This window comes from Camellia sinensis, chromosome 6 (genome assembly GCF_055761805.1).
Source record: "Camellia sinensis isolate YWXY chromosome 6, ASM5576180v1, whole genome shotgun sequence".
NCBI lineage: Eukaryota > Viridiplantae > Streptophyta > Magnoliopsida > Ericales > Theaceae > Camellia > Camellia sinensis.
In genome coordinates this window covers 157943157-158015245 of record NC_138966.1, presented here as the reverse complement: position 1 = coordinate 158015245, position 72089 = coordinate 157943157, and the positions used below count along the sequence as shown (strand labels likewise).

The following is a 72089-nucleotide window of genomic DNA, read 5'->3' as shown; positions in this document are numbered from 1 at the left end:
TTGTTCAAAGTCATCATTTAATTCCCAAATAGATCGACATTTCTTTCGTATGATCAAAATCCAAACATTCAAACTTCATACCAATTCCATAACTTCTTCAATCATGCATGCATGTCAAATTTTGACTTCATTTCTGTTACAAATGGTACAAATGATGCTCCAAATCATGAAGCTACACAAAACTACTCATGCATGTAAGGTTTGATGCTCCATTCTTCATATTTAACATGCTACATGCTAGAACACCCAAAATTGTAACAATTATGCACATGCATGTTCATTTTAACTTCAAATTCAGCTCAATCTTAGCCATGAGCTACCATACCACTTTATTTCACAAAATTACATACTCAATTCATAAGTCAAGGATCGATTACTCACCTAGGAGCTTCAAGCACTCAATGTTCTTTGAGTTTTAACTTCCAATTTCACAATCTTGAATCAAAATGCATAACTCCTTCTCCTCTCTCTCTAAAACCGGCCCTTTCTCTCCCTCTCTAGAGAAATCTCAGCCCAAATGGATAAAAGAGAGGAATTGAGTGCATTGTGCTCTTCCATGTAAGTCCCACTAGTCAAAATTATTAATATTAAATAATTAGGCACTTAATTAATCGTTCCGAATCTAATTATTTTGATCCGAAACAATTTTCAATTAAATTTCACCGTAGGCTCTAAAAATTATGCCAATCACAATGGCACAATCAATTTCGGTTTCTGTGGCCGATAAGACCTTCAATTTAATTTCCAAAGCGGATAATCAAACATATATTTCTACGGTGAACAGATAGAAATTCAAAACCACATATTTTCACATGATGGCACACAAAATTATATCAAACACATAATCACATTTATAATAAGGACCATTTAGCATAATACGGAACATGGTTATCACAATCACAAAGGGCAATGTGAGACCGATAAATCACCAAAGAGTCCAAATCCGACAAATCATTTTGGAAAACTGATTTTAATAAAGAAGTGCCAAACATGGACTGCTTTGCCAGATACAGAGTCGCCATTTAAATGTTTTATTTTTGAAAAATTAAGGAAACCCTGACTCGTGCCTAAGGCCACCTGTCCGTCATCACCAAAGTTGGCTTGGCTCGGGAACTTGGATACGAGAGGGGAAGGTCATGCAATGAGCACCCCCGCTCGCCCGATCAAAGATCGGCCTTTACTAGCATGATATTTTGTTTTTTTGAAAACACATGCATTCTTATTCCTGTTATTAACCTAGAATTACTATGTGATGTGCACAGCATACAAGTATAGACTAGATTGCCTAAGTCGGAACAAAACATTATATGTTTGTTTGTTTGAAAACGGTTTGAAGTTTGCTACTCGCAAGTAGGCTAAATCGAGGATTTTGATGAATTGTCCCAATTCAAGTAATCCGACTTTCACCCACGGGCATTCAGGCAGTTAATCACTGAAGCAATTAGCCTCATGGCAAGCATGCTAACCTGACAACATACACATCTCATGCAGTATGCTAAAGCCTAAACACTCACAGTGTACTCCAAGCCAAAACAGAGAACTAGTTAGAAATCATGTATGATCCTAGTTCATGTTAAGATGGCTAATGTAACACATGCAAAAATGCAACTAAGATAGGCTCGGCTATTCTTAGATGGCATATGAATGCAACTTGATAACATACTGTTGAACACGTATTCAAGTAAATGTATTGAAATACAATGTAGCTAGTATGATGCGCCGAGCCCAGTGCATGCAATACAGATGAATGATGCACGCATGCGAAGCATAAGTATGCTAATTGAAACATGCCCATGCCCTAGAACTAACCGTGGTAAGCGGTTAAGTAAAAGGGAGAAATAAATGGGGGTTGGAAGACATGCATCACACACACACACGCTTATTACAATAGTTGGCCCTCTCAACGGAGGGTCCGAATAAGAAGCTAACTAACTAATTTAAGCTAATTAAACTAATTATTACAAACAATGCTAATTAACTATTCCTAGTTAACTAACTATTACAAAACAAATAAGCAGCTAAACGCATTAACTACTTAAATACAAAGCCAAAGACAAAGCCAAAGCAATAAACTAGCTAAGGAAAACAGTAAACAGAGGTCCTCGGGATGAGGAGTGCATGCATGCTCGGTCGTCTCGTTTGGAAATCTGTCGCAATGCCCTAACTTGCCTTCGTTTGCAATTGTTCTCAGAACCTTGCACCAAGCTTCACGAAGCTTCAACTCCACCATGGGAACCTGTAGGAACATGGCCGACCACTATCTGGAGTTGCCAACCACCTGCCGACCACTTTTCATTGTTGCAGGCCAGAAAAAGTGGTCGGCCAGCTTGTTTTTCTGGTCGGCCGACCACTTGTTGTTGCACTTCTCCAGTTTGCTGCAATAGAGAGCAAGAAAGGGCATGGTAATGTATTTGCAAGATATGTGTGCACAACCACCCTCTCTATCATTTCATAAGCTCAAGGGAGTGTAGTTCTCGATCCTCAGGCCACCAATCACGCATTTCAATGCATGATGGCCGAGAAGCCAAATTGCACAATTCAATGAAAAATGAATGCACACATAACACATAAAGCCTAGGACTCTATCATGTATGATCAAGAGCATCGGCGACCGAGAATTGAGGCACATTTCATCACTTCAAGTATGAAACGTCCCTCGTTTCTCATGTTTGGATTAACACCTAATCCAAACAAATGCAATGCAACTCAAGCATGCAAACATGCAACGCAACTTAAGCATAGCATACTCAATGCAATGTAAGATGAGCATGCAAGCAACATGCAAATAACAACATGGCAAACACAATGCAATGTAACATAAGTATGCAAGCAACATGCAAATAACAACATGGCATACACAATGCTAAGAACAACATGGCATACTCAATGCAATGTAACATGACATACACAATGCAAGACAACAAGCATGCAACAACATGCAATACACCAAGTATGCAACAACATGCAAACCATATACTCAATGAACTTAAACCAAAATGGACAGACCTCAATCATGTCCAAAATAGTGGCCATAGTGCTAAGAAATGAAGGCACAAAATCATATACAAGCATGCACATGCATTGGCCTATCAACTAGGCCTAAGAGCATAACCCTCAAGAGTGCTCAAGGAGTGACAAATGTGGAAGTGTAGCAACACTAAATACTCTGAAATTAGGTATGGAATGATGCCAAATCATTCAAACAATACAAGTATAGCATGCAAAGGTCCTTAAGCATTAGAGCTAACAAAGAGGACTACAAAGGGGACATGCAATACACGGCACAAATGCATGAACCAATCATGGACAGAGCCTAAGTAGGTCTAAACAAGGACCAAAACATGCTGAGTTAGGAGCTCAAAGGCCTAGGCATGCAAGCATACAAGCTAAGTCACAAACAAGCCAACAAATGCACAACCCTTAGAGGCACTCAAAGGGTGAATGAAATGGGAACATGGAAATTCTACATGCTCTGAAATGACATGTTAAATGATGCCAAATCATGTACATGATGCAAATGAAGCATGCTATGGTGCTCAAAGCTTGAAGCTAGCATAGGCATTTGTACTACAACTATGCAAAACATGAAGCATATGGAAAGTACAACCCAAAAGAGTCCTAGATCATGTCAAAATGAGTGTAAAACATGCAAGGACCAAAGCTAAAATACGCTAGCATGAAGGGCATAAGGCCTGATGCATACAAGGCCAAAAGAGAGGATTACACTACACCTATCAAGGCCAAGCATGAGGTGGCTTTGCCAACAAAAATTAGAGTTATATCATGGCAAAATAACTCCAAAAACACACTGAAATGATAGCTCACAAGCTTAGGCATGAAGGCATACGCAATGGCTCATGTTTAAGGCATAAAGGACCAACCCTTCAAAGCATGGAATAAGTGAAAGATGTGAATGTATGACCATGAAACATGCACTGAAATCTCATAACAAATGATGCCAAATCATTCTAATAAGCCAAGCAATGCATGCTAGTGGACTTGATACACAAAGAGAACAAGCTAGAATGCACTATAGCTATACAAAGCATGGCATGCATGGCCAAAACAACACAAACCAGAGCTAGAGCATGCTAAAACATGGACAAAAACTTCTTCGAGTTAAGCTAAAACATGCTAGAATGATGGTCTAAACGCATGATGCATGTTAAGCTAGTTAATGAAATTGCACTACAAGTGCAAGGAGCATGCAAGGGCCAACCAAACCAAACCTTAACAGAGGTATGACATGGCAAAAAAACACCAAGAACATGCTGAGATGGACTCAAGACAAGCTAGAAAGACATGCTCAAACATGAGCCATACAAAGTTAGTTTGCAAGGTTTACACTACAAGTGTATAAGGCATGCAAGGGATGACAAAACCAAGTAAAAATAGTGGTATGCCATGCTGAAATAAGGCCTAAAATAGGCTGAGATATGGCCAACACAAGCTTAACAAACATGCTCAAACATGAGGCATTCAAAGCAAGCATTCAAAACACAAGGAGAGGGGATGACCCTCTCCTATTTGGGACCTAAAAACATCATTTCCACCACTGAAATTCCTCTGAGTTTCAATGGTGAGAAGGCCAAAACAAGGTGGTCCCAATAGCTTAAAAAGATGGCATAAGAACAAGGCCAAACAAGGCCTAAGAGAGGGTAGACCACCCCCAATACAAAAATGACCTTAAACAAACATCACAAGGACTGAAAAATAGAAATTTTTGCAGTAGGAAGTTAAGCCTAAAACACCATGCAAATAGGGATAAAAGCTTAAGCAAAAAGCAAGGTTTAAGAGGGTAGAAACTCACCCTTGTAGGACCCCTTTAAAGCTGCAACTCTAGCAACTTTCCTTGATCAAAACCAGTCCAAAGACTCCAAAACCAACCTCAAAGAGCCTCAGCAACAAGAGTATGGTGTTTGAGTGTGTGTTTGTGTGCAATAGTATGATAAAACTACACTTTTGAACACAAAAATGAAGAGAAGATGCAAGCTAGATACAAAGATGTATGTATAACTCTCAAGCACAAAAATCTGAACCCAAGGCATGAGGGAGGAGGCTCCCTTATATAGAGAACAAGCAACAAGCTTGTTGGACAAGCTTTTGGCCTAAAGCCATCCCTCCATACACGTGTATGGAGGATGGCTTCTGTGCCTTCCAGCTGGCACAGCTAGCAAGAAAAGATCTTCAAAAAGGTGTTGGAAAGGTGCTGACCACTTAAAGTGGTCGACCAGCTACTTCCACTGGTCGGTCGACCACCACAAGTGGTCTCCCAGAAATAAAACTGGTGGGCCATGGGAGGGAGAAGGTCTGCAGCAAAAAGCAAGGCAGTGGTGTGGTGGCCGACCAGAAAAGGTGGCCCAAAGACCAAGAAAACTAGTTATCTGACCAGAAAATTGGCTAGGAGGAAGGAAAGTGGTCTCCAAGGGAAAGAACTGGTCTCCCACCCTTGTATCACCTTCCAAACAAGAAAAACAAGATTTGTACCAAAAACAAACCAAAAAGGATGCAAGACAAAAGTTCGAGAGGAAAGGCGCGCAGCCGGAAGCCTCGAAAACTAGTCTACGGGCGCCAAAAGTGGTCTATGAGGGAAAAGTGGTCTACAACCACGAAAAGTGGTCTACGAGACCACAGTGTCCGTCTAGGCAAGGTCAACAAGGCATGGTTCAAAAATCAATCCAAACGGAGAACATTAAGCGGTCCCGAGACAAGGCGCGCGACCGAAGGCTCCGAAAATCGAAAACTAGTCTCTAAGTAGGAAAAGTTGTCTACGACCACAAAAAGGCGGTCGACAAGACCTCTCCCTCCCTCTAGGCAAGGGAAAGCAACAAGGCAAGGCACTCGACCAAAAGCTCCGGAAACCGAAAACTAGCTAACAAAAGGGAAAAGTTGTTTTACGACCACAAACAGTGGTCGACGGACCTCTCTCTCCCTCTAGGGAAGGTCAACAAGGCTTGGTCTACAAAGCAAGCCAAAACACAAAGAGTTCAGAGGCCCGGAGGCAAGGCACTCAGCCAAAAACTCCAGAAACTCGAAACGAGCACAATATGCACTTTCACCGAGTGCTCAATCGATGACGTCTGAGTCTTAAGGTCGATAAAAAATGGGGTGTCTACAACAGCCTGTCTATGAACTCTTGAAGCCATGAGCAGTCCCCAGATGGAGATGTCTGCTTGTATCTTCTTAAGTTGTTTCAGTACAGCCTCTTCCTCGAGTAACTTTTCTTTCTGCTTCTCCGTCTCTTTGTCCTTCCCGGACGCCTCTGGTTAATCCAGGTGTGGGGGCTTGAAGTACTGCCCACTCCTGGTCATGTGGTCCACCTCTCCAATATACCAAGTATCATCTGGTTGGTTGTTCCCTCAGTATTCGTTGGTGTAAGTAAGACATAGGTCGTCGTCTTCCCACCACATACCGTCGGCAACCAACAGACACTAGTCCAGTTCCGTTATAACTGTCTCTGTGTGCACAGCACATTCCGTCCCCACAAGGGCTTTGACCTTTCTAGCCCTCTCCAGATCTTTGACCTTTTCCTGCTCAAATTGTTTCAGTACAGCCTGCTGCTTAGTATCTTCTATACTCAAAATGCTCTGTTCCCGAGCAAAATTCTTAACACCGGTGCTCTCTGGTGGTCCATTCTGATTCCCGGCCATTCCGGCCATTGCTGATGTCCCCGTTTCTAACAGACCCTGTTCTGACTGAGGCTGCTCAACAACATCTGGCTCGTCGTTGAGCCACCCAGTAACTTCCGCTGACCCTTCCAGATCAAACCAGTTGACAATCACGTCCCCTGAGTCCTGTTCGTTGAAGAACTGAAGGTTGGCAATGTCCTTTTCCAGGTCCGCTAGGTCATCTAGCCCCTGATTAGGTCCATCCTCTCGAACTACACAGATCTCTGCCCCAACCGGTAGCTCTACTCTTGGCCTAACCTGGCTTGTTGAAGTAATGTAACCGCTCGGGTTATACACAAAGCTTGCGGACCCCTCAGGCTCTGAATGCTCATCACCATCTGCCTCAACAGTCGACCCAATTCTATCCTCGATAGTAACCACCACTAGTTCAGGTTAGGTTTGGGAGGTGCTCAATATGCACAATTCCGTGCTGTCAGAAATGAACACCTCCGACTTGGGTAGGTGGGAAGATGTGATATATATACTAGGGTTGTATGACACAATCCCATTTTGGATCAGGTTGATGAGGTTGGGAGGTGGAGCTTTGTTATGGGGTGGGAGAGGGTTGGTTGTGACATTCGACTTCTCCGGAGGCATGATCACCTTGTTGTCAATGAGATCCTGAATCTCATGACGCAATCGAAAGCACTGGTCGGTTTCGTGACCATGCTGTTGGTGATAGGCGCAGTACTTCGCCGGGTTGTGGGAGGGAGGAAGTTTTTCTAGTAAGGGCCACGGCTCTAGGGGCTTCAGGTGCCCTTTTTTTATCAAAACCCCCAAAGCCTTGGACAAAGACATGTATAGTGGGGTGAAGGTTCTTTGGCCTCGGGGTGCATACCTGGCTGTTTGGGAGTTACTTCCGGACGCACTGGTGAAGGGTGTAGCTGCAAGGGTTTTTGGAGTGATGGTGGCGACCATGCCCACATTTGAAGTTTTGGCAGCTACAGTACTACTCGTGCCTGCATTCGTACTACGGTTGGATGCCCTCTTGGGCTGCTTTCTTTCATGGTCAATCAGACCTTGTTTTATTGCATCCTCGATCTGCACCTCGATCTCATGTAAATCTACAAAGGTGGGGAGGGGGAGGACAATCATCTTTTGCATGAGCTTGGGCTGGAGGTTGCGCACAAGCATCCGAATCTGATCTTTGTCAACAAGCTTGATGGTCATCATCGAGGCTTTAGCCCTCCAACAGGTCACAAAATCGGAGAAGCTCTCCTTTGGTTCCTGCCTGGTTGTCTCGAGATCACAAGTTGTGACCTCGATCTGTGTGTTATAGGATTATTGAGCTATGAAGGCCTCAGCCATCTCCTCCCAACTTCTCTTAACGGAGTCCTCTAGCTTCGCGTACCAAATAGCCGCTATACTCGACAACGTCCGGCCAAACAGGGAAAGCTTCTGCAATCTGGTGAGGCCCATTGGCCTTAAGATGTCTGAAAACAGCCGCAGGTGTACCATAGGAGCTCTAGAATCGTCAAAATGGTCTATGTACGGCATTTTAAACCGGTCCGGCAGAGTCACGGCCGAGTCGGTGTATCCATCCTCTATATCCGGAATGGATTTCACGCCTTGAGACTTCTTGAATAGCTTTTCTAGCTTGCTCACTTTTAGCACCGTTGGGTCTGCCTCGAACTCAAACGGTGAATCCACTAGATTGGTGGGCGCTTTAGACAGCTGGGGTAGGATTGGGGGCGGAGCTGGCCCTGTTAGAACGTCCGTATATTTCTGGACGTTGGCGGTCTCCCCGAGTATTGGAACTCTTGATGGGGGAGGAGCTGGGTGCGAAGCAGAGGCTCCGGCTTGCTATGGTTGTTGCCATTGCTGAAGTCTAGCAATCAGCTTTGCTTGTTGGGCCATAACCTCGGCCTGGCATGCGGCAAGCTCTGCCTAATGGGCAGTGTCCTGCTGCATGGCTTGCATACTTTCCTGGAGCTAACGCATCATCTCTTCCATACCTGCCATATTGTACTGATCTAACTAAATAACCGGTATATCTGTCTCTGCAATAGACTCGGAAATCTTAGCCTGACTACTCAAGGACCATTGATCTAGCAACCGCTGTATTGATACACTGCGCCTTACTGACCTTTGTCTAGTAACCGGGGGTAAAGAAAGGAACACTGCTTGTCCGTCTATCAGATCCTCGAATCGATTAAGTCTTCGACCTCTAACCGGAGTGCTCGGGGAATATCTGCATGGTCGAATGCAATTGTGCTAAACTACCTTGCAAAAAAGATAAATAAAGCATAATAAGGAAACATACAACCAGAAAAACGGACAGCATAATGGCTTAAATAAAGACAACACACAGTTGGCATTTGTAAGCTAAATACACTATTCTCAAACACTGTTTACTGTGCCCAAATTGCTGCCCCAGATCTGATATCCTCAAGTAAAACTGATTTTCCAAACACTGATGCCCTCAGGCCTAATACCCAGACGTGCAAACTGATACACACAACCCTGTAGAGACACACTCTGACAGCAAATATCATGCAAGTAAGAGCCAAAACACCCCTATGTTGGGGTCGGGTTTTCCTGTCTTATTTTGTCAGGAGCTAGGGTTTCACTACGCACGCAGTGGTTTCAAACAACCTATAATCGGGTAAGCAACCTGTCCTAGTTTGGAATAATCACTATGGATTCCGATATGAACTAGGTCGAATGGTCAAAAAAGGGTACCCCGGTAACAACCGGGGTTTGTGTTCCCATCGTGGCAGAGCCCGTAATCGATCTACCTTATGGCACACAGCCTTCGGCAAACCATTCAGGAATAGCAGACGGTGAACATGGTGTCTTAGGCGCACCAATGCAAATGCAATGCAAAGAAACCCATAAGTGTAGTCAAAACAAGATATCATGAGTTCGAGTCAAGTTCTCTAAGTCCCCAGCAGAGTCGCCAGAAACTGTAGACCGCCTCGAGAACTCCGCTCTCCGCGCCGTGAGGGCGTGAATCGTTTTGTTTTGAGCTACTACAGTTTAGACTCGTGTCACGGTTCTGAATCTAATCTCATAAAGTGCAATGTAAGACTGATAAATCACCAAAGAGTCCAAAATCTGGCAAATCGTTTTGGAAAACTGATTTTAATAAAGAAGTGCCAAACATGGATTGCTTTGCCAGATATAAAGTCGCCACCTAAATATTTTATTTTGGAAAAATTTAGAAAACCCTGACTCGTGCCTAAGGCCACGTATCTGTCATCACAAAAGTTGCCTCGGCTCGGAAACTTGGGTACGAGAGGGGAAGGTCATGCAATGAGCACCCCCACTCGCCCGATCAAAGATCAACCTGTACTAAGCATGATATTTTGTTTTTGAAAACACATGTGTTCTTATTCCGGTTATTAACCTAGAATTACTATGTGATGCGCACAGCATACAAGTATAGACTAGATCGCTTAAGTTGGAACAAAACATTTCATGTTCGTTTGTTTGAAAACGGTTTGAAGTTTGCTACTCGCAAGTAGGCTAAGTCGCAGATTTCAATGAATTGTTCCAATTCCAGCAATCCAACCTTCATCCACAGGCATTCATGCAGTTAAACACTTAAGCAGTTAGCCTCATGGCAAGCATGCTAACACATGGCAGCACTTACACACATGCAGTATGCTAAAGCGTAAACACTCACAGTGTACTCCAAGCCAAAACAGAGAACTAGGGAGAAATCAGGCATAATCCTAGTTCATGTTAAGATGGCTAATGCAACATATGCAAAATGCAACTAAGATAGACTCGGCTATCTAGAATGTCATGTGATTGCAACTTGATAACATGTTGTTGAACACGTATTCAAGTAAACGTATTGAAATACAATGTAGTTTGCATGATGCGCTGAGCCCGGTGCATACAAAACAGATGAATGGATGCACACATGCAAAGCGTAAGTATGCTAATTGAAACATGCCCTAAAACTAATCATCGTAAGTGGTTAAGTAAAAGGGAGAAAGAAATGGGGGTTGGAAGACATGCATCACACACATGCACGCTTATTAATACAGTTGACCCTCTCGACGGAGGGTCCGAATAAGAAGCTAACTAGCTAATCTAAGCTAACTAAACTAATCATTACATCACAAAAACTGAATAACTAGCTACAACTAATTATTACAAAACAAGTTAATTAACTAACAAGTTAACTAACTAGCTAATCAATTACAAATAAGCAGCTAAACGCATTAACTACTTAGGTACAGAACCAAAGCATAAGCTAGCTAAGGAAAGCAGTAAAAAGAGGTCCTTGAAAAGAGGAGTGCATGCATGCTCAGTCGCCTCGTTCGGAAATCCGTCGCGATGCCCCGATTTGCCTCTGTTTACAACTGTTCTCAGAACCTTGCACCAAGCTCCAGAAAGCTTCTAACTCACCTTGGGGACCTGTGGGAGGCCTGCCGACCACCTAGGGGTGTTGCCAGTCACCGGTCGACCAGTTTTTGCTGCACTTCTCCAGTTTGCTGCAACAGAGAGCAAGAAAGGGCATGTCAATGTATTTGCAAGATATGTGTGCACAACCACTCTCCTTATCATTTCATAAGCTCAAGAGAGTGCAGTTCTCGACCCTCGGGCCACCAATCATGCATCTCGATGCGTGATGGCCGAGAAGCCAAATTGCACAATTCAATGTAAAATGAATGCACACATAAACACATAAAACCTAGAACCCTATCATGTATGATCAAGAACGTCGGCGACCGAGAATTGAGGCGCATTTCATCACTTCAAGTATGAAACGTCCCTCGTTTCTCATGTTTAGACTGACACCTAATCCAAACAAATGCAATGCAACTCAAGCATGCAAACATGCAATGCAACTTAAGCATGCAAACATGTAATGCAAAGCATACAAAACACAATGCAACTACATGGCATACACAATGCAAAGAATAACATGGCATACACAATGCAAAGAACAACATGGCATACACAATGCGATGTAACATGAGCATACACAATGCAAAGAACATGGGCATGCTATTGTACACGTCCCCGAACGCCCTGGGAGGGTGAGTCCCGTTCCGTTCATTTGGGGTCACTACAGCTCAGGACTCTCAAATTGTCACGGTTCTAAGTCTGAACCAAAGAGTCCAAATCCGGCAAATCGTTTTGAGAAAACAGATTTTTAGAAAAGAAGTGCCAAACATGGACTGCTTTGCCAGATACAGAGTCGCCACCTAAATATTTTATTTTTGGGAAATTTAGGAAACCCTGACTCGTTGCCTAAGGCCACGTGTCCGTCATCACCAAAGTTACCTCGGCTCGGGAACTTGGGTACGATCGGGGAAGGTCACTTCGTGAGCACCCCCGCTCGCCCGATCAAAGATCGGCCTCTACTAACCATGATATCTAGTTTTGAAAACATTATGCGTTCTTATTCCGGTTATTAGCCTAGATTTACTATGTGATGCGCACAACATACAAGTATAGACTGGATCGCCTGAATTGGAACAAAACATTTCATGTTTGTTTATTTTGAAAATGGTTTGATGGTGCTACCCGCAAGTAGGCTAAGACGTGGATTTGCCACCCTCGGGTGGGCTTAGAAAACATGATTTTGCCACTATCTAGTGGGCTTAAAACACACAGTGAATGAATTGTTCCAATCCAAATAACCAAACCTTCACCCACATGCATTCAAGTAGTTATATCACATAAGCATATAGCCTCATGGTAAGCATGCTATTCCTGGCAGTCACTCACACGCATGCAAGGATGCTAAAGCGTAAAACTTACCGAGTACTCCAAGCCAAAACAGAAACTAATTAGAAATCCATGCATGATCCTAATTATATAGAAATGCCTAATGCAACACATGCAAAAATGCAACTACAGCAGGCTCGGCTATTCTAAACATGGCATATGAAATGCTACAGCTAACACGTATTCAACTTGGAATTAAAAATACGATGCAGTTAGTATGATGCGCCGAGCCCGGTGCATGCAAAACAGATGAATGAATGCAAACATGCTATCATACTGTATGCTAATGAAAACATGCCCTAATCTAACCATCATAAGCGGGTAAATAAAAGGGAGAAAGACGTGGGGTTGGAAAACATACATCACACACACGCACACTTATTACAGTTATGCCCTCGCTCAGAGGGTCCGAATAAATAATATACAGTCCCAAATAAATAATATACAATCCAAATAATTACAAAATCCTAATTAATTAACTAATTAAACTAGGTAAGCTGTAAACTAGCATGCAAGCTAGGGACTGCCTCGACTCCGCCCCGGATGATGAATGATGCATGCTCGGGTTGCTTGGCACGGAAATCCACTGCGATGCCCCAATTAGCCTCTGTTTGCGATTGATGCCAGAATGCTGTGCAAGGCCTTTGAAAGGCTACTGATTCTTGATTTGCTGCAACAGAGAGCAGGAAAAGGGCATGGCAATGTATTTTCACAAATGTATGCATGCCTCGATCCTCGTGCCACCAATCACGCATATCGATGCATGATGGACGAGGAGTCGAATTGCATGACTCAATATGAAATGAATGCACATATAAACACAACAAAACCTAAACTCCATCATGGATAATCTAGAGTGTCGGTGACTGGGAATTGAGACACGTTCCGTCGCTCGAAGTACGAAACGTCCCTCGTTTCCCGTGCTCGGGTTAACTCCTATCCTAAGCACAATGCAATATGCATGATATGCATGAAATGCAACTAAGATACAACCTAACATACACAATGCTATGAAATGGCATACACGATGCACGAGATAACATGGCATACACAATGCGCTAACATACAACCTAGCATACGCAATGCTATGAAATGAAATGGCATACACAACGCATAATGGACTTACACCAACATGAGTGGACCTCAGCCACACTCACATAAGAGGCCATGAGATGAAAATGTGACACTCGAGATGCGTGCACACATGTATGCAAACCGAGAACCGACCCTAAGGCACAAAATGCCACTCTAACAAGACATGGCAAGGCATGGAACATGGTATGCTAGCATGCAAATTTCAGCAGCAAAAAGTGATGCAAAACAGCCCCGAAACATGACAATATAGCACCCGATGCATGAAATGAGACCCGAAATGCAAAACTAGGCATACGCAATGACCTATAGCTATACAAAGCATGCATTATTCGAACATGAAATGTAAATAAAGACTCAAGACAGTCCCAAAAAAAGCATATTTACAGTTTTAAGGAAGGCCAAACAGCGAACACAAATGGGGCAAAACTAGCATGCAAAAATGGCCCTAAATATGGGATAAAGAAGTGAGTCACAGTTGCAGACCTCAAACGGATGAGGGCCCTTCAACAATGTTGAAGAGGGGCCCAAAATATGATGTTTTACAGCTTACAATAAACCCCAAAAACCAGCACAGGTATGGCTAAGCTCTCATGCAAGAAATGGGCCAAAAGAGGGTCAAAGAAGCAAATGGTGGTTGCTGGCCTCAAACACAAAGGGGACCTTCAAAAATGTTTAAGAGGGGCCAAAAATATTTCACTTTACAGTTGATGGACAGACCCAAAACAGTATGCATGCAAGCCTAAGATACTACACAAAATAAGACCCAAAAGAGAGATATAACACAAAGTATATAAAGGATGCCTCAAACAATGAAAGACCCTTAATGAAACATGAAGAGGGGGTCAAAATAAGGTCATTTTTAGTTTGGACCATAGCCCAAAAATAGAAGAAAAAGAGGCTAACAAATCATGCAAAAATATGGTCAAAAGAGAGATATAATGGCAAGTAGCAAATGGAAGCCTCAAACAGCAATGATCCCTTCAACAATGTTGAAGAAGGGCTCAAAATAAGAAACTTTTCAGTTCATGAAAGAGCTCAAAATAGTTTATACATAGGCCAAAAATACTACACAAGGAATAGGCATACAAGAGGGATAATGAAGCAAGTGCAACAAGGAGGCCTCAAACAGTGAGAGACCCTTAAACAAACATGAAAAATGGCTCAAAATGAGCCTAGTTCCAGTTAGGGTCGGATCCCAAAAAATCAAGAAAGTATGACTTATATATGAATCAAGAAAAGGGTAGAAAAGGGGAAAAAGGAGCTCACCCTTGTAGATCAAGTCTTGACAGCCTCTTGGCTTGAGTTGCAACACTCCTAAGCTCTAAAGAATCACCTCCAGCTGCTGGAATGAAGGATGGAAGGGTGGGGCTAGGTGGTGTTGTAGAGAAGGGTGTTGGACTTGAGAGGTTTTGAGCTTGGGAGTATGGAGAAAGAGAAATACAAAGCAAAAGCTTAAAGGGGAATTTTGTTAACCCTAATAACAGAGCTGGAGCCCCTGTTATAAAGGCAAAAAGGGGGGGAAAGGGGGGGAAAAAATGGAGGGAAAACAAACCAAGTTTCCCTCCAAAAAGCAGCTCCCCGAATACAGAATCTGGGGGGAAAACAGATGCATATCTGCACTGTAGATGATGTAAGGATTCTGGCCGGCCAGTTATCTAGGTTGCAGGTGGCCGGCCGGCTACTTCCCATGGCCGGCCGACCAAGGGTCAAAAGGGTCAACTATGATTAATGGCCGGCCACCACAGAAAGAGAGCCTCTGATGTGTGCACAACACAACCCTGTGGTTAAACACTGGAAAAAGTGAACCAGGACAGAGAACAACCCACTTTTCAAAGGGGTTCAAAAGGGTCAACAACAATTACTGGCCGGCTACCAAATATTGGTGGCCTCCCAGATGTGTACATCACAAATATGGGGTTTAGGGTTCAAGAAAATGGCCTAAGGGTGTTCAACATTGGCTTTGAAGTGAGAAAAATCGGGCGACGGAGGGCGATGAAGGGATAAAGTTGGATGACAGAACAATTACTGGCCTCCCACCCTTCTACGGCCTTCTTACCAATGAAACAGAGGTCCCTGCCAAAAATGAACCAAAACCAATGCAAAATGAAGGTCCGGGGGCCGAAACGCACAGTTCGGGGCCCCGAAAATGGGCTGTTAGGCACTGGGAGTGGTGTTCGACCACGAAGTCGGTCTCTCGGACCACAGTGTCCCTCAAAAGGGAGCAAATAAGAAGTATGCCAAAAACCGGAGCAAACGGAGATGGTTAAGCGGTCCCGAACTGAGGCACACGGCCAACGGCTCCGAAAAACAGGAAACCGGACTCCAAACGGGCAAAATAGCCTACGACCACGAAACGTAGCCTACGGCCACTAAGAGATGATCTACGAGACCTCTCCCTCCCTTCGAGAAGAGAAAACAGAGAAAACAGAGCCTGGTTCGCAAACCGAGGCAAAGCACAAAAGAGTCCGGAAGTCTGGAGGCAAGGCTCGTAGCCGAGACTATGAAACCTCTGAACGAGCACGATATGCAACATCACCGAGCGCTCAATCGGTGATGTTTGAGTCTTAAGGTCGGTCAAAAATGGGGTGTCTACAGCTATCAATGTCAATGGCATGCATACACAATGCAAAGCAACATAAGCATGCAACAACATGATGCAATGTAACAACATTCACATAACATGCTCGATGGACTTAAACCAAAATGGACAGACCTCAATCATGGCCAAATCAGTGGCCATTATACCAAAACAAAGGCACCAAAAGACAAGGCATGCATGCACATGCATTGGCCTATCAACTAGGCCTAAGAGCACAACCCTCAAGAATGCTCAAGGAGTGACAAATGTGAAAGTGTAACAACATTACATGCACTGGAATTAAGTAAGAAATGATGCCAAATCATTCAAACAATACAAGTATAGCATGCAAAGGTCTTTAAGCATTAAAGCTAGCAAAGAGGACTACAAAGGGGGCATGCAATACATGGCACAAATGCATGAACCAATCATGGACAGAGCTCAAATAGGTCTAAACAAAGACCAAAGCATGCTTAAATAGGAGCTCAAAAGTCAAGGCATGCAAGCATACAAGCTAGGCCACAAACAAAGCAACAATGCCTAACACTCAAAGGCACTTAAAGAGTGAAAGAAATGGGAATATGGCAATGCTATATGCTCTGAAATATCATGTGAAATGATGCCAAATCATGTACATGATGCAAATGAAGCATGCTATGGTACCCAAAGCTTGAAGCTAGCATAAGCATTTGCACTACTGCTATGCAAAACATGAAGCATATGGCAAAGGCAACCCAAAATAGTCCTAGAACATGCCAACATGGCACTAAAGCATGCACGGAAGGAAGCCAAAACAAGCTAGCATGAAGGGCCAAAATATGGATCATGCAAGGGTAATAGGGAGGATTACACTACACCTACCAAGACCAAGCATGAGATGGCTTCGCCAACAAAAATCCGAGTTATATAATGGCAAAATAACCCCAAATACACACTGAAATGATAGCTCACAAGCTTAGGCATGAAGGCATACACAATAACTCATGTTTAAGGCATAAAGGACAAACCCTCCAACGCATTGAAAGAATAACAAAAGCAAGTGCATGACCACACTACATGTACTGAAATCACATTTCAAATGATGCCAAATCATTCAAATAGCCCAAGTAATGCATGCTAGTGGACTCGATACACAAAGCTAACAAGCTAGAATGCATTATAGCTATACAAAGCATGGCATGCATGACCAAAACAACATAGATCAGGGCTAGAGCATGCTAAAACATGGACAAAAGCTTCTTGAAGTTAAGCCAAAATCATGCTAGAATGATGATCTAAAACATGGTATACATTAGGCTAGTTAATGGAATTGCACTACAAGTGCATGGAGCATGCAAGGGGCTAACTAAACCAAGTCAAAACAGAGGTATGACATGGCAAAACAACACCAAAAACCAACTGAGATGGCCCCAAAACAAGCCAGAAAGGCATGCTACTTCATGAAGCACATAAGACTAGTTTGTAAAATTTACACTATAAGTGTATAAGGCATGCATGAGGTGACAAAACCAAGTCAAAAAAGCGGTATGCCATGCCAAAATAATCCCAAATACATGCTAAGATATGGCCAACATAAGCTTAACAAACATGCTCAAACATGAGGCATACAAAGCAAGTAACCAAGAAATAAGGAGATGGGATGACCCTCTCCTATTTGGGACCAAAAAACACCATTTCCACCATTGAAATTCCTCTACGTTTTAGTGGTGAGAAGGCCAAAACAAGATGGTCCCAATAACTTAAAAGGATGGCACAAAAACAAGGCCAAACAAGGCCTAAAGGGGGGTAGACTACCCCCAACACAAAAGAGACCTTAAACAAACATGCTAAGGACTAAAAAATAGAACTTTTTCCAGTAGGAAGTCAAGCCTAAAACACCATGCAAATAGAGCTAAAAGCTTAAGCAAAAAAAGGGTTTAAAAGGTTAGTTTCTCACCCTTATAGAATCCCTTTAAAGCTGCAACTCCAGGAACTTTCCTTGATCAAAACCAGTCCAAAGACTCCAAAACCAACCTCAAAGAGCCTCAGCAACAAGAGTATGGTATTTGAGTGTGTGTTTGTGTGCAATAGTATGATGAAAATGCACTTTTGAACACAAAAATTAAGAGAAGATGCAAGATAGATACAAAGATGTATGTATAACTCTTAAGCACCAAAATCTGAACCTGGAGAAGGAGGGCGGAGGTTCTCTTATATAGAGAACATGCAACAAGCTTGTTGGACAAGCTTTTGGCCTAAAGCCATCCCTTCATACACGTGTATGAAGGATGGCTTCTGTGCCTTCCAGCTGTAACAGCTGGCCTGAAAATATCTCCAAAAAGGTGATAGAAAGGTGCCGACCATTTGAAGTGGTTGGCAAGCTACTTCTACTGGTCGGCCGACCAGTGGAAGTGGTCGGCCAAGGAAGAAAGTGGTCGGCCATGGGGGGGAGATGGTCTACAGCATGAAAACAAGGCAATGGTGTGGTGGCCGACCAGAAAACTGGCTGCAGGAAGGAAAGTGGTCTCCAAGGTGAAGAACTGGTTTCCCACCCTTGTACCACCTTCAAAACAAGGAAAACAAGGTTTGTACCAAAAACAAACCAAAAAGGATGCAAGACAAGAGTTCGAGAGGGAAGGCGTGTAGCCGGGAGCCTCGAAAACTAGTTTACGAGCACCAAAAGTGGTCTCCGACCACAAAAGTGGTCTCCAAGACCACAGTGTCCCTCTAGGAAGAGGCAACAAGGTGTGGTTCAAAAACCAAGCCAAACGGAGAACGTTAAGCGGTCCCGAGACAAGGCCCGCGGCCGAAGGCTCTGAAATTCGAAAACTAGTCTCGAAACAGGAAAAGTGGTCTACAACCACAAAAAGGTAGTCTACAAGACCTCTCCCTCCCTCCAAGGAAGGGAAACAAGGCTTGGTTCGCAAACCGAGCTGAAACACAAAGAGTTCAAAGGCCTTGAGGCAAGGCATTCAGCCGAAAACTCCAAAACCTCAAAACGAGCACAACATGCGCAATCATCGAGCGCTCAATCGATGACGTCTGAGTCTTAAGGTCGGTCAAAAATGGGGTGTCTACAAATGGGTACAAGATGCTTCTTGTTAATCACAAGCTACCCACCTTCTCGGCACTAATTGAAGCATCTCAGAACATCAACATACCTCAATCTCTAGAGATCGGGTTCGAGACTAGGTATGAAACCAGCTTCAAGTCATCCCGAGGACCTTCTGTTACTGCGGCTTCCGCGTTTTCTACACGAAAGTCGCAGGAGGAGGAATTCAGAGGTCAGAAGAGGAAAAACTGTGAAGATGAAACTCCTTTTCCGTGTAGTGTGGAGGAGGTGAAGGCCTTAGTTAAAGAATGGGTGGCAGATAGGGAACTGAAGTTGCCTCGTGTCAAAGAGCTTTTGCCAAAGAAGGACCACGAGGGTCCTAATTATTGTGTTTTCCAACGATCACTAGGACATCCTACAGAAAAGTGCTGGACGCTTAAAAAGATCTTTAGAAAGAAAGTCAAAGCAGATGAGCTAGAGTTCAAAAAACAAGGGCCTCAGGATATCTTAGAAGACGTGGCTATAATTGCGTATGATGGCCACAACTCGAGCAGATGGTGAAAGTTTTCCGAATGACCTTGCAACTCTAGGGGCAAATGTCAACATTCCGTAGAAGAAGTTTGTCTATGACATTTACAATTTATATTTACTACATTATCCAAGAAGTTCTATCTTTTTTATGTTATGAAGAAATTTATTTCCTCCATATTGTGTATCTCCATTAGAAGTTATTTTCTCTACATTGTATATCTTCATTATGTTATGTTGCTTGAAACAGTTTTCAATTTGTTTTACCCTTCAAAGAAGAAAGAGGAATAATAAACTCGGTTACCAACCTGAAGGGACACTTCTTGATGCAGTAGAAGTGTACTCCCACTCTGACCTTCGAAGAGCAGCTATTGCTTCCATCAATGCAAGCTTTGAGGGTCTTTCTTGTTGAAGTAGAGTGCGTGCTCCCACTCGGATTTCCGAGGAATAGCCCTTACTTCCGTCAATGCAAGCTTCGAGGGTATTTCTTGTTGAAGCAGAGTGTGTGTTCCCACTCGGACTTCCGAAGTATGACGATTACTTCCATCAATGTGAGCTTCGAAGATCATTCTTGCTGAAGTAGAGTGTGTGCCCCTACTTAGACTTTCAAAGAATAGATCTCGCTTCTGTCATTGTGAGCTTTGAGGGATAGCATTTGCTTCCATTGATTGCTGAAGAAGAGAGTGTACATCCTCTCGGATTTTTGAGGGATAGCTTTGCCTCTGCTCAGATTTCCAGGGAATAATCTTTACTTTTGTTAATACAAGCTTGGTAGACTTAATTGCTATCCAGGAGGGATCTTTCTTGCGGTTGCTAGCCAGAAGGAATCTTTCTTGCCAAAAAAAGGAGTATGCTTCCACCCAGACTTTCGAGGGATAGCCCTTTGCTTCCATTTGGACTTTCGAGGGACAACCCTTACTTCCATCAATGCGAGCTTGGAGGATCTTTCTTGTTGAAGTAGAAATACTCCTACTAGAACTTTCAAGGGACATCTTTTGCTTCCATTGATTGCCAAAGTAGAGTGTACTCTTATTCGAAACTCTGAAGAGCAGCCATTGTTTCCATCAATGCAAGCTTTGAGGGTCTTTCTTGTTGAAGTAGAGTTGTGCTCCCACTCAGACTTTCGAAGAGCAAATCTCATTTCCAGTAGTATGAGCTTCGAGGATCTTTCTTGTTGAAGTAGAGTGTGTGCTCCCACTCAGACTTTCAAAGAACAGACCTCGCTTCCATCAGTGCGAGCCTCAAGGATCTTTCTTGCTGAAGTAGAGTGTGTTCTTCCACTCAGACTTTCAAAGAGTGTCAAGGATCTTTCTTGCTGAAGTAGAATGTGTTCTCCCACTCAAACTTTCGAAGAACAGCCCTCGAAATTCGGTGGCATATCAGAAGGGATCTTCTTGCCAAAGTAGGGTGTGTGCTACTATTCAAACTCCTAAAGGATAGCCTTGCTTCCGTTTGGACTTCCAAGGGACAGCTTGTATGACCTGAACTCGCCCCCATGGGTTAAGGACTTAACTGGCCAGTAATCACGAGATTACTTATGGCCTTAAACCAAAACAGATATATTTTAACAGCGTTAAGAGGGCCAAACGGAAACAAATTCAAAGAATTTTGTCCATAGAGTTGTGCTTACATGGCACATCATAACAATCTATACATATATATGTTAATAACTCACATCAAAATATGTAATAACACAAAGTTCTGTACATACAGGATCATTCAAGTCTAAGTCAGTCAAAAAAAGTTTATGTACAAAAGTAATCCAACGTTTTCGCCAATATAACCAAACCATATCAGAAGAACAAAAAAAAGGCGAAGACAAGTCTCGCGCGTGAGACGTTTGGGCTGACTCTTCAAAACCTTGAATGTTTCTCACATACTTCACTGAGGCTGGGTTTGGACCTCCCTTGGCTCACCTACAGACACATGAATGAGTATGAGCGAAAGCCCAGTGAATAATATCAAATAAAGAAGATACACGAACGGTATTTAGAACAACATACATCAGACGGCCTTGGGCCCAATTCATATTTCTATCTAGTATATATACATATATATAGGTCAAGTGACTGCGGTTCCAAACACATTAAACGGCCTCGGGCCCAATTCATTCATATCCGACGACTTTCGGCCCAACCGTTCCTGTCCAATGGCCTTTGGCCCAATCATTCGTGTCAAACGGCCTTTGGCCCATTCATTCATGTCATACGGCTTTTGGCCCATTCATTCATGTCAAACGGCCTTTGGCCCATTCATTCATGTCATACGACCTTTGGTCCATCATTCGTGTCATACGGCCTTTGGCCCATCATTCGTGTCAAACGGCCTTTGGCCCAATCATTCATGTCATACAGCCTTTGGCCCATTCAGTCGTGTCATACGGCCTTTGGCCCATTATTCATGTCAAACGGCCTTTGGCCCATCATTCGTGTCAAACGGCCTTTGGCCCATTCATTCATGTCATACGGCCTTTGGCCCATCATTCGTGTCATACAGCCTTTAGCCCATTCATTCATGTCATACAGCCTTTGACCCATTCAATTGTATCCAACGGCCTTTGGCCCAACCATATGGTATAACAGATATTTGTCCCTAATTCAATTTAACAAACTTATAAGACTTACATAGAAGTAGGCAATTGGACAAATAACATACTTCAAATATCTTTATTAAGATATTACTCACAGTGTTCTGCCGGTGGATTTGCCCTGGAGCTCGACCCTACACATTACGTAACACATATGGGTTACAATTGATTCAGTTCGTTCTTAATTCATACATCCCTCTTTGGATTCTTTCTTATTCTTTTAATTCATTCATAATGCTCAATGCATGCCTAAGAGTACTTAGAAGTGAAAGAGAGTGGAAAATGAAACATAGAACACCTTTACAAATTTTCTGAAATAGGGGACCCCGCTCGTGTGTGGCTTTGGCCGCTCGAGCGGACCCATTAGGTCTGCAAAAGTACTGGTTTCCTCGTTTTTACGCTCAAGTGTGAATTCGGACGCTCGAGCTGAAAGTCAAACTACATGGCTCCCCGCTCAAGTGTGAATGTCCCCGCTCGAGCGGACATCACTGACTGCAAAACTGCTGGGAGCTTGCATTTCACGCTCGAGTGGCGCTTTCCCCGCTCGAGCGGACATGCTGAATTCTGGGTTTTCCAGAACTATTCTTGAGGCTCAAACTTGCATTTAAACTCATATAACTTACATATTATGACTTATACTTCACATGCACAACTCTTAACATGATATAAATGTTAAATCGCAACATTATGAAGTTTAATTCCCTTCAATCAATTACATAAACATGTAATTCTTGTAAGTTTTCATCTTCAACACTTCAATTTCATGCACCCAACACCCATGTATCTTTGAATTGCATTTGCATGTGGAATATAACTTCCATTTTCAACTTAAATGCTGCAAATGGTGATCAAAACCATGAACTTCAACCAAAATTCTACATTGATCATACTTTTCATACTCAACTATTCAAATTCATGGCAATTTCTTACATGCATGCCTATAATGGTTTCATAACCATCAAATTCAATTCATTTAATGTTCTTGATCATCATCAAACCTTGAATTCACAAAATTATACCATGAATTCATGCTTAATTACTCACTTAGAGGTTCAAATCTTCCAATTTATAGCAAATTCTTGAGTTAGTCTTCAAGATTTCCAAGCTTCAAGATCTAAGCTTCAATCCTTCCACTCTCTCTCTCTAACCGACCCTCACTCCCTCTCTTAGAGTTACTTTTCAGCTTTGAGCTCAAACAAATGAATAAAAGTGTAATAGGGCCCCTTACATAAGCTCTCTCTCAAACACATTTCATTATTACTTATTAATTGAGCACTATACTATCAATTTAATCTATTTAATTTGATCCGAATCAATTTTCAATTAAATTTCACCGTAGGCTCTAAAAATTACGCTAATCACAATGGCATAATCAATTTCGGGTTCTGTGGCCAATAGGGCCTTCAATTTAATTTCTAAAGTAGAAAATTAAACAGATTTTCCTACAGCGAACAGATAGAATTTCAAAACCACATATATTCATATAAATGGCACTCAAAATCATCTTAAACACATAATCATATTCGTAATAAAGATCAATTAACATAATACAGAATAGGGTTATCACATAGCTCTTGCTTTCATTAGTGCGAGTCTGAAGAACAGCCCTTGTTTCCATCAGTGTGAGCTTCGAGGATCTTTCTTGTTGAAGTAGAGTGTATGCTCCCACTCAGACTTTTGAAGAATAGACCTCACTTCCAACGGGACTAGCTTCGAGGATATTTTTTACTGAAGTAGAGGGTGTTCTCCCACTCAGACTTCTGAAGAACAGTCCTCGAGATTTGATTGTCTGCCATAAGGGATCTTTCTTGCTGAAGTAGTGTGTGTGCTACTTTTGAACTCCTGAGGGACAGCCTTGCTTCCGTTCAGACTTCCGAGGGACAGCCCTTACTTGTATTAGTGTGGGTTCTGACGGCCTCGGGGTTATGGATTTCGCACAAAAATTTATTTGCCTGAAATAGTAAAGCTGACAAACTAGACAAACAATATCGAGTTCATATTATGATTCAAACGTTACCGAAATAGAGGCGACATCAACAATAGTAATTGATTGAAGGGAGTTCATGAAAATGCAACAATCAAGGTTTTGTCTCTCCAGGCCGGTTCCTCTCAAGCCGACGTACAGCTACAACGGTCACACAAAATTTTGGCATCAACTTTGTATTTCCCAAGCATCCACAACATCAACAAAACGATAATCAATCATTCGATAACAAGATTTACATGCAATATGAGGGCCTCATTTCCTCGGGTTTCATCGACAACAACAACATTTATTTTATTCGTCCCATACAAGCAAAGCTAGCAACAACATTCACTTGTATTCCATGTTCTCTCTCAACATCAATGACTCAATGCAAGCATCAAGTATTCTATTAATATTAGAATAGTCAACACGAGTGCAAAAAAAAAAAAAAAAATGATGCTCCCATCGTGCCTTTTTTCAATGATAAATGCCAACAAGCCATATTCAAGTCAAGTTCATCAATGCAATTTTAGAGCTCAAACATGGGTTTGAAATTTGTTTTCTTTAAGAAGAAGTTATATAAATCGGGTCAACAGAGTATTACCCAAAAAAAAAAAATATTGTAAATTCTCAGAGTATTAGAATTTGCAAATTTTCAGAGTATTAAATCAAGTTGTACGAAACCCGAAGCCAAGAGAAAAAAGATTTCGAAAGGAATGAAATTAGTTGAAAGGAAAACCAAGTCCCACAAAAAAATGAAAGTCCAAAAATGGGTTTCAGAGCAGGTCGATGGCGGCGCGAGCAGCGTACGCGAGCAGGATGCTGGGCAGGCCAACACCGCACTGAGTGGACGGCGTGGTCAGCGTTGGTCGGTCACGGCTAGAAGCAACAGTGAGGTTGTAGATGTTGGACACAAAACACGTAGGCCACACGAGTTGGATGGTCGCGTGCGCAAGGTAGGATCGCTGCTGGTTCTCTTGATGGCCGGCGGCGCCGAGTGATGACAGTGCTTGGAGCAGAGGAGCAAGGCTGGGCTGCGGTGCGAACAAGGCACACGTGAGTCGACAACACTCAGTTGAATAGATCAGCAGCGCAAGACGCCAGCAGCATGCGTAGGGCCAGCACAAGCAAGGCCGCGACAGAGAGGGCTGAGTTGCTGCGTCCCTAGGCTGTGGTTGACGGCGGCAGCAGGCGGTGTGCAAGCGATGGAGTAGCTGGGCAGACCAACGCCACGTTGAAAAGGCGGCTTGGTCAACGTTGGCCAAATCATGGCTGAAGACTGTGGTAAAGTTGCAGGTGGAGAGCGGGAAGCAAGCCGAGTGAGCTAGATGGTCACACGAGCAGTGGTGGTATTCGGCGACTGTGGCAGCAAAATCGAGATTCGGTGTGCCCTAATCTCTGAGGTGTTGCGTTGTTAGACAGAAGTGAAGCACCAAGGTGAGGTGGAGCTTGTATCAACGTGAGCAGATAGTAGCCGAAGCTGTCGCAACGCCAGTGGTAACCGAAGCTTTGGCCGCCGACGGTATGCAAGGAGGTGTGGGTCTTCGGCTGTTTTGTTGAAGAAGGAGAGCACGACAATGGCCTTTGGTATTGTAGAAATAAGGTTTTCTTGAAGAAGAAGAAAGGCAACCTGGGGTGGTCTCTTGGTTTAGAGAGAAAAAGCGCCGCAATGGCTATGCAACAAAGAAGAAAAAGGAGGCTACATTGATTAGGTTTTGTCATTTTCCTTAAATAGAAAAAAATGTATAATTTCTTGAATATTCCTTCAAATATTCTATAGAATAATGCTTGGGACTCCCTTTTGGGGGTCACCCCCTCACCCCCCTTTGCCACGTGGCGGGTGGTGATTGGAGGAGCAGGAAAAAAAAGAAAAAGAAAAAGAAAAAGTAACCAATGAGAGAGAGAGGGGGTCAAAGGGGGTGGGAGGAAAAGGGGGGATAAATCATTGTTGTATTCTATATATATATATATTTTGATTTTTTTTTTTTTTTTGTAAGTTGTTTAAGGAAAGTAAAGTTAAGTTTGACTATAATGTTAGGTATTATGAAAAAAAATTTATGAAAATAATTATGAAAACTTTGTGACCTTTGGATTACACTTAGAATAAAGCACCACACACTAATCAAGGTAATCCAATGATCATAAATCTTTCATGGTCATTTTCATGAAAAAAAATTTCATGATCTCTAACTTTTTTCTAAAAAAAAAAGGTGCCGGCCTTTATCTCTTTAAAAATAGAAAAATGATGATAATGGGTGATTTATTTATTCTTGGAGTGGAGAAGTATTCTGATAAGTGCTTTATTTTTTTAAGAGTGAAAAAAAAAATTCTTCAGATGTTTAAAAAAAATTTGAATTCATATTAAAAAAAAAGGGGGCACAAAAACATGTTGGCCAAACATGGCAAGAGAAAGAAAAAAAAAATCTTATCTTTATTAGTTGTCAATTTTACCAATAATTTACGGTGAGTCCTCAACTTTATTAATAGGCTTTGTCAAGACCAAATATTCTCGAAGACGTAACGCGAAGCATGGCTAACAAGGTGAAACTATGCATGTCCGAGAAAATTAAAATTTCTCATACACGCAAGAGGCAAATGTAAGAGGAGCTAATTTGAGCCCACTAAATTAATTAGGCCCAATAGTCCAAGGTTGGTAGGCCCAAATTTATCACAAGTCCAAGATTAGTGGGCCCAGATTAATTGCTATCAAACAGGCCGAATTGCTCTAAGCCTCGAAAGGGCTCGGATCCATGAACTTAGAGACTTACTCGAGCTCGGACTCGAAAGGGTATTGAGCAAGCCTAGAGATCCGAAGCACTTGGCTTCGAACGGATTCAAACGTAATCTAGAAGTCGCTCCATTAATGAGTCCCAGAACACTTACGAACTCGGAGCTTTTTGGGATCTGCGTACCAGAACCATGGGCGTAATGGAGTCCAAACAAAGGACCCGATCCCGAGGAAGGTGAGTGAAGAAAAATTTACTTTTTGGTTAAACTAGCCTATACCCGGGTTGAGGTGGCCCGATCTAGGGGGTCCCTGAGACTCGGCAATATTTGCGGCATGGCGTTCTCTTGAACTACCTCTGACCCTTCTACGGCAGGGAGTCCTCTAGGACTACCTCTGACCCTTTGGGATGATTGGCGATCATTGGTTAAGTGTGGCTAAGAAGAAGGGTATGCCAAGAGGTTAATCTCCTCTTCGAGGGTTTTTTCTCATCCTCAGAGAGGTCACCTCCTCGGACAAGGTGGTTAGAGAGAATATTCTCAATGTGCCTTGCACATGGGCTCCATCCTACATCATAAGGTGCCTATAAATAGCACCCACCCATAGCTTTACAGGGATGGATTTTGGAGCGAAAACTCTTGGGAAAGAACTAATTTCCCTTCTCCACTATCAACCTTGAGAGTGAAAGTGGGAGATCCATGGGAATAGGCCTGTAAGTGGATCGGATTCGGATCGGATCTGTCAAAATCCGAATCCGATCCAATTAAGACAAACCCGAATCCGATCCGAATTCGTTTAGTCCATACCCGATTATAGATATCCGAATCTGAATCCGATGATTTTGGATATCCGATCCGATAATCCGATCCAATCCATTTATTTATTTATTGAGCTATAATTTTATATAATTTTTATTTTTATTTTTATTTTTTCGTTTTGTGTTTTTTTATTCAAATTGAGAATAATCAGATCGGATTATCGGATCGGATCGGATCGGATTTTTGCATATTCAATCCGTTTAATAAACGGATTAAACGGATTCGGATTATCGGATTATTGGATCGGATTTTTTGTAAACGAATTCGGATTATCGGATTCGGATTCGGATTCGGATTAAATCCGATCCATTGATAGCCCTACATGGGAGAGCCTTGCCATTATTCTCTCTCTAGCTACTTTGCCTTCTTCTTCATCCAATCTCTTATCTCTATCATCTCCTTTCTTTTGTGTTCTTAGTTGAGACTATTGAAGAATCTAAGTCTCTCACCATTTCTAAAGGAATTCGAGTCTTCTTCAAAGATCTTTGAATTTTCCAACAATTTTCTTGAACCCTCTCATACACTTCTTAATATAGCACTCTAATATAACACACAAAAAAACTCCTTAATATATATTTTTTTCAAATGTAATATGCTAAAGTAACACTAAAAAAAATTTGAGATTCTTTAAACCATTTCAAAAGAAATAGAAAAAAAAAATTAATAAGTTTTGGCCAAATATATAATTTCAAACTGTTAGTGTTATATTTGAGAAAAATGCACTAAGAAGTTTTTTTGTGTTTTTGTGTGTGTTACGTTTAGAAAAAAAAGTATGCTATGGAGTTTTTTTGTATGTTACATTAGAGTGTGTTGCATTTAGAAAAAAATACACTAAGGAGTTTAGAAATGTGTTACACTGGACTGTTATGTTTGGAAAAATTACACTATAGAGTTTTTGTATGTGTTATATTAGAGTGTGTTACATTGAAGTGTTTTTTTAGAATGTTACATTATTACGTTTGAAAAAAGTACATTAAGAAATTTTTTAGAATGTTACATTGTTACGTTTGAAAAAAATACACTAAGAAAATTTTTTGAGTGTTACATTATTAGAGTATTACATTAAATTGTTATGTTTATTCTTAATATGGAATTTGTTCTAAAATGAAGGAAAATCTAAAACCTCTATATTGCATATTGCCCAAATAAGTAATTTTACATTTGAAGAAACCACTTTTATCCTTCAAAAATTAAATCCAAACGTGTAAGTGATTACATTTTTTTTGTAATTTTATTTTAATGGGACTTTTGAGTTCATGAGGAAAAAAAAATAATAACTAAACAGTTTACAAAATCACATTTTGTGATTTATTAATGCGTCATCCTTTATTTTAAGGGAGGTTAACCAATAAATTTCATATTTTGGACTTATAATCCATATAGTCTCATATTTTTTTTCTTGTAATTCATTTAGTTCTTTTGGATGTGTAATGGCTTATTTGCTTATCACATTGGAGTGACTTATTTAGAAAAATACATTAAAGAGTTTTTTAGTGTCACATCACACCCGTCACATTGAAGTGTCATATTTGGAAAGAGTACACTAAGGAGTTTTTAATTTTTTGCAGTGTCGTATCATGCCCGCCATGTTAAAATGTCACATGTCACGTTTGATAAAAGTACACTAAGAAGTTTCTAATTTTTTTAAGAGTGTCACACCATACCCGTAACGTGTCACATTTAGAAAAAGTACACTAAAGGAATTTTTTATGTTTATGGAGTGTCACATAATATCAGCCATGTTGTCATGTTTGAAAAAAGTATATCAAAAAGTTTTTAATTTTTTTGGAGTATCACATAATACCCATTATGTTGTCATGTTTGGGGAAAAAAAAATTACACTAAGGAATTTTTAGTTTTTTTTTAGTGTAATATCATACCCGTTACTTGTCACGTTTAGAAAAAAGTACACTAATGAGTTTTTAATTTTTTTTTTTTTTAGTAAAAGTTTTAGAGTGTCATATCATACCCGCTACGTTATTATATTTGGAAAAAGTACATTAAGAAAAATTTAAATTTTTTTGGAATGTCACATCATACTCACCACATTGGAGTGTCACATTAATAAAATGATATAGTCATCCACTAAAATACTATCAAAATCGAAAATATGATCACACATAAAGAAACTCTCCACTAACAAAACTTAACAGATCAATGAAAAAAATTTAAAACTAATTAAAATATTTATTTGTGAAATGAGATTTATCAATAAATATTTCTTATTTTAAACTCAGTTTGAAAATTAAATTAAATAGATTTAAAATTTTCTCTAACTTGATCTAAAAGTATTGGGCTGGACTGAATGGATTAGGCGGCTAGCTGGCTGATGGCCTAGACTGAATGGATTAGGCGGCTAGCTGGCTGATGGCCACCTAGGCTCCCCCCCCCCCCCCCCCCCCCAGGCGGCTAGCTGGCTGATGGCCTAGACTGAATGGATTAGGCGGCTAGCTGGCTGATGGCCACCTAGGCTCCCCCCCCCCCCCCCCACCCAATTCCCCACGCTTCGGCATCCTTCGCAACCTCCTCCAGCCCCTTTCCCACAGCCACCAAGCCTCTACAAACCCTAAACTCTAATCCCGACCACCGCCACACCTACCGTCTCCCCCATCCAACTCCAATCTGTAGGTTAAGAATATATATTTTTTTTGATTGGCAAATGTTGTCCTCTATAACCTGCAACATAATGATCGGACCACCTTGCCAAGAGAAAAGCATTTCCTTTCGCATCAGATAAGCAAACCGCCAAAAGGAGGTATCGCCAATCATCACACCACCAATACAAAAGCAAAGATGCTCTATGTTGTAGATAAGCAAAGCTACTCTATACAAAGTAATTAACATTTTATGGTAAAGTTATCCATAAATCATTAGATTAATGGAACATACATACCTATGTATATATTCTGTATATTGGTACAGTAATATTTGTTTTCAGGTTAGATTGTTTTGGCAAAAAAGTTTATTATTATTTTGTTGCACAGAAAATATTATATAGTATCCAATTTTTTTAAAAAAAATTAAACAAACAAAATTTCAATTTGAATTTTTGAACGATTTAAGAGCTGAATTTAATTTATTGAGGCTAAAGATTAGCCTTGCGCAAACAAACTCGTATGGAAGGTGGGGTTTAAGCAACTTTTAATACAATTCGGATTGAGATTAGATAACCCACTAAACTTGTCTGAATTGCACCCTCGAATCAATCAAGAAAAAAATCACCAAAATAATTGATCCCACGCAAAGCAAAGTAATTTGTTATTAGAAATATTAATGCTTAAAACACATCTAACCAAAGTTGCAGGGAGAAGAAGACAAGTCAAACAAAACTCAATACCAGAAAAAGAAACAAATTACAAGTCTAGCAAAGTAAATAGTTGTTTAGCATCTTTCAAATTAGGTCCACCTTCAAAGACAAGAAGTAAGACATTGCATAATTCAATAACCAAACTGCCATCCCCTGCCAAACATGTAAAAGTATGTAATCACAATATGGAACAAAAACGCGCTATGGGACGAAATGAAAAGAATTCAAATCCTCGAGCAATTACCTACAATCATTTACGTGCTTCTTGTCAAATTACTGCAGAGAACCGAATTTCTTAATTAATTCTAGATAAACAAGCATGAGTTGAGGTGGGTTAACGTCTTTTAGTTGAGGTATGATAATTTGCAAAACAATTTTATTCACCCATCTAACAATTGGGTGCACAAAATCCCAAACCCCCTTTTCTGATTGGCTATTTCAAGTTTGCAGACCTTAGTAAAAGAACCAATTAGAGAAGGGGTTTTGTTTTTGTTATCGAAAAGACAACCTAAGAGAGGGGTGAACTTGGTTTTTATAAATAAAAATAATAATACCATAATAAAAATTATGACTAGCACAATAGATAAATATAGTTAATGAAATAAAAATAATTAAAACAAGTATTCTAACAACTATGTCAGTTAATGATTTTAGCACAGTGAAAATGTGAAATATAACTATGGCAATTTAAATAAAATAAAGAAATAAAGGAGATAGAGACAAACAAATTTATAGTGGTTTGGTTTTAATTTGGCCTACGTTCACTCCTCAAGTTTCATTTGAGATTTTTCACTATACTCTTGTTTCATAAGGTGCTAGCAACCTTTTCATAGATGGAACAATCCTCCACAGATTTTACACAGGCTTTCTAAGTCAAGAATATTGAGTGTACCACACTCTTACAAGGTTGAAAAGAATGTGTATTTGCTTTCATAGAAAGCTACAAAAATTATCTCTCAAAGATAGATATAAAAATGAAGCTCTGGTTTTTCTGTAAACCTTACACAGGAAAAATGGGTTTAAAGCTATACGTCTCAGCGTATAATTTCTGAAAGATGATGTAAACAAAAATTGAAGAACATGTTTTTTAGAGAATAGATGTGAGTGATTATAGATCACAAAATATTTTCTGATTTTTTTGTAACTTGTTTACATTAAAGGCTTTGGTATATATAATGAAACTTATAGCCGTTTATAACCGTTGGACTCATTTGAATATCTTCCACTCCATCATTACTAATTTGAATATCTTTCACCACATTATTATTAATTTGAATATCTTCTATTTGAACCTTTGTTTTGGGCTATTTGAATCTCTAGTTTGGGCATTATTTTTTGGTTAAAATGAACTCCTGATTTAAGCAAATATTAAATACATTCAAACAATATTTAGGATAAAAGTTTAAGTGAGAAATAATGGGACAAAATAAATTTTGATTCTATTTTTCTCTTTCAAATAAATTAAAACATAATTAAATAAATTTTGGATTCTATTAAAACATAATTAAATAAATCATCAAAATAAATTTTGGATTCTATTTTGCTTTTTCAAATAAATTAAAATATAATTAAATAAATTATCAAAATAAATTTTAGATTTTATTTTTCTCTTTTAAATAAATTAAAACATAATTGAATAAATCATCAAAATAAATAAGTTTAACAGTTCTCATACTTGTCGGCTGAGTAAACAAAATTGGACTCTGACAAATTGCATTGCAGAACATTGGTTTTTATCAAAAGTTCAAATACTATTGAGATCTAGCATAGATTGAATAAAGTACAAATTGAAAATTGTGATGTTTAAAAGACTTCATCATAATAGAACTGAAAAACCTTGAAGTTATATGATTCGTGATTTGAAATAGATTCAATTATTACAAATCCCACACACACAAAACAAGCAATCTAAATTATCTAACACGTACAAAAGTGATTTAGCTTGTTATTTCATAATTGATAAATCAACACAAAAGATTTAATGTGAAAAAAATAACAATTGGAGCACTTCCAATTGTGATAAAAAATCATAGGCTAAAAGCCACTAAACAATTCACTATGAAGATAATGAAATTACATAAGAGTACAAGGAATTATCCAACACTTACTCAAGAATCGACTTCCACTCCTTGTGTCTCTTCCATCAACATTTTTGTCTCAGAATTGATTACTCCAGTGTTGAATCCACAACATCCAAGTCGAATCCATGACAACAAAAGCTTCAAGCTCCTTCAAAGCTGCCAAGCTCAAACCCTTCGAAATCCAATGATGAGCGCTCTAAAAAAGTCGAATCAAAATATGTACAATTCAATTCATGTGAGGCGACAAACTCACAAAATCATCAAGGGAAACAATAGCAAGGCTCTCCAAAAGAATACACAACAGTTCTCAAATCCCAAGTCTCAAATCTAGAAGCCATAACCTTAAAAGAACACATCTGATAAGGTTTTAAACAAACAGGGTCACAAAGGCCGCTTGAGCGCAACAAAGTTCATTCAAGCAGTGTGTCTAAGAGGCGGTGGGACAAGAGTGCCTTCGCTCGAGCCGTAGAAAGTTCGCTCGAGCAAAGAATGAATCCTCCCAGTATTTTTAGAACAAGTCTGAACTACTGAATGGGACTTTTCTTCACTCGAGCCAACAATTAACCGTCGAGCGATCCAAGAACAAAACAAGGCTTAGCAATACAACCCAAACGTGTTTGTTCGCGGAATTGACAACACAAGGGACCTAACAAGAACATTTGGCTTTTATCATTTTTGCTGCCAATTTGATCGAAAAGACAACAACCTGTGGAGTCCATTACCTTGTGAAGCACGAAAACCATTTCAGTTTTTTACACACTCTTCTTTCTTCACTCTCAGTAGAACTATCCTCTTGAACCAAAGTAACAAGTATGTTTTGAATCTCTTCCCCATAATAATCACAGTTATTGTTACCTTATTCTTTTTATTGTTACCTTATTCTCTTGACCAATTTGCTTCACATTTTTTATGCATGAGGGAATATTTGCATTTACAAGTTTTGAGTGCATTTTGTTCTTTGAATACATCGAAACAAACTTTACAAACTGCTTCCTCTTCAGCAATCTTTTCATCACCATAAATGCTATGCTTTAATTTGCAAGGTACCAAATTATATAGTTTCAAATTAAAAAAAAATGATTATTACCAGATAGGAAGTGAAACATTAGATGCTACGTATGTCATGTACCTTCGGGATTTGTTTGACTTAGAAGTTGTGTCTCTCACTATACAAAAACTTCGCCCAGACACAGATTTGCATGTAGTTGTAACCTTGTCCTAGACAATACCAAAAAGAGAGGAAACAATTTAGCATTCATTATTTTTTATTTTTTATTTTGGCTCATTTTAGCCCAATCATGAATCATATTCTGGGGTTCAGGGGGAGAAAATTGTGTGGATGAATCATTTTCGTTTTTCTAGAAATATACATAGAATGTCTTATAAAATGAATAGTTCAAATTACTGAAGTAGATCAACTTGAGATAAATCCATATTTAGTATTACATTTCCAGTCTAATACCATCATAATAATATAATAAGGGTAAACTACCAATAAGTCCTAATAGTTAAACTTAATTTCCATCAAGTCCTATTGAAAATAAGTTTTAGTAAATTTGTCGCTAAAAATAATTTTTTTGTGGCAATGTTTTACATATGTCGCTAAAAATTGACAATTAGTGACTTTTTTGTCATGATTTTTATAAATTGTCGCTAAAATTTACAATTAGTGACTTTTTTTATAACAAATTTTTCTCATAAGACCTATTAGTCAATAAGTCCACTTTTTTTTTTGATCGGCAAAGAAAAACTCCATTAAAAATATGAAATTACAGGTACAAGGTAAAAAAACGCATTGAGAGAGGTTCGAAGAGTAAATACTCACTCTCCTACCACTGCTACTCGCGTTTTTACAACCAATCCTTTAGCCTCACGATTTTAAATTTTAAACTACAAAAAAAAAAAAAAAAAAAAAAAACCAAACACTTGAGCCCCCTAAACCAAAGCTACACATAAGAACCCCAAATAATAAGTCCACTTATTAGGACCTACACATAAGAACCCCAAATAATAATCCCATCAATTAATCCCAACATAAATTATACTTTTACTCAACTTATATATCAGTTTTCAAACATGGCCATCATGGCCGTTGTGGTGTTGGTTAGTTATGTGATTATTGAAACAGTGCAAGTGGTGCAGCTAATGGAAGAAGACCCAAGGGACAAGTTCCCATTCAAAGGTCTAGTGGAAGATGCAAAGATCATTCTCAAGGGCGGCAAATTCATTGTGCAACATGTCTTGAAGGAGGGAAACTTATGTGCAGATGCATTAGTAAAGTTGAGAGCTGAACAATCTAGAAGACATTTTGGAGGTGAACGACCCACCAGCTGAAATTAGGAGCCTGCTAGTAGCAGACATGATAGGAATCTATAGAGAGCGGGTGTAGGCCCCTTGTTGTTTTTCTTTCCGATGTACCCAATATATATATATATATATATATGAGGTAAATTGTGGCATAACTTTGTTATTTGTAAACTGTACGTCATAACTTCTTTATTCATAACTTTTATCATAAAGTGACATAAAACACACTATAAACATTCATATCTTTCACCACAAAAATCAACTTTTCTAAGAGTGCACATTATAAGAAGAGACTGTTTATATGCTGTTGGTTTGGTTCTCTCTAACAGTAATGGGGATGATGAAGGGTTGAAAATTCTCCAATATAAAGAAGAGATTGTTTATATGTTTTGCTGTCACAATTGAAGTTTGATAGGAAAAACAACAAATACAGTTTGTGTCAAAGTGAGTGGAAGTAATAGCAAGGCAGCCAGAATTGAAATGAATGCCCAAGGGCTATTCAAATAGTTCCGATTTACGTTTGCTATCCACTGATTCGTGTGTTTGCTGCAATGTGTGTTCACATTGTTGAACACATCAGCGTATCAGAAATGTTCACCTGGCCCCGTGACACCGTCGCTAATCTTGTTAAACATCCTGGCATCACTTCATCATCACCTTGCCAATTATCAATGATTCCACGACGACAAAGTATTTCGACATCTTTTGAAGCCTCAATGAGGCAATCCAAAAATTTCATATAATCAGTGACATAACTGAGTCAATTATCAAGACAATATTGCTCGTACGCAATGAGGTTTTTGAAGAATGACTCGGTCATGTCCTCAATGGTTAAAGTTGGAATCTGAATTACTCCACGTTTGAACTTGATGTTAAAAAACTTACCTCCCACCTTCACTAGTTTGACTCCGGCTTCTTGAACCTCTATGGTATTGGGAATGAAATGCCAATTCCCTTTTTCATTTGAGCCATCTTCAGCCAGTTATTGTGTATCAACCCAAGCAAATGGCTGTTGCATGAAATACCCATTACAAGGACTGAATGACCTCGATCTAGTAAAAGATCGCTGAAAAAACACAAGACAAGATGAATGAGCCTGTTATGTTTGTTTGGAACCTTGATCAAATCAAATAACTTGCAGGGTATAGAGAAGGGCAGTTGGTCTTCAAATAACATTAAATCGCGTTGCAAGCTATTAATGATCCAGACCATTTTAAAAATAAGATCATTTCTATCTCTAAGGCATGGAGTCTCAAAGCTCTACATCAATTCAATGATAAAGCAACCGTCCAATATCAGCATTTCAATCATTTCATCTGGACTAAGGCTTATTGGTTCGGCATAACATCTACGTGCTTCTTGTTTTAGCTATCTAATAGCGAATACATATCTTTCTGGATCAGCCTCATCTTTTCATTCAGGAAGTAATTGCAAATAGCACAACTTGTGCTCCTCCATCATCTGTAGGTGATCTTTACCATGGTGATAAGAACCTATTGCAACAATGTCTGGGTCATAGGCCTTCTCGTTTACTCCTCCATTATAAGAAAAATGAGTTTAGACGGCGTTTTTTTAAACGTCGCTTTTATTATTATTTAATGACGTTTTGTAAAAACGTCGCATATTATTTTAATAAAATGACACCGTTTTTAAATGAGAGGCGTTTAAAACCGCCTCCAAATGTGTTATACCTCACGCGCCTATTTTGAATCTTAGAGTACGTGTTAAAGCTTTGTAAACCCTCATTTTGAATCTCACGCCTTCACAATTCTCACGTCTCTCTCTTGCTCACCCCAAATTGCTTCTAAACCCTTGAGAGCGATTTTGATTCAGAGCGATTTTGTTTGAGATTAATCTTTGAGATTCATACAGATTCATCAGAGCGATATCGATGAAGCTCCACTCTCTCTCTCTCGATTCATCCATTGTTCTCTGCGATATCGATCTGAAGCTCTGGGAGATTGCGAAGAGAGAAGAGGAGTTGGTTTCAATCATAGAGGAAGTGATCTCAGGAGAGGCTGTGCTTGATTTCTCAGATCAGTCTCAGAGCGATTTCGATTTTGAAGTTCTCTATCTCGATTTCGAAGCTTCACCGCGAGGTATTGATCTCTCTCTCTCTCTCAAGCTCTTCCTTCCCGTCTCTCTCGATTTGGTTATTGAGATCTATTGCTTATTTGTGTTGTGTGTGTGTGTATATATATAAATGTTTGGTTTCTTCGTTTTCTTTCCCCCCACTATGTCACTGTTTAGGTTACCTGAAATCTTAGTTACATTTTTTCTAACCTTCTAATATGTAAAATTTTTATTTCGTCAAACTCCTCATTTATCACCTCTATTTTTCGAACCTTCTGATATTTAAAATTTTTATTTTCTCAAACTCCTCATTTATCACCTCTACGTAATTAGCATTTTTTGTTTCTATGAAGAAGTGATTGATTGGAAATCTAACAGTATAGATGTTCAGTATTACAATATTATTCTTAACAAGGAGATTCTGATATTGAAGTGATTGGGCTTTTAAAAACATTTTCCAAGAAGAAGTTGATAATATTTTCCAAGAAAAAAAATTATTTTTGGACATCACCTGTAAGGCCAGATAGCATAATAGGCATTTATTTTTGTGACAAGATCACCTAAGACTAACACAAGCTCAATCTAACACTACTTGGTGCTGCAACATCATCCAGACACCATTTTCAAAATGATATAAATACTGTTGAGGAGTATCAGAGGAACTCTCAAGTGTTGTGTTGCATAAATAAGACCTATGAGCTACCCCTTAAATGACTTTGTCTTGCCTCCAAAGAAGTCAGAGAAGCTCCACCCTCTTGGACCTAGAAACCACTCCTCATTTAGTATTGCGAGAGCATTTGCTAGGAGCAGAAGGCCTTCAAGCAGAGTCCAAAAACCCATTTTCTGCATGATGAAAATCTTGTTTAGCAAAGACTTGCAATCTTCAAGAGAACTTGATTAGAAGTTAAGTATTTCCACAAACACATAAACCCAACCACCCAATCTTCAAGAGAACAAACAAGAGAACATATATATAAAAATTTAGAGGGCCAAATTAGAAGACATTTTTAGAACTTTAGGCTAAAAGTTAAATTTCAAAAAAAGGCCACTGTGTGTATGGGAATGTTTTGATAAACAAACAAGAGAATAAAGATATAAATGTGTGTATATATTCGTTATTTTTGTATAAATTTAAATGTGTATGTAAATCTAGATTCTACTAGTTTAGGAGGATCTATCAACAGGTTTTTAGTATAGGAGCTCTTTTCTTTCTTTATTATTATTTTTTTAAAGTTCCTACATTAGCAATGAAGAATGTTGTAAGAAGTTTGTCCATATGTTATGCCACTAGCACTAGGTTTACTCCAAGCCAACATTTTTGCATTTGGTTGGTACTTTTTAGTGGCATGAAAATGATGTATCAACAGTCTGTGATGTTCAGGCACCGATACAAGTGGCACAAGTCAGAACTGAAAAGCTGGTGAGTTTTTATTACCAATCACCAAAGAAGAAAAAGATGCAGAGCTGTTAAGTTTTAACAGTTCAACAGTCTTCTGTAATTGAATATGTGAACACATTTTGATACCAAGTGCGTCTGGATTTCTTTGTTATCCTCTGCTTAGTTTGTGTAGAAAATTGTTGTTAATCAATGCATACAAGTTATACTCTGTTTGGATGCATGTTTTTTTTTTTTTTTTGAGTTCAAACATTTGTGAAGCATCTATATGTATATGGGTTCATTGATTGTTTAAGACCCATTGTTTTGTGTCTTTTCTTTTTAACAATAACAATTCATTACTAATAAAAATGAAAAAACAAAAGAAAAAAATAATGGAGTTTTAAATATAGCCGTATGCATTTTCCATGCCGTGTAGTTTACAGGTATGTTAAACCCAGTTTTCCATTAGTGTCTGCACAAATGCTGTAAACATTCTAACATTCATGAAATTGTGACTTTTGCAGCTCCTACATCAGTGCGAAAATAGCTACTTCTTCCTGGAGTTCCAATGCTTTTAATACTCGCAGGATTTGTTGTATGGTGCACTTACATGATATTCGTGGTTAATGACACACCAAAAGGTTGCAGATATATTGGACAGAGATGGATATTTCTGGCCTCTTAACTTCTGCTGGTATCAATACAGGCTTTTGTCTTATGGCTTTTGCACTGTACTCCGTTTTGAGAAAACAGCCCAGCAATGCAAGTGTGTACTTTGGACAAAGGCTTGCTCAGTTACGGGCAAAGCGCAACAACCATTTCTCTTTTGACAGATTTGTTCCATCCCCTAGTTGGATAGTAATGACTTGGGAAGCATCTGAAGAAGAAATATTAGCTTCTGGGGGATTGGATGCAGTGGTTTTCCTCAGGATTGTTGTTTTCAGGTAATTATATCTTGACTTAAACTTGTAAAGTGAAAGTTCATTCATGTGTCGTAGAGGTGCATGTAGTCTTGATTTGGAGAATTACTAGGAATGACTGATATGTGGAGGTTTTTTGTTGTTACATTGCTGGGTAATGTGATTATTTCCATGAACTACATCGATAAGGGATTTATTGTTGACTGCCTATCACAAAAAAAAGAAAAATAAATATAAAAGGGTTTCTTCTTTTCTGGTGCCTCTGCGTTGGCATCCTCTTCTTCTTCTTCTTATTTTTCTTCGCAAATGTTAGTGCATTTATAATATCAATTAACGTTTGAGTGAAGCTGCAAAATCTGTAATTTTCTTCGTCTAACACGAAAATGTGAAGATAGCAGTTATTCACGAGAATGGTATGATTGGCTGAAGAAAAGCTTGGCTACTCTTGTGGTATCCATCTTATATTATTTGCTTATGTTTTATTCTATTTTCTATGACTATGAATAAGGGATTTTTCATTCTAGCTGATTTAAAACAATTAGGACCAAGATTTTGTTGAGTTGAATGGCACAAACTTGCAAACATTGCATTGTACATGCTTATCATTTTTTAATCCATTTTATATCTCAGCAATAGTGGATGCATAACGTGCACTTTGCTAATTGAAATTCTTGGCCTCAGTTTGAGGGTTTTCATAAACATTTTGAGGTGTGAATGAATATTTTGGAGTTGGATGAGGTTTTTGGTTGAATTTGGTGTTTATTTCCACCTTTTGATAAAACCAATGTGCTTTGCTACTCAACTTTGTTGTGTAATTGACCTATTAAGATGCTAAACTTTCCTTTTTATATTTTTTCAAACCTTATGCTTACAATGCAGAGATCAAATTCTCATCAATTTACATCATAATTGTGAAACCCTTGTTTTATATCTGTTTCTCCTCTCTCTCTCTCTCTCTCTCTATTCTTTTTTTCATTTGGTATGACATGCAATTTTAGAGTTTTATGTTAGTAACATTACACTTACAGCATATCACTAATTTAAATTATTGAAATTGACAAACCTGACTTAAAACAGCTGCATTTACCGTCTTTGTCTTCAGAAGTTTACAAAATCAGTTTTCATTCTATTGGATTTCCAATTTTGCTTACTGAATGAGTTAGGGCCCCTTATAAATAGTGAAGTTAGATTGTGTTATTAATCTCTCTTTGCAGCTCTCAAACATTGTAATAATTAAAAGATCATTTTTCCCCTTTTGCAGCTTTGTCTCAGTTATACATCTCCTAGTTGGTGTGGTCTATTGTCTTGTCATTTGGGCTGTTGGTCTACAAAAACGAGCAGTGAGTTTCATCTTCTGCATTTGCTATTAGTTCTTCATAGGTTAAATTTTGGCTTGCATTATTTAGCTGATTTCTAACCTGCCTACACAGCCAATCAAACTTTGAAAGATTTATGCAATGGATATCTAGAACTTGAGTGAGTTTATTCTCATTCTAGAACAGATGCTTTGACTTTCTATTTTGTTGAATTAGTGGGGTTCTTTCCAGGGATTTTTGTATTTTTCTGCTACTCTATTTCCGAACTTATATTCTACAGGAGAGAGAGTCAATTTGTGTTTTAAGACAATTCTAAAACTGTGTTCTACATGTATGATTTGTAATTGCTAAATTTCCTAAATAGTTTGCTAACATTTTGTTTTTGCATGTGGAACTGAGAAATCAGGAGGATTCTCTTTATGAAAGTACCTGAGACATGAAAGGCATTGCTACTGTCTGAGATTGATCGAGTAGCTTTGGTAAAATAATTTGCTACTTATATATATATATATATATATGTTCGAGTGACATCTGTTCCTACATAACTTAAATATTATATTGTTTGGAGCTGCACACGAACTGAGCAATTAATAAAAAGTTCATATGTAACTTGCTTATGAGCTTGTTCAAGGTTCTTAAATTTCCCTTTCAACAAAGGACATTTTTTTGGAAGGAATACACTATATATTGCTTTAGCCACAATAAAAGTAATGATAAGAAAAACGACGCAACTACAAGTTGAATGTCTTATGCTTCTGCTGGCATCATTAGCATTAGGCTTTAAATTTTTTTTTTTTTGAGCCATTTATAATATGAGGATCATGTTTTTGACAATGAATAACAAATACTGTAATTTTTTAGTGCTTCACTGCATACAAGATATCTCACAGTTTTTATTTCTTTTGAACTTTTAGGATTATAAAATCCACAAAGATGAGATACATACAAAACTAGTTCAAATAATGAGAGAAAGGTTATTTGTTCATTTGCAGGAAGTTGGCTATTTTCAACGTGTCTTAACTTCCTTCATTTTGTTTTGTGAGTTGTTATTAACTTCAAATTGAAACTTCTTGAATTTTTTTCCCTACATAGTGCCAGCATTAGGGAGTGTAATTGCCATTGATTTGTTCCGATATTGCAATATTTGAAGAAAAATTTTTTCCTTGGAGACCCCTGTTAAAAGTGTACCAATAGCGTAAAAATCCACTCACTGAAATTACTGGTTTGCCTACTCTTTATTTACAATGTGATGCAACACAGCTGGCAACTAGCACAAATCAATTAGTTATTTAGAAAGTATTTCTGTCCTACAGCAATTCATCATTACATTTGCTGGAACTGTAGGCAGAGAATGGCACTTTGGTTTTACAAAGCAATTAGTAACACTATTAAACTCTATAGGGTAGACTAGGGCCTGACTTTTGGGATTTGATTTTCTTTCTTCTATTTCTGATCAAGCCTGGTACTTCTTTGGCCTAAGAACATAAGAACAACTATAGTGCTGGAAATGTTCCTTCACATTTCACAGCGAATTTAGACTGAATATGTTGTTTTGTTTTCAATTAATTGTTTTGAATTAAGGCATACATACAAATTTCTGAATTTTACATTCTTCATTACTAGGTTTCTTAATATTATTTTAAATTTTCATACAGTGTGTCAGGTCACTTCTCTCACAGATGACCTACTTTGTTTTCCTCCGGCTTTCCCTGTTGTAGTTGCAATTTACCTGTGTATTGTTTTCCTCTCTTCTCTTTTAACTTCTAATTTTATTCATAAACATAAAGCATCAAAAGAAGGTAGAACCACTTACCATTAATTTTGATATACTTTTATACCATTTTCTGTTTGTGTAATTACTGTGCAGAGTGACTCTTCTGTTGATGGGAGCTATTCATTCCCTCTAATGCTTGATAAATTGCCAGAAGTGAACCAGGAAGGCTCTCAATGGACAGATTGTGAGATTAAAGATGCTATCAACTTAATTTATGAAAATCTACACAAGCTAGATTCTTACTTAAATGTCATTGTAAGAGTCTGAACATTCTTACGTATGCTTTTTTATTTTTGTTCAAGGTTTGTGGATGTGTTTTATTACTAAGAATTGCTTGTTTCTAAGAAGGATTTTGAATAATTAAAAATGTTATGGAGTAGAATGGGATTCTGAGAAGTATGATTTACTAAGATCTACCCATAATCTGTCACACTACTGAAGTACAAAATTAAGTAAAAGGTAGTGCCTCTTTGCACATAAAAAGATATATTGACTGCAATGAATATACGTGGAGGTGGCAACTGGTATAATTTTTGCTAACTGTTTGCATTTTCCATAGTTTCAAGCTCTACATAATTTGCATGGTTCGATTGCTTATGCTTGGGATCTAGTTTTAAATTTTAGAATATTTTATATATCAATGCACCTCTATGGGCATTTTGATTTTTTTCTTTTTCTTTTTCCTTTATTTATTTATTTATTTGGAGTAGCAGCTTTATCATCAATAAACTGAAACATAAGCTACGCATTTCCCAGTCAAACTTCTGGAACTTGTTAATTTGAGCTTTTTAGAATTGTTCCCTTAGAAGATGAATTTAAGATACTACATATTGTTATAACTCTTTATAAATCAATTTCTCTCTCTTACGTGTGTGTGCATGCCGTGGTGTGGCAATGATGGGAGACATCCTGGAAGATCCAAGGTTAATTTGACCTAATGTGACTATTATTGGCTTTGTTGAAACACCCAAGGTTAATTTGACCTAATGTGACTATTTAAAATAATATTCAGTAGCTTGAACTTCTCGTGTTTATTTTTATTATCTATTCACTGCACATATTTTATTGGCTTTGTTTTTATTATTATTATGTTTTACGATTGGCAGAGACTGAGAGGATTGAAGGCCATGGGAAGCAGCATGGACAACTGTAACACGTCCGCGAAGGACCCTGCTACAGTTCGGACTCGCGATTTTTGTTGTCGCGGTTCTTAATCTGAACCAAAGAGTCCAAATCTGGCAAATCGTTTTGAGAAACAGATTTTCGAAAAAGTAGTGCCAAACATGGATTGCTTTGCCAGATACAGAGTCGCCACCTAAATATTTTTTAAAATGGAGAAATTTAGGAAATCCTGACTCGGTGCCGAAGGCCACATGTCCGTCATCACCGGAGTTGTCTTGGCTCGGGAGCTTGGGTACGATCGGGGAAGGTCAGCTATGAGCACCCCCTTTCGCCCGGTCCGAAGACCGGCCTCTACTAACCATGATATCCGATTTTGAAAACTTTATGTGTTCTTATTCCATTTATTAGCCTAGAATTACTATGTTATGCGCGCAGCAAACAAGTATAGACTAGATTGCCTAATTTGGAAATAAGCATTGCATATCCGTTTGTTTTGAAAAATGTTTTGGATTTGCTACTCGCAAGTAGGCTAAAACACGGATTTCAATGAGTTCTTCCAACTCAAACAATCCAACCTTCACCCACAGGCATTCAAGCAATTTATCATATAAGCATTTAGCCGCATGGCAAGCATACTGTCATGGCAACACTCACACGCATGCGGGATGCTAAAGCATAAATACTTACATCGTACTCCGTGCCAAAACAAAGAACTCGTTAGCAAACATGCATGATCCAAGTCCATGTTAGGTGCCTAATGCATCGCATACAAAATGTTGCTAGAATAGGCTCGGCTATCCTAAACATGACATTGGAGAATGCGGAACTATCACATATTCAGTTTAGAATTTGAAGTACAAATGTAGTTAGCGTGATGTACCGAGCCTAATGCATGTAATACAAATGCATGGATGCACGCATGCATAGCATAAGGTATGCTAATTTGAACATGTCCTATTACTAACCATTAAAGCGGGTAAGTAAAAGGGAAGAAAGAAGTGGGGATTGGAAGACATACACACCACCCACGCACACTTATTACAGATTTGCCCTCACTCGGAGGGACCAAATAAATGTTACAAATTAATTAACTACGCAAGCTAATTAAATATTACAAATTAATTAATTTAATTAACAAATTAAATAAACTAAGAAAAACAGATAAACCGCCTCGGGAAACGCGCCGCCATGCATAGGCTGCCTCTGTTTTCTTTCCTCTGCTCCTCTGGAGGTTGTCAAAACCTCAGGACTGCATCCCTGGACAATGGGAGACATCACCGGCTGAGTGGAATTACCACCGGCAGTGGTATATGGCCATCGGCACAAAATGAAGCTGTCGGCAGAGAAATTGTTGCTGGTCGGCAACTTACACTGCCGGTCGGCAGAGTATTCCTGCAGAATCTGCAAATGACAGCAACAGAGGGCAAAGCAAAACATGACAGCACAATTCAAGGCATGTATGCACCAACCATGTCCCTTATCATGATAATGACTCAAAGGGGCATGTGCCTCGATTCTCGGACCACCAATCACGCATTTCCATACATGATGGCCCAAAGAACCAAGTATGCAACTTTGGTTTCAAATGCAATGCAAACCAATCAAACAAACAAGGCCCAATTCCTATCACCAATTCAAGGAACAAGGCATGCATGCAAGATGCAATGCAACCTAAGCATGCAAGCTAAGGATGCAACATGGCATGGGAACAAGCTTATGCAAGCATACAAGCATACATATGGCAATGCAAACCAATGCAAAGGTGGACTTAAACATGATTTGGGCAGCTCCAATAGGGCCCAAAACAGTGGCCAAAATGCTATAATATGAGGGACCAAATACATGCACACATGCACATAATTGAGGGCCAACACTTAAGCACAAATTGAACAATCCTCAAACACATTTGAAAGGGGGGATCATGGACTAATTAGCATGCAACATAAGCATTGAAATCATGCTAAAACATGGTGCCAAACCAAGCAACAAAATCAAGCCAAACATGCAACAAATAGTCCAAGTGTTCAAAGCAAACCAAAGGAGCATTGAACTACACTTAACAAGACCAAACATGGCATGAACTCATTGATCAAAAACAGAGTTTTGGGGGATTAATACAAGGCCTAAGGACCACCTAGATGGCATCCAAATGACCCAAAACAAAGGCATGCATAATCACCAAAACATGGAGCATGAGATGACAACCTTACAAGGCATTAAAGGGACATCAAATGCGAGCTCTCAAGCATACAATAAGGTCTGAAATGGCATGGTGGATGGTCCCAAATCACCAAAACAATGCAAGGATATCATGCTATACATGCACATACCTAAGGCTAACAAGCCAAAATGCAAAGGGGCTATATGATGCATGCCAAATTCGACCCAAGCAACCTAGGACAGACCTAGAACATGGCAAAACATGCACAAAATCTTCACAAGACTAAGCCTAAAACATGCTCCAACAAAGGCTAACAACCTAGGACACATTAAGGCATAACAAGGCATTACAAGGCAACTATGCTAAGCATGCATGGAGTACCAAAACCAAGTAAAAACAGAGGTATAACATGACATATTAAGCATAAAAAGCAGCCAAGTCATGGTCAATACACCCTCCATCATGATGCTCCCTCAAGAGGCCAAAACATGCCCTTTTCAAGGACAACAAGGAGAGGGGGTGGCCCTCTCCTTCTTGGGACTTCAAGGCATCATCTTCACCACTGAAATCCCTCAAGATTTCAGTGGTGAAGAGACCCCAACACCAAAATCCTGGAGCTAGCACAAAATGGCTCAAAATGAGGCCTTTCAAGGCCTAAGAGGGGTCAACAACCCTTAAACCAAGAAACACTCTTAATAAACAATAAAGAGGGCCTAAAAATAGAACTTTTTTGTATTATACACCAAGCTCAAAAACGAATTTAAGACAAGTAGAAATAAGGTGCAAAAATGGGGAATAAAGGTGTCAGTTTCTTACTCTTGATGACCCCTTCACAAGTGATGCTCCAATGGCCTCCATTGGCTTGAATCCAACACCAAAACCTCAAAATCAGTCCCTTAGAACCTCAGCTCCAAGAGGAAGGTGAAACACTAGGTGCTTGTGTGCAATAGTATGGACTAAAACACACACAAGAGCACAAAAGAGAGGGAAAGAGAGAGGTAAGGTGTAACAAACCCTAACCCTAGAACTCAAACCCTAACAATGGCTGTCTAAGCTCTCAAAATATCCTAAAATGTCTAACCTCTCAAGCCAAGAGACCAGCCTCTCCCTTTATGGCACTTCTTGTCTTGTAAAGCTTACAAGACAAGCTTCATAAGAGGGAGATCCCTCCATACACGTGTATGGAGGGGAGCAAAAGTAAGACAGTTGTCTTAAAATATCTGCAAAAGCAGATGCACAGTAATCGGCCGGCCAAAAATGCCATCTTGGCCAAAAAGAGTGCCGGCCGGCACTAAAAAGTGCTGACCGGCAACAAATAGTGCCGGCCAGCAATATACATTGCTGGTGGCATGGAAAACCAGCCGGTGGCCTCTAGCCACTGCCGGCGGTGGGTGGGGATGGTCTACAAGCCCTACCCTGCCTCTCAAAGGCAAGATGTCAGTGTTTGGTGCAAAACCAGACACTAAACGGTCGAGTTCGGAGATCCTGAGGCAAGGCACGTGAGCCGAAGCCTCCGGGAACTCCCAACGAACACAAACATGGATAATCACCGAGTGTTCAAACGGTGACGTCCAAGTCTTGAGGACGGTCAAAAATGGGGTGTCTACAACAACAATTCAAAATGATGGTGAAGGATGGATGGGGGTTGGGTGTTTTGGTTCACTTTCTTCTTATTTTTTGTGTTAAAATCCTTTAGATTTTTATTTCTCTTCTTTTTTTCTTTTTTTCCTCTGATCTGATTAGGGGTTGGGTGTTTTGGTTCTCTTCTTATTTTGTGTTAAATGAGGGAGTGGTGAGAGAGAGAAGAGGGTAATGTTATTTTGTGGCTTTGTATATAAGGTAGTAATTTTTGGATATATTATTTTGTGGGTAATGGTGATTGGATATTAAATTGAATGGGAAAGTAAATTAATGTTGTATTTGCTATTTGAATGAGAGTTATTATTTCATATTAGTGCTATTTAGTTTTATTACAGGTGTTCTTTTAGTTCATTCACATAAAATTAACACAATTTCAAAAAAGAAAAAGAAAAAGATAAGACGGCGTTTCTAAAACGCCACTATAATAGTTGGAATTTTTAAAATTAAAAAAACCTATGACAGCGTTTTAAAAACGTCGCTAAAACCATAGTGACATCACAGTACTTTTAGGGTAGCGCATTTTGTGGCGTTTTTAAAAACGCCGCCTATACTAATACAGTGGCATTTTCCAAACGCTATAAAGTTATAGCAACGGTTGCGTCGTCGGCGTTTGGTACTAAACGCCACAAAAAGAATTAGCGACGTTTTTGGTACTTATAGCGGCGTTTTTTAAACGCCGCTAAAAGCCCAATTTCCTGCAGTGCTCGAAGTTCTTCATATATTCTAAATATACAATGCTCTGATGGTGAAGAAGAGAGATGAGAAAGTTTCTGACAAATACTAACAGAAACACAATCTGGTCCACTATTGGGTTGCATTATGAGAGGAGAGAGAGGTTGGCTAGGAAGTGCTATGGCCCCCCAAATTTTTTTAAAATATCGCCACGTTATATTAGAATTTCATTAACATCTCATAATATGAAACTATTTCAAAATTCTAGCTCCGCCCTTGGTTGCATGTTTACTTTAACATTGTGTTTGGTTAAAGATTTGAAAATAGATTTAAAAAAAAAAAAAAGAAAAGGTAGGTAAAATGTGAATAAAATATATTTACATTTCACCTAATTTCACATCCTTTTTGTCTTTTCCTTTCAATTTCCAAATTCTTTTTCAAATCCCCAACTATAAAGGAAACACATCAAGTGCAATATCTCCAAACAAACACTAACGTTCTATTTGGTTAGGAGATTTGGGGAGGGATTTAGAAAAACAAAGACAAAAGGTGTGTGAAATTATGTAAAATGTAAGTATATTTTATTCATATTTCACCTACATTTTCCTTCTCCATTTTTAAATCACTTCCTAAATTTTTCAACCAAACACAGCATAAGGGTATGTTTGGTTTGTGTTTTGAGACATGTTTTTGTTTTTAGAAGAAATTTCCAAAAACATATTTGGTTGCAAATTTTCTCAAAAAAATTTCAAAATTACTTCTCTCTCTATTAAACATTAATCAATCACTTTTTCTTTCTCCTTTCTTCTTCTCAATCACTTTTTTTTCTCACACACATCTACTCAATTACAATAAAATATCAAATCATTCCAAACTCTGAAACTTCAAAACTATTGTTAAAATATACAACCAAACAAACAAACAAAAAAATTTTAAACTCTCACCCAATTTTTTTTTTTTAATTTATCTTAAAACACAAATCAAACACAAGACTACAAAATAAGGGTAAAGGAGGAAAATCACCTCAATTTTCGCCTATACATGTTTCATCTCAAAATTTACATCAAATTATGACTCTATTTGGTTAAAATAAAATGCAAATTGTGAATGATTTTAAAGAGATGAATTAGAGTTTTGCAGAAATTGAAACTGTGAAACTCTATTTTTCAAAATTACACAATTTTTTTGTCTAATCCTTCATTTTTCTTCGATTTCTCTAATATATTTTTTATTTTAAAAGTTGTGGTAAGAAACGAAGAGAATTTTCTCTTGTCCTTATTTTAGTAAGAAATTGAGTCATAATTTTATAGGTAGAAACTAAAATAAAATTTTTAAAAATTATAAAAAAAAATAGTTATACTTCCTCTGTCTTAAAATAATAGTCTCTTTTAGAAAATCTAACTTTTTTAATAATATAATTATTGCACTTTAAAAAAATTGATTTTTCAAAATTACCCTTTAATAGTATGTTTTTGGAAGAATATCAATTGTCATAATTGTATTTTTTGTATTGTTAATAAATTTAAAAGAAAGGCAAAATAAAAAATTAATATTATTTTAGTTTTTAATTTTTGAAAATGAACTAATATTTTGAGATAATGAAAAATAAAATAAAAGACTAATATTTTGAGACGAATGAAATAATAAAATAAAATAAATAATATATAAAAATAAAAATAACAAGACACTAAAATAAAGTTTGATCCAAAGTGAAAGTGTGCAAAATGTAATTTATCCATACAATCAGAGAAAATTGTTTAGATGGGCAAGTTCCATAATCCAAACAAGGTTGAGGTGGATCCACTCCTGCGTTTTTGGTTCAGCTCAATCCATCGATTTGCATGGAATGGTGACGCGAGGTGGGAAGGCCATCCAAAGGTCTAAATCACGCCACATCGTGGTGAGAAAAATGATGAGACGAACGGCGCTGTTTTGGAACGTTATTATTGACTCATCCTTCGCGAGAAATTATTCTAGAAAGATCCTTTGCCGTCCAGATTTTAAATTAAAAGATGTTGCTTGGAATAGTAAAATCATTACAATTCTGTTTTGGTGATTTAAATCATTTATTTTATTAATTATTTTATATTTTATTTAAAAATAATTAAATTAATTTAATAATTATAATATATTTAATTTTTTATTAAAAAATAGAAAATAATTGTATTTTTAAAAATAAATCATATATATTTTTAGTGACAAATGTAATAAAATAAACAAATTACAATTATTAAATTAATTTAATTTTTTGTGTGAATAAAAAAAATAAAATATCTAAAAAAATAAGTATTTTAAATTATTAAAACGGCCCATAATAAACTTTACAATTTTAACTAACGCGCTTTAATTTAAAATTTAGATAAAAAGGAATCCTAATCCTTATTCTATATGTCAAAAAATCACATCCTAATCCTTATTCCATAGGTCAAAAAATCACATGATTATGTAGTGTTTTAAGAAATTGATAAAAAAATTTAACTTTTTAGCTTTTTTAATTTTTTAATGAATTTTTTGTATAAAAAAGTTAGCTTTTTTGTGATTGTTTGGTATAAAAAAATTTAAAAATTCAAAAAACTTAGGCTCCGTTTGGTAAGCTTCTCAAATTATAGTTCTACCAATTGATTGTGATGTTTACTTTAAGTTTTCAAATCATAATTCTACACTAATTTCTCAAAACTCAATTCAAAACATAATTGTTACTTTTCAAAACTTATAACCAAACACATAATTCAAAACTTTTTTCAAAATTCAATTCAAATTAATATTTTAATTTTTTAAATATTTTAAATATTTTAAAAATATTTTAATTTTGTTAAGATTTTAAATCTTTTAATATTTAAATATGTTACGATTTTTTTAATTTTTTAATTTTTTAAATATTTTTAAATATTTTAATTTTTAAATATTACGATTTTAATTTTTTAAATTTTAAAATATTTTATAAAAATAAATTCAAACTCTATTTTATAAAAATATTTTAATTTTTTTGTTATGTATTTGGTTACGATTTGAGTGTAGAGTTGTGAAAGTAGTATGAAATTTCGAGTTATGTGTTTGATTATGAGTTTTAAAAATAATTTCTTAATTGAGTTTTGCTTTATGTGTTTGGTTACGATTTGAGTGTAGAGTTGTTTTTAAATTTAAAATATTAAAATTTTAAATTATTTACATTTTTTGAATATTTAAATTATTTAAATTTTTATGATTTAAATTTTTTGAATATGTATTTTAATTTTTTACTTATTAAATTTTTTAGATCATTTAAATTAATTAAATATTTATGATTTAAATTTTTTGATTATTTATTTTGAAAAAAAATTATTTCCCTTGCAGTATTTTCAATTAAAAAATTGATTAATGTTATTTTCTGTTAATAATAAATTTTTTTAATTAAATTTTAAAAAGAATTTAGTTATGAGTGTTGATCAGAATTTTTAATAGTGTGAAAGTAATGTGTTTGTTATGACTTATAACAATTTAAATTAAGTTTTGAAAACTCTTTTCAAAACTCATAACCAAATAAATTTTCTTACATCACATGTCAAATCAAACTTTCAAAACTCAATTTCACACTCAATTCAAAACTCAATTCAACACTCTATTCAAAAATCATAACCAAATAAATTTTCTACACTCAAATCATAATTTCAAAACACATAAATTCAAAATACAACACATATTCTCAAATCATGATTAAAAAGTCTTACCAAACTTAACCTTACTTTTTTTTCTTTTTTTTTTAAGTAAGTTTCCAAAACGCCCCTATGTATTCATCAAATAATTATCTCATTTCACCGTCAATTTTTTATTTTGAGTTCTATATATTTCTTAGGCAACTTCCTATTGCTTGGACTCTCCACAGTGGCGACGGTGGCGGCGCATCTCCAATTCTTCTTCGTATACTTCGATGATTGGAGGGGAGAGTTTTCTAGGGCTTTTTGCTCCCCCTTTGTTCTCTGCGCAACGTGGAGTCATGCAGCCCATCGGATCGCCTTCCTGCCACGCGTCATCATCCCGTGCAAACTGCTGGACTGGGCCTGGCTGGATAAAAACCGCGGTGAAGTGAGTGGATTCACCACCTGATCCGATCCGAGGTATTTGGGCATTAAAATCATGATGACTGATGAGTCATCAATCTAGCGCTGCAAGGGACTTTCTCAGTGTATAATATCTTATTGGGCAAATTTCATTTTACTCCTGATAATTTAGGCCGGGTACAAATTATTCTTGATATTTAGAAATCATCACATAATCTTTTTGTAGTTGGTAGATTAAAACGCACCGAATAAATTATATTTTAAGACCAAAATACTCCTTAAACATCTTTAAATTTGCAAAGTCATGTCATGGGTTTTCCTCATCTCTCTAAAATTACAATCCAAAACAAAAGCCTAAATTAATTTAAACAACGTAATTTCTATCAAAAATTAATGTATGTATATGTATATATATAATTTGTAACTATATATATGTATATATTCAAAGTACCCACAGAAGCAACAAAAATCAACAACGATTTCAAGTCCTCACCTAGATTCATCGGTCAGAATACAGTTCTAATATCTCTGATCATCAATGTCACGACCCAAACCCGGCCCTATGGGTTTAGCACCGTAACCGGCCAGTAATCCGAGATTACCGAAGGCCTGCTTAACAGTAATACAGTAAAACAGAGTACAGGGCCTGGCGGAAGCCAATACAGTAAATAAATAATGTCCATTGAGCTGTGACAGTCTGTATGCCAAAAAGATTTTTCATACATTTATACATAACAGTACAGAACAGTATGCACGATATTTACAAGCATTCAGATTAGGGACTCGACCCTATATAACGGTACAGTAACATACAGTCTATACAGAACGGTAAAACAGTACAGAAGGGGGAATTCTTAAAACACCCCTAAGCCTTAGCAGGTAGACTCGGAACCTCGCGGTGAGGCACAAAGGCTGGCTTGACAAAACTGGAGTAACCCTGACGCCTCTAGCTGTGGTCTGGTGCCTGAACACCTACATATATATATGAGCAGTGAGCTAAAGCCCAGTGAATAACATAAAGCGTAAAGGGGTTTAGAATGAATGTCCTTACAGTAATGAAAACAGTTCATTTGAATCAGTATTTCAGTTGCTCAGTACAGTAAACAGTCATATGTGGTACATCCATTAGCATAACAGTAACAGTAGGTCTTAAAAGACCGAACAGTAATGATGGCCATCAGTCAGTAAACAGTAGTGGTTCCACAAGGAAACCGACAGAGATCTCTGTAACAGTAACAGTAACAGTAAACCGTAGGTACTAAGGATGCCACAGTACAGTTCAGAAATAAAGGACATACATTCATTCAGTAAATAATACCAGTTCAGTAAACAGTTCAGTTCAGTATTCAAAAGATAATCAGTTGAACATATCTTTACACAATTGTTACTCACAGAGTTTGGGCTACGGTATGCTAGAGCGTGTCTCCCCAGTCGCCAACCCTACACAGTTCACAGGTTGAACACACTAAGCTACACAGTTGGGAAATCTCATAACTTAATCCCTAATTTGCCTTGGTGTGTTCTACATCGATATCCTCATCAAGATGTCTTAAACTAGGCCTAAGAATGCCTAGGATGGGATGAGGATGCAAAAAAAATACGCTTAGAAAACATTTTCAGAAATTTCAGTGAAACAGGGTCCCGCTCGAGCGCAGGTTTCCCCGCTCGAGCGTACAGGCAAACAAAGGTCCCCGCTCGAGCGTGTCATCCAGTCCTCCGCTCGAGCGCCCAATAATCCGCTCGAGCGGACTGTTCTACAGTGCAAGATGCTGGAAGCTCGATTTTACCGCTCGAGCGGCACTACCCCCGCTCGAGCGGACGACTGAAATCTGGAAATCCCAGATTCGAGCTCTAGGTTCAAAACCAAGCTTAGATGCATAAAATTCGATCCTCTTGGGCCAATTTTCTGGAAAACTCTTTTAAACACATAGAATAACATATTCCAAAACTCAATTTAGGAAATCAAAGCCCAAGGGTGTTTAATTCAAACCCAATTTCCAACCATTTTCCAAGAACAATCCTCAAACATGACATGCATGACCTTAAATCATTTTTAAAGCTTCAATGCTGTTTCAAAAGAGCTCAAACCTTCAAAAACAAGATGAACTCATGGAGTATGACCAAAAGATGGACATGCATGTGAGGTATTATGAACTACAACCTCAAAACTTCAAGAATGACAACATGCATGCAACAATTAAGCTTCAATTCAACCACAATGAACCAAAACATGACTAAGAAGACAATGGAGCTACCTTTAGTCTTGTATTTCAAGAAGGGAGCTCAAATATGCAATCACTTCAACAATTCTTCAATTACCAAGCAATTTACCAGCAAAATCAACAAGAACAATTCTCTCTCTCTCTAACTCTCCTCTCTTGGTCGGCAAAAGCAAGAAATAAGCTGAGAAAAATGTTTGATTCAAGCATACCAAGGCTCTAACATGTTATAATAAGGGCCCACTAACAATGGCAAAACGGTAATTAAGTCCAACTCTTCAATTAGCTTATTTTAATCTAATTTAATCATACCTAAACAGTTTTCAGGTAAATATACCGTAAAATCACATTAATTATGAGGGTCACGGAACATCAGTCGATTTCTAGTTCGGCCGCCGATAAGGCCTTCAATTAGCAGTTTAAACATACAAACAGGAACAGATAGTCAAACAGTCAAACAGATAGAACACAATTTAACACACACATACTCAGTCAATTCGATTCCAGTTTTCAGTCAGTCAGTTCAGTACCTTAGGTAGTTCAATTATCAGTCAAAATCAGTCTCGGTTAACAGTAATTAGCGGTTAATCAGTCATTAATCGGTAAACAGTATGAGGGTTGTTACAATCAATTTCAGTAATTGTCAACCCGTTTGATGAAATTGACAAACAAAGGCTCTCTTTAGTATAACTTTGGAACATTAGTCCTAGGTTTTGATTTGCACATCGTATTTGGTTACGGTTTTCAAAAATTAATTTCACACTCACTTTTGAAAACTCACTACAACAAAAACACATTTTAGTGACACCATATTAGTGGCATGTTCTTAAAAAATATCACAAAAAGAATATTTGGTGGCATTTTTTAGAAAAATGTCATAGAGCCACAAACATACAAGGCTCTAGTGGCATTTCAATTAAAAAAAGTGTCACTTCACTACAACAAAAATGTCACTACAACAAATTTACAGTTTAATGATACTACACTAGTGGCATGTTTTTAGAAAATGTCACAAAAATAAAAATTGGCATTAAATATTTTAGAAAAATGCCACAGAACTACAAACATATAAGGCTCTAGTGACATTTCAATAAAGAAATGTCACATCAATTTTATGACATTTTATAAAATAATGACATAAAAAATTATGTTCGTGACATTTACCAACAGATGCCACTAAACTTTAGTCGCAATGGCATTTTTTAAAAAATGTCAGGACACTAGGTAGGTGCAAATTACTTTTTATGACACTTAGGTGAAAAGTGTTATAAAAAAATATTTTATAGCATTTTGAGAAATGCCACTGAGCCAAAAACTTTCCAAGCTTATAATGATATTTTTGAAAAAACAAACATGCCAATATATTTTCTAAATTTTTAAAATGCAGTAAATGATTAAAAATAAATAAATTAAACTCAATATACACTACAGGAAAAAGCACATTCCGCAACTAAATTTCCTGATCAAAAAAATTCAGCGACCAAAACAACATTAGTTGCAAAAAGTAAAGCTTTTTGGCGACTAAACAATTTTAGTAGCCAAAAGTCTACAATTGGCGACTAAAACTAAGTTTGGTCGCTGATTATATGGGTTTTAGTGACTAAAAAAATTTTAGTAGCCCAAAAACTTTTTTGGCGACTAAAAAAATTTAGTAGCCAAAAGTCTACAATTGGCGACTAAAAATAAGTTTGGTCGCTGATTATATGGGTTTTACCGACTAAAAAAAATTTAGTAGCTGAAAGTAAAGCTTTTTGGTGCCAAAAAAAATTTTAGTAGCCAAAAGTTTACAATTTGAGACTAAAAAATAAGTTTAGTCGCCAAAAGTGGTCATTTTTAGTGCGGGAGAACTAAAATCCTGAGGCGGGAATTAAATTTTTTTGGCCACCAAAATTTTGGTATCTGAAAGTGCATCTTCGATGACCAAATTCGATTTTGGTCGGCAAAAGTAAAGTTTTTTAGCAACTAAAAAACAATTAGTAGTCAAAAGTATAGAATTGGCGACTAAAAAATATTTTTAGTCGCCAAAAGTGGTCTTTTTTTATTTTGCTAGTAAATAGTTTATTTTACATAAATTATGTTCAATAAAATAATTATGTTTATACATACACTTTTATATTAATATGGATGTATATAGTATATAAATAATATATGTTGCATATGTAATCATGTGGTGTTATAGATGTGTAGTGGGAAGACTGTGGTGTATAAGGTTTATGGTGCGGGAGGTTGGCGGTTCGAGTCTCTGCAAGAGCGGATCAAATTGTTCTACAACGAATTATTGTCACGAATGGCACTTGCTAGCGTCACGAATAGTGCCTACAATGACATTAAAGTGTCACTGAAAAGTTTTAGTCTTTATGGTGTAATGACACTTATAACTGTCACTAACTCTTTTTTTAATGGTGCTTGATAGTGTCACAAATAATATCTACCACGACATCAAAATGTCATTGAAAGTTTTTAGCCATGATGCTGTAGTGGTACTTGCAAATATCTACCGTGGCACGGATACAAATAGCACTTGTTCAAAATGTCACAAGACTAAAAAATGTCATTAAACCAATAGTTTTGTGGCATTTTCAAATGTCACTAAACTAAGAAAATGTTGTAGTGACTCTATCGAAGGCAAAAAAAATTGGGCTAACCGGACGTCCTGTGCGGCCGGTTGAACGTAACAGTGCATTATTATTATTATTATTATTATTATTATTATTATTATTATTATTATTATTATTATTATTATTTTATTTTATTTTATTTTATTTTTGCAATTGATACATGTTAATTTTTATATATTCAATAAAAAAATATTTTTAGAATTTTTTAAAAATTTTTATCAATTTTGAATAGAATTTTGAGTTGTGTGTTTGGTTAAGAGTCGTAAGTTTTTGTATCAAATATCATATGTCACATCAAAAATTTTCCACTCAATTCAAAACTCTTTTCAAAACATATTCACCAAACAAATTTTCCATACTCAAATCATAATTCTAAAACTCACAAACTTAAAATATAACTCTATTCTTTAATCATATTTAAAAAACTCTATCAAACGCAACCAAAAGCTTTCTTGTATTCTTATCCAGCCACACTTTTTGTACATAACCCAAATCAACAAACCTCAACAATCAAATTCACAAGGTTACATCTGATTCAACAAAAACAAACTAAGGCCTATTTGGTTTTACTTTTCGAAGCTAGCATCAATTACATCATTAGATCTGCAATTTTTTTTTTTTTCTTCGTGAGTTCACTCTTAAACTGAAGATCAAACCTCATAAATATATAACAATGAATGTGTACATATATATACACTTCATAAAAACTATATATATATATATATATTATATATATTTCTTTTAATATAGTTTGATTTTAAGCGTCTTAATAGATTTTAGGAATGTATATACCTATATATATATAGATTATATATATACAATTTGCAAGTTTATATATGTGTGTGTGTGTGTGTGTGTTAGACTTGGTAGCATAAAACTAAATCAAGTGTTTTGTTGAATGGAAGTGGAAATTTGTTGAATGGGTAAGGAGGAAGAAGAAGAGAAGGAAGAGAGAGAAGAAGAAGAAGAAGAAGAGAAGAGTATATAACACTTCTGGGTATGATGAAGAATAAGAGAAGGAAGAGAGAGAGTGAGAGAAGAAGTGTATAATTGTCAATTTACAACTTCTGTTAATAGAAGTTAATGTGCATTTTAGTCCACCAATCACAAGAGGTTATGTGGTGATTTTTAAATGTCAGGAGGTAATCTGCACCCGATCCAAACCACAAGGGGTAAGGTGAAGTTTACCCTATATTATTTTGACAAATGAATTAAAAGTAAATTTTTTAATATTTTAAGTTATTTTTTTTTATTTTATTTTATGTTTTTACATGTTTTTATAAAAAAATTAAAAAAAATCAAAAATCAACTTTTAATTTATTTTTTGGATTCGCTTGCTTATTTGGGCATTACAGTCATGTTGACAGAGTGACGAGACGACTTCTTTATATCCCACCTCAGGTACACGGAAGAGGAAGCTTAATAATCCCTCTCGCACTATGGCTGATGTTTTGTGTATGCAGACACAATCACCACCACCATCACAGCCACCGATACCGCCACCACCACCATCACAGCCACCGATATAGCCACCACCACCATTACAGCCATCGATACAGCCACCACCACCATCACAGCCACCGATACAGCCACCACCATCATCACAGTTGTCTCGACCAACGTTGTCTTCACAGGCCACCACAGGTATACAAATTTGTTATGTACTTAAATTATATTAATTAAATTATTTCATTTTCACTATACATAAACTTTCTAATTTCATATGCTAAGACCGACGACTTCTTCATATCCCACCTCAGGTACAGGTTTGTTTTCATGTATTTAATTTATGCTTTAATTTATATGTTGTTTATTATATTCTGATATAATTTGTTTATTCTTATAATGTGTTCCAAATCCAACGACTGATTCACAAGCCAACTCAGGTATAACAAATGGCTGTGTCTAATTACATTAATTTAACTACAAGTTATTTATTATCAATTTTTGTAATATGTGTTTTTTTTCCCATTACTCCTCACATGCCCTACAGGTTCTTTATCTTCCCCCCGAGGTCGAGGATTTGCGAAAGGCATTAAAGATTGGGGTACGGGCAAGAAGTTGGCCATTGATTTCGACACCGACTTCAATCCTACGGGAGATAATGAGTCTAAGTTAACTAGCCAACTTGGGTTCATGGTACGTAATGGGAACATTGTTTCTCTTATGTACTTTGATTGGACCGAAGTGCCTATTGATGTTCTTGAGTCAATATGGGCAAATGTTAAGGTAAAAGCATATTTACTAAATTGTTCAATTATATTATTAATTGAACTAATGATTTAAATTGTACTGTAGGATAATTTACAAATTTGTCCAGAGGGGTACAAACCACGTTGCTTGAAAAAGTGCAATGACTTGTGAGCAAGATCAAGAATAAGTATTTTAAGCCTAACAAGGATCATACTAATATCAAAGACATGGTGCCTCCACAAATTGTTCCAGAATAGTGGTATGATCTTGTTGATTATTGGAAGACTAAGAAAGTAGAGGTATATAAAATAAGTTAATTACAAAGCACGTATCTTTAGAAAAATTATTAACTTTGTATACTTGCGACTTACATTTATGCAAACTTTATAGGACATTGCAGTCCACAATGTTGGAAGTCGTTCCTTTCATTATATTAATCATACGGCAGGACGTACTTCATTCTCTCAAATTCGAAGGAAGGTATATATTATTTAGGTAGATATCAATATGAATGTAAATTACTGTGATAATAATTAATTTTTGAATTTTCAGATGGTTGCTGAAGGGTTGCCCACGGATAAAATGAGTGTTTGGAAATATACACGCAATCAAACTGACCCTGATGTTAGGCAAACCATGGTATTTTCAAATCCTTAAATTTGTATTTATATTTGATTTTGTTTGAATTACCTAATTATATGTACTTGTTATTTTAATTTATAGGATGAGTTTGAGCGCCAATTGTCCATGTTGCCTGAAGATTACCGCACTACTGAAGATGCTCGAGACAGTGTTTTCCACGACGTGGTCGGTGAAGATGGGCATGGATACTGTCGTACTTACGGCAAGGATGTGCCTTGAAGCATGGTGTATGGAGATAAATCTAAGTCATCACAGTCAGGATCTCAGTCATCGATTGTTGCCGAGATCACAAAGCAGGTTCGTACGGAGTTGAGACAAGAGCTGAGGGATGAGATTAGAGAGGAATTGATGGAGGAGATGCGAACAGAGCGTTTGACATAGATACAAGAAATGAAAGCTGAAATGTTGGCTATTGTGTCCCACGAAGGGAGTACAAATCACAGCAAACAGGTTCAATAAAAATAAATGTTTTATAAATATCTAATTATAGCACAATTGTATCATTGAATATAAATACGATTAACAAAGAATACCATGAATATCATAGGTACCGGATGCATTGAGTGGACACAGTGAACCTACGAATTATGACGCCGATAAGAACCCACATATACCACCACCAAATGATGAGGTAAACTTTCAAACAATTTGAAAACTTGTCGTTTGTCAAAATTTGTCGTTTTGTAACTTTTTCTCCAAACTGGTTGACACACTAAAATGCTCAAACGGGTTCGGATGTAAACGAAACTTGACACGCACAACATACTAAGAACACATGACTTGTAGGAGAAGACGAGACTCTAAACCGATTCCCGGTTTTGAATCTAGAGCCTAATTTCAATTTATGAAAACTTATCAGTTAATAACTCTTTTTCAAACTGGATGACGCACTAAAATGCTCAAACAGGTTCGGATGTCAACAAAACTTGACACGCACAACATACTAGGCACACATGACTTGTAGGAGAAGACGAGACTCGAAACCGATTCTCGGTTTTGAATCTAGAGCCTAATTTCCGTTAAAGAAAACTTGTTACTTAATAACTCTTTTTCAAACCGGTTGATACACTAAAATGCTCAAACGGGTTCGGATGTAAACGAAACTTGACACGCACAACATAATAGGCACACATGACTTATAGGAGAAGACGGGACACCAAACCGATTCCCAGTTTTGAATCTAGAGCCTAATTTCCGTTAATGAAAACTTGTTACTTAATAACTCTTTTTCAAACCGGTTGACACACTAAAATGCTCAAACGGGTTCGGATGTCAACGAAACTTGACACGCACAACATACTAGGCACACATGACTTATAGGATAAGACGGAACTCGAAACCGATTCCCGATTTTGAATTTAGAGCCTAATTTCTGTTAATGAAAACTTGTTACTTAATAACTCTTTTTCAAGCCAGTTGACACACAAAAATGCTCAAACGGGTTCGGATGTCAACGAAACTTCACACGCACAACCTACTAGGCACACATGACTTGTAGGATAAGACGAAACTCGAAACCGATTCCCGGTTTTGAATCTAGAGCCTAATTTCCATTTATGAAATATTGTTACTTAATAACTCTAAACCGGTTGACACACTAAAATGCTCAAACGGGTTCGGATGTCAACAAAACTTGACACGCACAACATACTAGCCACACATGACTTGTAGGATAAGACGGAACTCGAAACCAATTCCCGGTTTTGAATCTAGAGCCTAATTTCCGTTTATGAAAATTTGTTACTTAATTCCTCTTTTTCAAACCGGTTGACACACTAAAATGCTCAAACAGGTTCGGATGTCAGTGAAACTTGACATGCACAACATACTAGGCACACATGACTTGTAGGAGAAGACGGGACTCGAAACAGATTCCCGATTTTGAATCTAGAGCCTAATTTTCGTTAATGAAAACTTGTTACTTAATAACTCTTTTTCAAACTGGTTGACACACTAAAATGCTCAAACGGGTTTGGATGTCAACGAAACTTAACACACACAACATACTAGCCACACATGACTTGTAGGATAAGACGGAACTCGAAACCGATTCCCGGCTTTGAATCTAGAGCCTAATTTCCGTTAATGAAAACTTATTACTTAATAAGTCTTTTTCAAACCGGATGACGCACTAAAATGCTCAAACGGGTTCAGATGTCAACGAAACTTGACACGCACAACATACTAGGCACACATGACTTGTAGGAGAAGACGAAACTCAAAACCGATTCCTAGTTTTGAATCTAGAGCCTAATTTCCTTTAATGAAAACTTATTACTTAATGACTCTTTTTCAAACCGGCTGACACACTAAAATGCTCAAACGGGTTCAGATATCAATGAAACTGGACACGCACAACATACTAGGCACACATGACTTGTAGGATAAGACGGAACTCAAAACCGATTCCCGATTTTCAATCTAGAGCCTAATTTCCATTAATGAAAACTTGTTACTTAATAACTCTTTTTCAAACCGGTTGACACACTAAAATGCTCAAACGGGTTCAGATGTCAACGAAACTTGACACGCACAACATACTAGGCACACATGACTTGTAGGATAAGACGGAACTCGAAACCGATTCCCGGTTTTCAATCTAGAGCCTAATTTCCGTTAATGAAAACTTGTTAGTTAATAACTCTTTTTCAAACCGGTTGACACACTAAAATGCTCAAACGGGTTCGGATGTCAACAAAAATTGACACGCACAACATACTAGGCACACATGACTTGTAGGATGAGACGGAACTTGAAACCGATTCCCGATTTTGAATCTAGAGCCTGATTTTCGTTTATGAAAACTTGTTACTTATTAACTCTAAACCGGTTGGCACACTAAAATGCTCAAACGGGTTCGGAAGTCAACGAAACTTCACACGCACAACATACACACATGACTTGTAGGATAAGACGGAACTCGAAATCGATTCCCGGTTTTGAATCTAAAGCCTAATTTCCGTTAATGAAAATTTGTTACTTAATAACTCTAAACCGGTTGACACACTAAAATGCTCAAACGGGTTCGGATGTCAACGAAACTTGACACGCGCAACATACTTGGCACACATGACTTGTAGGAGAAGACGGAACTCGATCAAAACTTCTTCTTTACAAACTCTTTTTGTGTTTATTCGATTATTGTTATAGATTATAGCTCAATGTGTACAATCATTGCCTATTTTTAATAGTATTATCATCATTGTAGGATGTAATTAAAGTTTCTTTGGAGAGTTCTGTAATACCAAGAGTCCAATTGGCGAAGGGACTTCTTATTAGTGTTGATCCATTGTGTGAAATTGATGGAGTTCCAATTGGCCCTGGATTTTGCAAAGTTTTTGTTTTAAAAGCGAACAAGCCGAACGCTGTTTTGGAAACAACATCCTGATGTCTAAGAACAGTTGGAGAAGCTGTGGGTAGATACATTGTGTGGCGCTTGATTCATGTATATGTTACAATCTTATTTATTTATTTATTGAAGTAAATATCAAATGTTTTACATTTTTTGTAAGCTTGAAATTAATTATATTGTAAATGATTTTTTTTTTTTTTTGGTTTTTTTTTGCAGGTGCAACCCTTTTGAGTACGTGATGATATCTTCGCATATCGATATTAGAGTTTACAATCTTATTTATTTATTCATTTTTTGAAAAAAATATCAAATGTTTTACATTTTCTGTAAGCTTGAAAATAATTATGTTGTAAATGATGATTTTTTTTTTCTTTTTTGTTTCTTTTTGCAGATGCAAACCTTTTGAGTACGTGATATCTTCGCATATCGATATGAGAGCTTACTATTGATATCAAAACAAGCTACATTATATCTGTTTTTATTTTTTTATTTCTATTGTCGATACTAAAAATTTGAGTTCTTGAATTTCAAAAATTATTAGTATTGTTAGAGGTTATTTTATATATTTTTGTAAATAATATTTGATTGACAATTGTTACAAGGTACATATATTATTCTTGGTATATGATTTTTTGAATGTGAATTTGGATGCGGACATGGATGTATTTTTAAAAATATTATAATTTGTATATGAAATATTTAATAAAATATGATTTTATAAAAAATAATTTTATTGTGACAATAATAAACCGTCTCTAATGTAATTCTCATTTCCTTATATTTTATTAGCGACGGGTTAACCTATCGCATATACATATTAGTTCTAATCTTTTGCGACGGTTTCAACGGCCGCAAATAAATCTTTTGCGACGGTTTAATCTGTTGCCAATACGGTATAAACTTAATACTACTTTTTTGGCGACGTTTTAGACCGTCGCTAATATTACTTTTTGCGACGAAAAATACCGTCGCTAAAAAAGGTTTTTTGCGACGACAATCAACATCGTCACTAAAAATGCCATTATTTCCCCTTTTTTTGTGTCAGCGAAACCGTCGCAAAAACCATTGATTAGCCGTCGCTACATGAATGCAACGGTTTGTAACCGTCGCAAATACTTTTTGTCACGCCCCTTTCCGCCACCCCCCATTTTCCGTCGCTGCTCCGTTGCAAAAAGTCTTTTGCGATGATATATGGACCTTTTGCGACATTTGCGACTATCGCAAAAAGTTCGATTTTTAGTAGTGAAAAAGAGATTGTTGAACAATATAATCAAATCCTCTATCAAGAGAGGAACTACTTTGGTTCCAGAATTCTAGATCTAACTGGATAATTCAAGGGGACCGGAATACAAAATTTTTCCACATTTTTATGTTGGTTAAAAGAAGGAAACTCATAATTGAAGTCCTTAAGAATGAGGATGAGATTTGGGTCGATGCCCCACATGACCTCAAGAATTTGGTAGTCACATATTTTAAATATCATTTTGTACTACTACTACAAACAAGCTGGCCATTGTTGTAACAGGGTCACTTGCAGATTTTCTTTTGAGGATAATGGTCAACTTTCCAAAAGTATCACTGATGAGGAAGTGAAAAAAGGCATGAAAAACATCAAAGGGTTCAAAGCCCGTGGGAAAGATGGTTTTCATACTATTTTTTAATCACAAATATTGGGATATTGTTGGCCCTGATGTTTGTTGCTTTGCCAAAAATTATTTTCTCAATAACTTCATCTCTGAGGAAATAAATAGAACTCTCATTGTCCTTATTCCTAAAGCTGCTAACCCTGAGAGGGTTAGGCGATTTAGGCCTATTAGCCTTTGCAATGTAACTTATAAAGTCATCACTAAAATCCTAGTGGACAGAATTAGACCTTTCTTGGATGAGATTGTGAGACCTAACTAGAGAAGCTTTGTCCCTTGTAGGAATACCAGCGACAATATCATCATAACACAAGAAGCTATCCACTCTATGAGATATCAAAAAGGCAAGCTTGGAAACATGATTATGAAAATTGATCTAGAGAAAGCTTATGATAATATTTCGTGACATATCCTGAAAGAAACCGTAATTTCGTTTAAACTTAATGAGAAGTGGATTAAGTTAATTATGGGCTGTGTTACTTCAGTAATGACATCAGAGGGCCCACAGAAGTTTTTGGGCCATCACTTAGAGCCCAATTCACGGTTCAAACACTAAAGTCCAACACCATTGAAAACCTAACGCTGCACCAGGAACCAATGGCATCTAAACACTTGTCAAAAGGAAAAGCAGCCACGTAAGTAAACAAAGATCCTGCAGAGTTATTGCACCACACATCAACCATTAATGAGGCTCCTGCAGCATTAAATGCGATGACTCCTTCACGTCGGAACGGATAACCTCACCGTGAACAATGCAAGCTAGAGCATAGACTTTCGGCCAACACGACAGGTCGGAGTGGATAAGGAAATGATAGAGAAATGATATAAGGAGGCTTCCAAGACACATCAAAGGTTAAGTTCTCTATTCTTATTCTCTCTCTACACACCATCAATCCTCTCTCTTCTAACTTGGCCGTCGGAGGATCTGCCGGGGGAGTCCCGTTCCCCATTGGATATTTTCGCAGGCACACTAGCGAGCTCAGTGACTGGCGAGAAGTGCAAGAAGCATGGGTCAGCCTAACTCCCCCTCCTTTGGATCAGCAACATCATCAGTGGCGCCGTCTGTGGGAAGAGTCGCTTCAGATAGCAGTTGTGTTCATTGTTGCCAGAGACCCGTTCTCGATAATTTCTTCTCACCTGCCATCGAGGTGTATGGTTACAACGAGATCCATGGCTTCCCAACACAACATCGTCAACCCCCAAGCTGACCCTCCTAACCCAAACAACCTGAATAACCCACCTCAGTACTTCACAGAGCTCACCAATAGCATCAACCACTTGGCCGAGCAAAACTAGGCCTTGATCAACGCTTTGCACCAGCGAAACCTCCATATACCTCCTCCACCGCCACAAGATATCCCTCCTAATCAAGAACTGACCCCGAGCCACCTTTCCAACAAGCCCACCTCTCAAACTTAGAGGGTCTGCAAGCCCCACCTCAAGACATGAACTCGCCACCTCAGGGGTTTACACCCATCAATGCAAGCGCCTGCCCCTGAAGGAGAGGCTAGTATTGTTTAGCCCCCACTACACTCTGGGGGGGACAATGTTCCTATTTGGGGTGCGAAACTTTGAGCTATGAAACTCCAGCTTCAAGGAGTCATGCAGAACATATAGAATAAACCCTCCACAATAGCTAACTCCCCATTTGTCGCCTCCATCAGGGACAAACCCCTACCCCCTAAGTTCAAAATGCCCTCGATCGACTCCTTTGACGGCACAACGGATCCAGTCGACCATTTGGAGACCTACAGGACCCTCATTATCCTTTATGCTTTTCCTAACAAGATCATGTGTCGGACTTTCCCCGTGATGCTTAAGGGGTCGGCTCGACTATGGTTCAGTCAGCTACCACCGGATTCTGTCTCCAACTTTTAACACCTAAGTGATTCCTTCCTGAGCCATTTCATTGGCGCTCAGCGCCAGCGGCGCCCGGCAACTCAACTGCTTAATATCCGAAAGACGGAAGGGGAGTCACTATGCAGTTTTGTCACCCATTTCAACACTGAGGCCCTACAGGTGGCGAAAAATGACGACACGGTCATCCTCACCGCTTTCATGGCCTGCTTATAACCATCTGATTTCCTCTTCTCCCTTTCTAAAAACCCTTTGACCACCATGGCTACCCTCATTTCCAAAGCCCAAAAGTATATGAATGCCGAAGACTCTTTGGCAGCCCGCCAAGATACTACACCTAAAAATCCAACCCCTAAGGACAAAAGAAAGGAATCCGAAACCAAATCCCCTAAATATACTAACCGTCTTGCTCGAGCCGACCGACCGGCCCTTACCCGACTGCTCGGTCAATTCGAGCGATACACTCCCCTCAATTCCCCCATAGAAGAAGTCTTGAACCAGATCCAACGAGATTACAACCTAAAATGGCCCCAACCATCGCGGTCTCCCTCAAACCGGCGAGATCAATCCAAGTACTACCGTTTCCATTAGGACCACGACCACAATACAGAGGAATGTGTTAACCTTAAAGACCAGGTAGAAGATTTGATACACTAGGGGCGCCTCAGTCTGTTCACGGCAGCTCGTCCCCAGCAATGACTAAGGACCGCTCTGCCGGGGGACCACCGCCGACATACCCCCCCCCCCCCCCGACAACCCGCACAACCTAAGTGAGACAATGATCGGCCCCTGCCACAACCCCAAGCACAAAGCAACCTAACCCCCCCGGTCGGAGAAATCAGAGTCATCACGGGCAGGCTAGCATGCGGGGGTCCATCCCATTCGACCCAGCAAGCTGCGCTTAAAAAAATCAAACAAGGCTTCGACAAAGAAGTCACGACATTGGATCACCCCTTCAAATAATCCAAGCAATGGTCTGAACCCATCACCTTTACGGAGGCCGACTGCACAGGCACCCGTTACCCTCACGATAACCCCCTCATCTTCTCCACTCTCCTATCTAATTACAAAGTCAGACGGGTGCTTGTGGACAACGGCAGCTTTTCAGACATCATCTTCCTAAACGCCTACCATCAACTCAAGGTCGGAGAAGAAAAGTTATCCCCTCTCCAAACCCCGCTAGTCGGCTTCACTGGCAATCGAGTGACCTCTATAGGCTCCATCGATCTTCTTATCACCATCGGCGAATATCCACGGCAGACCACCAAGCGACTCACTTTCCTCGTCGTCGACTATCCTTCTGCTTATAACATAATCCTCGGACGCATGGCTCTCAACGCTTTCCAAGCCATCACCTCCACATACCATCTAGCCATGAAATTCCCAACTGACCTCGGGGTCAGCACCGTGAGGGGCGAGTAGACGGCTGCCAGAGAATGCTATGTCGCCTCACTAAAAGAGGTCAAGATGACGGAGGCTTTGATCATTGAAGGTCTCGATGTCAGAGATGAGGAAGAGTTAGTCAGAGGGGAACCAGTGGAGGAACTTGTTGAAGTGCCTATCGATCCTACCAACTTAGCCAAAACAGCCAAGATTGGCAGCCAACTATCCTCTCAAGCCAAGGTCGATCTCATATCCCTCTTAGCCGAGCAGAGAGATGTCTTTTCCTGGACCCATTCAGACATGCCGGGCATCGATCCCTCTTTCATCACTCATCGTCTCAGTATTGAGCCCCACATCCGACTTTTCTGATAGAAGCAACGTATCTTTCACCCGGAACATAATGCCCTTATCGCCTCTGAAGTAGACAAACTATTGAAGGCGCAGTTCATCAAAAACATGGACTACCCCAGGTGGCTGTCCAATACAGTCTTGGTTCGCAAAAACAATGGCAAATGGCCATTTTGCGTCGACTATTCCAATCTCAATCGGGCTTGCCCCAAAGATAGTTATCCCCTCCCCCGGATAGATCCGCTAGTCGATGCAACTGCCGGACATCAGATGCTTAGCATCATAGATGCCTTCTCTGGCTACAATCAAATCCTAATGCACCCGGCCGACCAGGAACACACCTCCTTTATCACAAACAGGGGAACTTATCACTATCGTGTTATGCTATTCGGCTTGAAAAATGTCGAAGCAACTTACCAATGCCTGGTTAATGCCATTTTTCAACACCAAATAGGTCGGAACATGGAAGTCTACATCGATGACATGCTAGTCAAGAGTAAACTCTCCTCCGATCACTTGGCAGACCTACGAGAGGCCTGCGACAGACCTTCGAAACCTTATGCAAATATCAGATGAAGCTGAAACCGAAGAAGTGCGCCTTCGGCATAGGGTCTGGGCAGTTCCTGGGCTTTATGGTTAGCCAACGAGGTATTGAGGCTAACCTCGAAAAGATCAGGACACTAATAGAAATATGATCTCCCAAAACGGTCAAGGAGGTTCAACAGCTCACGGCTCAACTGCTTTATTTCCCGGGCAATTGACAAGTACCTTCCATTTTTTAAAGTCCTCTAACAGGCGTTCGAATGGAGCACTAAATCCAAGGAAGCTTTTCAACAGCTAAAGCAGTGCATGGCCAACCCTTCCCTCCTCTCTCAAGCGTTACCCTGCAAAACTCTCTTCCTCTACTTAGTTGTGTCAAACACTGCAGTTGGCGCTGCCCTCATTAGGGAAGACGGCTCAGTACAACGACTAGTCTACTACATTAGACGCGCTCTCAAGGGGCAGAACAGAATTACCCTTTGTTGGAAAAAAATGGCCCTCGCCTTGGTTATAGCCTCCAAACGCCTTCGACCTTACTTCCAAGCTCACTCCATTGTGGTTCTCATTGACCAGCCCCTTAAAAAGGTCCTACAACAACCAGAATCGTCGGGCAGACTTATGCAATGGTTCATTGAGCTATGTCAATTTGACATCTCTTACGAACCTCGAAGAACAATCAAATGTCAGGTTGTCGCCAATTTTATTTTAGAATTCACCAATCTTACTCCAAACGTGCCCCCTCCGCCAACACACTTCACCGTTGATGCAAAAGACCCCCACTCCTAGACCTTTAGTGTTGATGGTTCATCCCGTAAAGAAGGTAGCAGAGCCGGTCTAATCCTCACCACCTCAGAGGGTGAGTACTTCAAGTGTGCCCTCTGTTTCCTGTTCGACGCAAGCAATAATAAGGCCGAATATAAGGCCTTGATAGCAGGTCTTCAACTAGCCAGAGACATTGGTGTAAGCCATATCCAAGTATTCAGTGATTCCTAATTGATAGTCGGACAGATTACTGGGGAGTTCGACGTAAAGGAAGAAACGATGTGAGCATACGGGGACATTGCCCTTCCTCTTGTCCGCCTCTTCAATACTTTCCAGATCAGACATATCCCTAGGTCAGAAAACTCCAAGGCGAACGAAATGGCTCAATTAGCCTTGGCCTACCAGTCAGACTTCAACCATGGCATCGACATTGAATACCTGACCCATCTGACTACTTCGTCGAACCCACAGGAAGTTTACTACCTCTAGAATGAACCAATCCCATGGGCTCAAGACATCCTTCAATTTTTGACAAAAGGGAAATTAACAGACGATAAATAGCAGGCCACCAAAGTTAGAGCCCGATCGTCCAATTACGTCCTCATCAGCGGCTTATTGTACAAACGAGGATTCTCATGCCCATACCTTAGGTGCCTCAGTCCTGCTCAAGCAACCTATGTGATAAGAGAAGTCCATGAGGGCATTTGTGGTAATCATTTGAGTAGAAGATCTCTAGCCCACAAAATCCTCCGCACCGGCTACTTCTGGCCTATTATGAATCAAGATGCCAACGACTTCGTACTTAAGTGTGATAAATGCCAGCGCTATCCCCCATGCTCCACCAACAGAATTGATCACACTCAGCAGTCCCTATCCCTTCGCCAAGTGAGGCATCGACTTAGTCGGTCCTTTGCCCACTGGTAGGGGCTAAACCAAGTTCGCCGTGGTTGCCATTGACTACTTCACTAAATGGGTGAAAGCAGAACCCCTTGCTATGATCACTGAGCGAAACACTACCAGGTTCATCTGGCAGTCGATCGTGTGCTAATTTGGAATCCCACAAGCTATCGTTTCGGACAATGGCAAACAATTCGACAATGCCAAGTTCAGGAAATTTTGTGAAGAGCTGAACATTAGACCCTGTTTCTCTTCCCCAGGCCATCCTCAGGCTAATGGGCAAGTCGAAGTCACCAATCGCTCCCTTTTGAAGATCATCAAGACTAAGTTGGAGGCCGCTAAAGGACTTTGGGCTAAGGAATTGTCGAATGTACTCTGTGCTTATCGGACGACCACTCGAACCCCTACTGGGGAGACCCCCTTTCGCCTAACATACGGTGCCAAGGCAGTCATCCCAGTGGAAGTCGACCTGCCGACCCCTCGTGTTCTATACCTGAATCCAGACCTAAACGAACAGTTGCGTCGGGCTGACTTAGACCTAATTGAAGAGCTCCGAGAGGCAACTGCTATCAGACGGCCATTATATTAGCAAAAAATGAGAACACATTATAACCACAAAGTCCGACCTCGAGAGTTCACAATGAGAGATCTAGTCTTGCGCGAAGCAACCCTTGCCATTAAAAATCCGACTGAAGGCAAGCTAGCAGCCAAATAGGAAGGACCTTATATTGTCAAGGGCAAACCCCGCCCGGGTACTTACCGTCTCCAAGATATGGAAGGCAGAGACCTCCCCCATCTGTGGAATGCCAAGCACCTGAAGCGTTATTACCAGTAAAATGGCGTTTCCTATTTTTTGTATCATTCAGTTGTTGTCCGTTCTCTTTTGTTGATCTGCGCACTTGTTCATTTTTGCCTTTTTCATACACAATGTAAATTTGTGATCGACAGATTATGTCTTAATGACAACAATTTCGCACCTCCATTTATCTGTGTTGCGTTTCAATGACAAACTTTAGACCAAGCCTCAGCCAGACTGAGTTAATCAAAGCCTCAGCCAGACTGAGTTAACCAAAGCCTCAGCTCGACTGAGCCCTCCAAGCCTCAACCAAACTGAGCGCAAAGAGCTCAGCCAGACTGAGTTAACCAAAGCCTCAGCCCG

The 72089-nt window shown here is 38.5% G+C and overlaps 1 protein-coding gene and 1 pseudogene across 2 annotated transcripts; one reads left to right on the top strand and one right to left on the bottom strand.

Annotated features, from left to right (window-relative positions):
• Positions 1 to 35777: 35777 nt before the first annotated feature.
• On the bottom strand, positions 35778 to 37128 carry LOC145793732 (UPF0481 protein At3g47200-like; annotated as a pseudogene).
• A 370-nt stretch (positions 37129 to 37498) lies between these two features.
• LOC114285899 (hyperosmolality-gated Ca2+ permeable channel 2.1-like) lies at positions 37499 to 43983 on the top strand. Of its 2 annotated transcripts, XM_082875154.1 has the most exons (6): positions 37499 to 38875; positions 39358 to 39777; positions 41015 to 41093; positions 41184 to 41229; positions 41476 to 41548; positions 42937 to 43983. In XM_082875154.1, exons 2-4 carry the CDS (start codon positions 39497 to 39499, stop codon positions 41196 to 41198), a joined length of 375 nt encoding a protein of 124 aa, XP_082731280.1. In that variant the 5' UTR covers positions 37499 to 38875; positions 39358 to 39496; the 3' UTR covers positions 41199 to 41229; positions 41476 to 41548; positions 42937 to 43983. The 2 variants fall into 2 exon arrangements, with proteins under 2 accessions (XP_082731280.1, XP_082731279.1); XM_082875153.1 differs by having other exon boundaries at positions 41184 to 41548.
• Positions 43984 to 72089: the final 28106 nt, after the last annotated feature.

Coding starts and splice junctions, on each gene's coding strand:
- LOC114285899 (XM_082875154.1), top strand. CDS start 39,497: ATGGATATTTCTGGCCTCTTAACTTCTGCTGGTATCAATACAGGCTTT. Junction 39,778..41,014: donor CTCAGGATTGTTGTTTTCAG/GTAATTATATCT, acceptor CCCCTTTTGCAG/CTTTGTCTCAGTTATACATC.